The 61899-nt window shown below is 39.0% G+C and overlaps 1 long non-coding RNA gene across 1 annotated transcript; it reads left to right on the top strand.

The window, feature by feature from the left end:
- Positions 1–31023: 31023 nt before the first annotated feature.
- Positions 31024–55017, top strand: LOC307144638. The gene is made up of 3 exons (XR_013818795.1): positions 31024–31132; positions 48477–49049; positions 54206–55017. It is a non-coding gene; the product is annotated as an uncharacterized lncRNA (long non-coding RNA).
- The last annotated feature ends 6882 nt before the right edge of the window (positions 55018–61899 follow it).

A 61899-nucleotide genomic window follows, 5' to 3' on the forward strand; every position in this document is an offset into this window, starting at 1 on the left:
ATTACTACTCACAGGTCAGTTTATTAGACAAATTAAACTTGTGAGGTAACGCAGCGCTGTTTCACTTGGTCTAACATTACACTATCACACTAAACTGCATTTCAATGTGTTGAAATGTATGTGTTAGTTTGTCTGTATGAGACTAGCAGTAAGCTAGATCAACATTAGAATAACATACTGATCATATTCTATCATTGTTGAACTATATAACATTGATTAGTTTTATGTAAATGTGCTCACCTGTTTAATAAAGTTCATGTAGGAGCGGTCGAAGTCTCGGACGTGGAGCTCTCGTTTATATACTGTCTATGGGAGCTCTCGGCATCTCGAAAACACCACGCTGATATTGATTCTCGTTTTAGTTCTCCTTTTTTATCCAAAGTCTGCTTGCCATGGTCCATAATGTTTGAACGAAATAACAACAGCGTGCAGATAGACATTGCGAACTACACAGTTGTCCATGTCAGTCGCTTTGGTTACTATCAGAGGGCTCTGCTCATAGCTCTGGTTGCCATGGCAGCACGAGCGGAAACCAGGGACAACGCGGATACGACGCCATTGGCGGCGACAAAACGGAAATAAAGAAACGGGACGTGTCTTCGAATTAAATTACAAATTTCTCCTGGTTTGAAAGTTGTTGGAAACAGTCGGGATAATGTAAGTACACAACTAAAAAAAATATATAACATAGATATAGTGATTTTTGCTATTTTTAAAGCAAAAAAGTTACATATTGTGCCTTTAATACATCATTTGCAGATTTGAATCACTTGTATTCTGAATTAAAGGCAAGGAATATTTGTGTGTGTGCATGTGTGTGATTAATTAAACTTAATCAGACAGAATCATTCTCCAGTGCCCGTCAACAAAGCTTAACAAAAATGCTAACATCAACCACAAAATCAGACATTAACATTGACAGTGAAAAAAGTAATAGGCTGCAAAAGGAAGTAACGCATGCACACCCACCAGTGTGAGCCAGGGCTTTAAACGGGCCGGGTGGGGCTAATAGCCTCGTACCTGGAGCACCTAGCCCAAAACCTGCTGCGTTTCCACTGTCGGGCCATTGTGAGCCAGGGATAAAGTGGTATTTACCGTTATATCACAAAAGAAAGAGGACACACGTACTTATTCAGTTGCATCTGTTTCTGTTTATATGCAGTCACAGGACAGTATGTTTATATCACATTTAGGAAGAATGATCATTTCTACAAATTTTCCACCAGAAATATGACCTGAGGAGTTTCAGCACTCTCTCTTCAGTTTCAGTACAGTTATTTTCAGTCAGAGAAACAGAGGAAGTTACCGAAAAACCGGAGTTGCTTTATTTTATGACATATGCAGAGCTAAATATGGTTATCAGACAGTCAAATATGGTATTAACCAAATATGGTTAAAGAGACGTGACGTACTGACAGATAAAATAAATACACGATTGTGATTGCCTATATGATTCGTCTGATTTCTTCAAGCAGTTGTATTTATCATGTTTACTATGGTAATGGTTGGTACACATATAGTCTTTTGCATCGTGTATAAATATTTCTACCTTATATGGTGATCAGAATCCCCATCGGATCACAAACAGAAGGCATTCAAACATGAAAGTGAGTTTTGAGCTAAAATGATGTTAAAAGTCTTTAATGCTGGTGTTAGCTGGAATATCAGAATCATCCGGCGCTGACGTCTCCAGACTCAGGTAAACTCCTCCTCTGTTCGTAACCACTCCTCAAGCCCGAATTGGCTCGCTTTGGAAATTATACTCATCAACAAACAAATCCAAAGGTGTGGGTATTATCGAAGAATATTGTAAAATACCTTTAATTAGATTTCTCAAAGCTACAGGAATAGCTTTGACAACTAAAGAATATTGTCTATATGAACAATCCAAATTAATTTTTACCTTGAAATTATCATAACTTAACATATTACTATCTTCATCCATTAAATTCATTACAGCCCAAACTCCTTTTTCCATATATCCTGTATAAAATAAAGATTTCCTCTTATGTAAAATACATCTGTTATTCCAAATTATAGCCTTATGTGGAGTAAAATTATGCTTGTACAGCATCTTCCAATATAGGAATATCTGCATGTGAAAATCAGATAACTTAAAAAGCAGTTATAAAAAGTCAATTTCTTCATTTGTCTTAACTGAATATAATATTTTTCTCACCGTATTACAAAACTGCTCATCCTTTAGAAAATTTGCTTTAAATTTCCAATATTTTTGTTAAATATTATTCCTGTGTCAGGCATTAGTGTGACAGTAACAATACAGTGATCAGTAGTAGGAGCTGCAGAAATTTCAGCTTGTGAAACATATTTTAAGAGTTCCTGTGTTATTAACCAAAAATCTATTCTTGATTTACAGCTCCCATTAGGTCTAATACATGAATATTGTCTTATACTTCATGGTTAACATGTCTCCAAATGTCTATAAGTGAATTATTAATACAAAAATGACTAATATTTTGATTGTATTCGTAGTCAACATCTATCCATACATTCATCTGGAACACAATTAAAGCCTCCGCCCACTAAGATATTATCGGTTGGGAAAAGTGCTTTCAATTCACTGATAGTGTCTGAAATTTGTACCAGAAATATTTTGTTCCTAGATTGTCCATTATAACCATAAACATTTAAAAGAATCAGTGGAGATCCTCCAACAATCAAAACCGCAGCAACTCAGTGTCCATCTTTATCTCTTTTAACTTCGCCAGCAGATCTATTAGTTCCATGGCTGAACAAAATAGTGTCCCCCCATTGGTTTCACCAAACAGTTGAACCTTCTGCACTGGAATGAGTCTCTTGCAAAAAAATGCACTGTGCCTGTTGCCTCTTGCAAAATAAAAATATAGCCTTTCTCTTAATGCTGTTAAGAGATTACCCCTGGTATTTAACGAAATAAAAGAAAACTTAGAACAAAATGTAAACATAGTATTCTCCAATTAGCTAGAAACAAGCTAACAATAACACACCGCAATAAATGTGTGGAAAAAAGTTACGTTACATAGGTCCCTCGAAACATAACTTCATGCGTCTCATTTGTTCACATTAATAAATCCCAGAAACTATTTCCTACGCATTTTATGGGAAAATCTGGAGATTTTTCTATGAACCCAAAAGGCCCTCGAAAATAAGCTCTCTTCTTATAATCTCTTGCCTGTTTAATCTTTGGCCACAACAGCTCCCGTGCCATCTTGTCTTCCTTGGTTAGATCCTCTGCAAACCGAATGCCAGCCTATTTGCATACATTGCATTCTTTGGAAAGTTTCCAGATTACATTTCTGCACTGTCGTTTAACGAACTGGACGATGACTTGTCTCGTATGACTCTGCTTCTTCCTACCGATGCGATGAACAGTGTCCACCATGTCGTCTACATTCCACGCACAGGGATCGATTGAAGAGCTCTGAAAAATGTTGCTGCTCAGAGCGGCATCTTGCCAGAAGCCCCAGCGTTGCAATGATGTCCGATTCGTGAATTAATTAATTTGAGTCAGTTCATTTCAATGCATATTCGCCCTGTCCCAAATGGCACCATAAGCACTCACTGTCTTCCTCTGAGTCCGCACTTCGTGACGTAACGCCACTTTGACTGTCGGGAAGAAGTCTGCTGCGTAGCTCGGCAGAAGTGCGCATCGAGGGCACAAATCGACCGTATAGATTTGCAGTCACCGTTCTGAGGCCTAAAATGACAAATGGGACACCCTACGGTCTCACAGACTTAACGGACATGCGTTAAGTCCGTGATAACAGTTTATTTTATAAGACAGTTTATAAGACATCCAGATGGAGGTTAAATGGTGTCTGTGTATGAGACGGTACAAATGTGTTGTTAAAGTAATTATTTTAATATAGTTGAATGCATAATTTCAATTAATTTAATATATATATTATAAATAATGATTGTAACATGAAGTTTTTTCAGTAAATTAATCTAGAAAAAATGTCTAAAAAACTGTAGTCTTGTAACTATAGTTCATCATTGTAATATTATTTATTGATTATATCTGCGACCCTACAGAAGATAGCAGTTCTGAGAATGGATGGATGGATGGATTGTATTTCTTTCTTGGCTAAAATACAGTATTTAGTAATACGTATTATTAATAATTGTATGTGGCTATCTGCCATTTAAGGTGTATGTAAATGTTATGTCTGTTCTTTACTTGTTGGATATGAAATAATTAAGATATTTTCATTTAAGGGGACCTGTCCATCTTTAAACATCTCGAGAGAAGCAATCAAACATCATCAATCAAGAGCAGCTGTGTAAGCCTCAGAAGATGTCTAACACACAACGATTTGTACAAATATTTAAAAGTGGACTGTCCAAATCAGCTGTTTTCACCTCTATTCCACTGAGTCTTTTGTTAGTTCCATTGGAGGGGCTTTATGATGATGAATTTTCATGCCCATGCAATGTTAAGCTGAATGCAAAGGCATCAAACTTGATCTTCGCTGCACCTTCCCTTTTCTTTTTTTCTTTAATGTGTCTAGCTTTACAGCCATTCAAACCTATACACCAACATGGCAATACCTGTTTCTTTTATAAATGTTTAAAGTGGAAAGAGTTAATACTTTGCCTGATTCCACCATTTGTGTGGATCATCCTTCTGCTCCTTGATGGTAATTATCTTGCCTGTGGGGACACAAACTGGAATGGAGTGTATGTTTCTGAGGATAAGCATCATCTGAAATGGTGTAAACCCACTGAATCGATCCCAGGAAGAAATGAGACCGAACTACGAGATCTGACTGCGAGCTTTGTTGCCAGTTCACAGGTATTCTGTATACTGCAATTTTTTAAAATTTTATTCATATTCAGAAATGTTATAGGTTATGTAAGAAAATTACATAACCATTCAATGTGCTCTCATTAGTATTCATACATCAAGTAGATCATGAAGACTGACTAACACCTAATTAATGTATAACAAATACATGCATGCAGTTTTGACAGCTTTAATCGCCTTTTTAATTCTTACATGAGTTAATTAACGACAACTACGGCTAGAGCACGCCGCATTTGCGCGTAAAGTGCAAGCACAGTACAGCACAGCTGTCAGCCGTATGACAGAAAAGTTAGTTTTACTGACATTTGGCCTGATAACATCTCATTTTATCGAAGATAGCCAACTGAATAAGGACAACGGCCTTTTCTCAGCAATTGACAGAAGTGTCACACGCTTTCACACACACACCTTCTAAAATAAAAGTAGAATGAGAAAAAAAAAAAGAGAACTACGTTTGTTGTTGACTGCACACTATTCGACTTACTCAAAACGTTCTTGCAACCCACCAGTTGAGAAAGATTGACTCTATATTTACTATGTGCATATCACTGTCTGATGTTGAAGCTCATTCTGAGGTGAAGTTGGAGTGTGCGTCTGAAAAGTCTCACGTTTTTTGTGGTCTTAAAGAGACGGTTCAGCGTTTTAAAAAACAATATTTGTCAGTAAAAAAAAGAGACAGAAACAGCAGTTGTGAGAGGGGTTGTAGATCATTCTGGTGAATGATCGTGTTTGCATACTGTATGAACACTGAGTCACCGTACTGGAGGAAGCACGCATGCGCATTAGTTCTGCCCGCACTCGTGGTCATCCCCCCCCCCGCCGAGTTGAAGTTGCTAGTTTAGCATGCTGCCTGTGGCCGTGTAAGTTGATTATACCCAACAGAGGTTTAAACACGTCTGGCTTGGATTCATGGACTCCTCACTCATTTCTACAGGGGTGGCCAAAGGGGTGGCCCTAGCTCCGCCAGTGGTGCCAGAGCTTTTTATCAATCCCAGCATACAGTGAATTACAATAATCCATTCTAGAGAAAACGACCGCAGAAATAGCTCTCTCAAAATCTGTCGGAGATAAAAATGGTTTGGTTATTGCTTAGAGCTTTAAAGGTGCTCTAAGTGATGCCACGTGTTTTTTAGGCCAAAACATTTTTTGTCACATACAGCAAACATCTCCTCACTATCCGCTAGCTGCCTGTCTCCTGAACACACTGTAAAAAAAACGCGGTCTCTGTAGACACCACAGGCTCCACAAACGGCAACAAAAACAAACTGTGCTCACCCGCACCACGAAACATAACAAACAGCTCCAGCCAATAACCGACAAGAAGTATCTGAGGGTGGGGTTTGGGGGTTATTGCGCGTACACATGAAGGGGGTGTAGAGGAGAGAGAAGCATGAAGAGGGAAGTTTGAATTATGGCCGACACACGACCAAAGAGACGACGTTCCAATGAACAAATTGGATAAGGGGACAAGGATAAGGGACGCTCGATGTCCCGAATTTACATCGGAAAAACCTTTAAAAGGTGGCGAGAACTCTGCTGGCAGAAGGGCTTCCAATCCGACATTCAGTTGCTCTGTTTTTGCAGAACAGGTAAATCCATTTTTCTTTCTAAACTGAGTTCATGTTCGCCAAACCAACACAAGGATGTAATTAGCTAGAACTATGCAGTCAGCGTTAACTTTGGTGAATACAACATATATGTTTCTGGCAGCTAGTTATCAATCTCTATTAAATGATCAAGCAAATTCACATTAGGGCGACAATTTGTGTGAATGATATTTTCACCCACTGTTTGTTATGAATTTGAATGTTCATTTATAGCAGTGATGCGCGGGTCAATGTATAAACAACCCGCACCCGACCGACGTTTTCAACTAACCCGCCCGCAACTCGGACCGCAAAAAAAAAGAAGAAAATATTGTACCCGACCCGCTTCCTGACCCGCATTTTTTAAAAGTAGCTTCCACTCCCCAGTCTTCACCTTTTCTCTTGCCGCCTCCATCTCTACCTGCAGACTGAGCTCGTGTGTCATGGTTATTCAGCCAGTAAAGTGTAGGCCTAGAGCATGTGAGCGGAGTGGAGCGGGAGCGAGCGGATCTTGGACAGAGCGCAGAGCGGCATTTTTAAAAGGACGGAGCGTCGCCCTGTTTCCCGCTCCAATTTCGCTCCGCGCACACCACGATTCTGAAGCATGCTCAGTCAAGCCTGACTCGTCTACTGTTGATGACTGCAAGATGGATTCTATTTTCAGTCAAAATTCGGCTCAATAATGGAGTTAAAAAAGTAGGCTACTTCAAAAAGGAAAATAAGAAGTCATACAGGTGTAGCCTACTATAATATAAAACTAACTATAATGTGGTAGAAGAAAACGAATGTGATTGTGGAGACATCGTTTCAGTCAGTAAAGGTTCATTTTGGAATCTAAAAAGACACATCTCTCGAAAAAACATGCAGTGTGCTATGTGAACACGCTGGGAAGAAAGCAAAAGGTTAGCAAATTGAATACGGTAACTTGTAACAAAGTGTAAATTAAATATAGCGTAATATTCAAACAATTGATACAAGCCCATTTAAATTTTAATCCTGCGCGCTGCGCAAAAGTTCAGTTATATAAGAATGTTGGCCTAATAGTTAATTTAGCCTACTTTTAAAACGTTTATGTATTTTTTTTAATATTTTTGTTTATATAAATTTTATTTATATTATTAGGCCCATTTATTCGTTTTATTTTACAGCAGTTTGTGTGTACAATGGATATAAGCCCATTTAAATTTTAATCGTGCGCATTGCGCAAAAGTTCACTTATCAAAATTCTGGCCTAATAAATTTACTTTAAAAAAAATGTATGTAGGCTATATTTTTGTTTATATAATTGTTATTTATATTATTAGGCCCATTTATTCGTTTAATTTTACAGGACTTTGTGTAGGCTATATTCCTTCTTTCTTACATAGCCTAGGCCTAATTTGTAATTGGCCAATTTTTTGAAATTGTAATTGTATTTTTTTTTTTCTCTTTGAAAAATGTTGTTGTTGCTCATTAGTTCTTTAGGAGGTAAGGCTGTGGTCTAAGCTAAAAGTGATATACATGTAGATTTTTTTTCTTTTTTTGGAGCGAGCGGGGTCGATTTGAGTGGAGCGCGGAGCAAACTGCGTTGAGCGCTGACTGAGCGATAATGAGCGGAGCGGCCTGAATGATGTATAGCTTTGAGCGGGGGAGCGGAGAGGTGAACATTTCCGTGAGCGATGAGCAGAGATTCTCACCGCCCCACTCCGCTCATATGCTCTCTAGTACTATATAAATTACAAAGGTTTAATTGGCATCTTTATTTCAAACGACCCGACCGACCGCGACCCGAATATCATTAAAAATATTTTTGGATGACTCGTAACCACGGGTAACCGCGGGTGACCGCAGGCACCCGCTCATTTCGGATCAACCCGCGCATCACTGATTTATAGGCTATTGACAACTTTTGTTTAAATTTGTTCACGACGCCGCCATTGTTTATGCTCACTGGGAAATGTGAAGCTAACTTGCTATTATTGCGTCCTTGTATGGGAGCTATAGTTATAACCTCAGGTGGCAAAACGATTTTAAGATAATGTTTCTCTTTTTCTGCATTCTGTTCTGCAATATATAAAAGCATTTATCTAAATTGGTGACATTACACGCTGAATGAAGTATCAGTAAAACTTAACTTTGTTTGTAGTGACTACTTTGACTTTCCTGTATGCTGGAAGGGAGGGAAGGGGGGAGGAGATGGGATGAGGAGGAGGGAGGGTCTAGCTAGCCTCCGCTTTGTTTGACAACAAATCGAATGTCAACAAGAAGTTATGTCTCCCGGCATCGCTTATAGCACCTTTAAGTGAAAAAAAATAGATTTAACCACGGAATTTATTTGTTCATGAGTCCAAGATAAAACCAAGGCTTTTAACCTTTTCAGAGATTGAAACTGCCAGGGGGTATCTTTTAGTCGCTCGGACACTAAGTTGGAATTGGGACTGAAAACTATAACCTCAGTTTTCTCTTCATTTAGTTTTAAAAAATTAGCTGCCAACCAGTCTTTCACCTCCTGAATACAAGCTAATAGGTTACCCAAAATATTACTATTTGACTGTTTTACCGAAAAATTAATCTGTACGTCATCCGCGTAGCAGTGAAAAGACATGTTGTGTTTCCGAAAGATAGAACCAAGAGATAGCATATATAGAGAGAATAAAATAGGAGCTAAAATCGAACCCTGGGGAACCCCACACAATAACAGGGACCTCCGGGACATGCAATCTTTTACACACACAGAAACAGATCTATCAGCAAAATACGAATTAAACCACTTAAGGACATTCCCCTTTAGGCCAACCCAAGATTCCAGATGCTGCAGCAAAATATTGTGGTCCACCATATCAAACGCAGCACTGAGATCAAGAATCATCAATACAGAGTTTTCCCCTTTGTCCAAAGTCAAGAAAATATCATTAAGCACCTTCACCAGTGCTGTCTCAGTACGGAAGAGGATTAGGGCCAGGCAATAATAAAAAAAAATAAAACCATCTCGAGATTAAAGTCATTATAATGCGAGATTAAACTCGTTAAATTTCGAGAAAAAAAGTCGAAATACAATCTTGAGAATAAACTCATTAAATATTGAGAATAAAGTCGTTGTGTTGCGAGAAAAAACTCGTTAAATTTCGAGAAAAAAGTCGAAATACAATCTTGAGAATAAACTCATTAAATTTCGAGAATAAAGTCGTTGTGTTTCGAGAAAAAACTCGTTAAATTTCGAGAAAAATGTCGTGTTTCGAGAAAAAAAGTCGAAATGAAATGTAACGTTAGAGAATAACGCATTTGATCAGTGTTCATTGCATAACCTGATAGAGGACATGGCAGAGTTAGATCACTTAGACAATCTATATTTTTGACTTTCTTTCAGTAACAAAGAATAGAACATTAGGTCTAGGTCGGCTAGGTGTTTTTAGAAAAAAAACTCAGTCCAATTTGCGCGATGTACTCGCTTTTGTCCAACATGAAATTAATGGAGGTTTCGTGGTTTCCCAGGATACCATAAGACGCATTATTAAACTTGTTGATCCTTAAGGTGTGGAATTTCGACGAAGGAGACGCTTGAGAAGACGCCACTTGCGCTGGCCCAAATACACTCTGGCATATGGACAGCTATGATAAACTAAAACCGTACAACATTGCCATTAATGGCTGTATAGATGGTTACAGTCGTTACATTCTGTGGATGGAGGCGTACACAACCAACAACGATTAATAATGTGTCTTATGGTATCCTGGGAAACCACGAAACCTCGATGAGGTTGATATCAGTAGGCTATGCAATGAACACTGATCGAATGCGTTATTCTCTACATTTCATTTCGACTTTTTTTCTCGAAACACAACGACTTTATTCTCGAAATTTAATGAGTTTATTCTCAAGATTGTATTTCGACTTTTTTTCTCGAAATTTAACGAGTTTTTTCTCGCAACACAACGACTTTATTCTCGATATTTAATGAGTTTATTCTCAAGATTATATTTCGACTTTTTTTCTCGAAATTTAACGAGTTTAATCTCGCATTATAATGACTTTAATCTCGAGATGGTTTTTATTTTTTTATTATTGCCTGGCCCTAATCCTCTTCCGTAGTCTCAGTGCTATGCCTTGACTTAAAACCAGATTGAAAAACCTCAGTTATGGAGTTCGACCACAGGTGGTCTTGAAGTTGCTTAAAAACAAGTCTTTCGAGCACCTTTGCTAAAAATGGCAGATTTGAAATCGGCCTAAAATTATTTGGGTCGTCCATAGGGAGGTTTGGCCGTTTTAACAAAGGAGTCACAACAGCATGTTTAAAATCAGTTGGACAGATGCCCTGGCTAAGGCATTTGTTGATTAAGTTCAAGATATTTAGATTTACAGTATCCACGATCTGCTTAAAAAGATGATGATGTCATGATGTCGTCTTTTGAAGAGGAAGGTTTTAAGTGTGCAATAATATCTGCTAGAGCAGATCGAGTCATAGGATAAAAATCGCTCCACTCCCTAGGGGAAGTCCATGGTGACGGAGAGGGAGCATCAGTCCCTACCTGTGGTATACGAGCCCGGAGGTTCTCAACCTTCCCTTTGAAAATTTTTTGAAACTCTTCACAGGTAATAGTTAAGGAGTCCGGATGCAAATTTTGGATAGGATTTATAGCCGCATTAATTGTGTCAAATAACACTTTGGGATTATTAGCATTCTTTAAAATAGTCTCAGAATAAAATTTGTGCTTAGCGTCCATTGACACCTGCTGAAATGTAACCAAAGATTCTCTGAACAAGTCATAATGCACTTGAATTTTAGATTTTCTCCATCTCCTCTCCGCCTGCCTAGCCAGTCGTCTCAGCGTGCGAATGTCATCATTTACCCATGGCGGGGAAGTATGACTAGTATGTTTAACTGTGAGTGGGGCAATAACATCAAGAATTTCAGAGCAGACAGATTTGTATTGCAAGAGATGTTCATCAACACTTAGAGAGAAGAGTGCAGTTTGAGAGCATGTGGTTGCATACTTTCTGTCATAGAGTTCTGCAAACTCACCACTCATCGTTGGAGTTATTTTTCTAACCCACTTTTTTGTCCGAGGCCTCATTAAAGTCTTTGCAATACACAGATTAAAAAACATCTGAAAAGGGCACTTCATCAACATTTAAGTCCTGAATGAGCAGGTTATGAGATAAAACCAGATCCAACATATGACCCAATCTATGAGTAGGCCCATTTACCCATTGTATTAAGTCATACGAGTCCATCCCATTCACAAACTCCTTTGAGACTGCGTCCTTAGCACAACAGAGATGTACATTCAAGTCCCCAAGGATTATCAGTCTGCCTAAAAGATCTGAAATTTCCAAAATAAAATCTTTGTTTGCCTTGGGGGGGCGATACACCAGTGCAATGGTAATAGGATTTATTGACATAATCTGAAACACTTGGAGCTCAAAGCTATTGTAACGGGCCAACACTATTTGTCGACATTTAAAATCATCCTTAAAGATAGTCATAATGCCACCTCCACGCCTGGTTTCTCGCAGTGTGTTAAAGTACAAACAGTCTTGCAGCAAAAGTTCTGACATCGGTGAAACATCTCCTACCTTCAACCACGTCTCAGCCAAAAACAAGAAGTCCAGCTTGTTTTCCGCCATAAAGTCGTTAAGGATAAAGGTTTTGTTTTACAACCGCCTGTACATTAAGTAACGCCATGTTCAATCACGCTTCGCCGCTGGTTGTCTGCTGCTCATGGCATGGGGCCTAAGATTTTGCTGGTTAACCCTTCTCTCGTATACCCGAACCACCGCGGTGCGGCCAGGAGCAGCCACTGTTTCGGGCATAGCCGGCACAAGCCAACTACCCAATGCTTCCCACGATCGCCAAGTGATTTTCTGCCCCTTTGTTTCGACCATAGTTTGCCTGGAAGACCTAATGCAGCTCCGGGCTCCAAAGGTCCGCTTTAGTCTGGTAATAATTCCACCACGCTTCCCACGCTTTCTGCCGCATCTGCATCGTTTAGCAACGAAGGGAAGTCGCCGCAGGCAGCACGGAATATCCTCCAGTAGTGGTGGTGGAGGAAGATGCGAATCTTTATAGTCATTTTTAAAGAAGGTCTCAACCGAAACTTGGATGGATAACAGCTGAGAACGGTCGTAGACCAGCAAAGAGGGGGTATGTTGAACAAAACCCGTTATTAGCAATAACATAAATACTAAAACATAGATAGACAACGCCACAGGTAGACGGCATGCCACATACACCGGCGCCATCTTGAGCATGTTTAAAACATGTTTCAACATGTTAAAAAAATTCGGGGAGTTGGCCTGATTTTCACCAGCTTCACCAGCATAAATAAATAAATTTTAGGGGACTATTGCCAAATCATACACAACCACGTCGATAGAACCTCGGTGGCAGCAACCATACAGCGTCCGCATACACTGTCTCATACACGCCCGCCTTTAGTTTACTTTATTATTATTATTCCCAAATGGGAGTCAATGGCAGCCCCATGAACCGTAAGTAGGAAAATTATTAAATTTGGCACAATTCTAGAGATGGTCATGAAAAGTAATTAGACCATTTTTGGAGGCTCTAGGACCAACTCTATAAGCACCAGCACCAGTTCAAAAATGCCATCTTCTAAAGGTTAGAACTTTTGAAGGCTTTGATCTAGAAAAATGAAACTTAGTACACCTGATTACATTCAATATCTTACATTATGACATTATGCCCATTACAGTAGTGGCCATTTTGAAAAGTACAGTATTCAGTTTTTTTGCTACTCCTCCTTCAAAATTTGTCAAATTTTGTCCAGGTTTTTAATCATTTTTGTTCAAAAGTTATGATGTCGCAAACTTAACGAGGTCGACCCAAAATTGGTTCAGAAACTATAGCTCGGCCAAACTTTGATCAGTCGAAACGAAAATTGGTGCGCTTCATCGGAGCCATGACCTGAGGGTCCATGCCAAAGTTGGGAACAGCACCACCAACAGGTCATGAGATCTGGAGAATGGATATTTTGGCCGATAATTTTTGAACAATTTGTCAGAAAATCATAATATTGGTGTCTATAGATTCCTTGCATCATACCAGATTGGATGAACCATGTGTCCACCATTTTGAATTTTGTCATAAATTGCAATATCTTTTAAGCTATGTGACGTATAAGCACATGATCCACATCATGTCCTGAAGGGATATGAGAAGTTTGAACACAGAGCCACCTAGTGTTCCATAGATATACTTTTTTTTTTTTTGCAAAAACGTTTATAACTTTTGAAATCATAGTTCAAAAAGCCGATTCTGACGAGATCTGGAAGATCAAATGTTGCTCAATTTTGTCCAAAATTTGATCAGATGATCTTTGGGTCGAGCCGCACAGAAATGACTGAACGGATATTTGATATTCGCTACCATTCGCGAGATATTCATCTCCAAAGTTGACCTTGCCTGTATTTGTAGCCTTATGTTAGTTAGCTTAGCATACTAATTGGTTAGCATGCTAACCAGATGCCATTATTTCTAATCTGGCTCTTCAGCTATCAGGCTAACCATAAGATACATTAGCATTAAGATATCTTAGCATGCTAATCTGATTAACATGTTTTTGTATGTTCATTCTTTCACTAAATGAGTTTGAATCCTGTGTGGCACATGCCCAGACCGCAAGAGGTACTGTGGCCTTAAGAGGTGGAAAAGTTGTTTCAGTTCCAGACATGGTGTCTATCTGAGAAAGGAACTCAATAAATAAAACGTGCAGCAAATATATACAAAAATTCTTAATTTTGAGTTCATTTTCACAAACAGCTGTTTTTTGTTTTGTTTTGTTTTTTAAATTTGGCACACTTGTAGTGATGGTAATGACAAGTAATTGGACCAATTTTGGAGTCTCTACGACCAACTCTATAGCGCCACCACCAGATCAAAAATTTACTTTTCTAATGGTTATAACTTTTAAACCATTTGATCTAGAAAAATGAAACTTAGTACACCTGATTCCGCTCTTCATCCTGATCATCATTCAACATATTACATTAAGACTCTGCCCATTACAGTAGTGGCCATTTTGAAAATTGCAGTATTCAGTTTTTTCACTACTTCTCATTAAAATGTTGCTCAATTCTTACGTAAATTGGCTCATATGATCTTTGGACCGAGCGACACAGAAATGACTGAACAGATTTTTGGCATTTGCTACCGTTCCCAAGAAATAACTTTCTGAAGTCGACTGTTACTATGTTTGTTCTCATATGTGCTTAAGTACTTGCTGTACTTTTTGCTTGATGTATTTGCTTACAGTACTTGCTGTGCTTGGTGTGCTGTTGTGTTTGCTGTGCTTGAGATGCCTTTGGAGCTTGGCCCCGGATTGCCCGGATCTATTTTAATATATTTTAGGTCTGACATTTACAGTAAAACCTTGTGACCTGTAATTATATTCTAGCAGACATTTGGACAATAAATGCCATCCAGCTTCATAAAGGATGCCGTGTGCAAGGCTGGACTTTGGGCTAATTATTACATTTCTAAAATTAAATTCTAAAACATTATTCTGAAGTTCTAACATCTCAATTATTTACAATAATGCATGGACCTAATTGACATTATAATGATTTTATAGCTCTAAACACACACACACACACACACACACACACACACACAATTAGCAGTGCACCATACCATTTTTAACTAAACTAATTGTATATTTTATACTTAAGCAGATTTGATTGTCTCCAAAGCAGTTCATGCAAAAATATTTGCTGTTATCTAAGTTTCAGTGTTTTAAAATGCATAAAAATGTGTACCAATGAAGCTATGAATATGAAATCACCCTGTATTTGGCCCTTAAGCAAGACCATACGGCTTCACAGTCATTATCCCTGTAATAACACTTTGGATAAAAGTATCCTCTGAATGACAGTTGACTATAAAAATAGTTATTGTATTAATTAACTGACTGACTGTTTTTATTTCCACAGGCAGCCGGTTGTGTTGTGCTCCTTGTATTGAGCTCAATTATAATACTCACTGCAGTTATCAGTGGCTGCGGCTGGTTCACCTCTTGCTGTGATGAAGAATATGAGGAACAAGTATAAAGAGTACACTTCTAGAACAAGACGCCACTCCAAAGTTTTCAAAATGATAACCTTTATTGAACATGTTGGTTCATATGATTGGTTGATATGTTTTTGAGTATGAATCTTTTTTCTAATCTTTGTAAGTGGTCTTTTGAATATTTAAGACTATAAAGCAGGGAAGAATATATACATATAGGCTGATTTGGGTGTACACAAATACAGTGCCTTCACAATATTTCTGAATATTTCCTGGCTGTGTTTAGTGTTCTTGTTCATGTCTTCACTGGTAATCTCTGTTTTGTACTTGATAAATTGTTTGCTAATTCATCTATCTGGTTTACTGTATTGTCTTGATATAACTATACATGTTCAATTAAAATTACCCTCCCTGCTGCGGTAAATTAGAGGTATAATTAAATGTATGTGTTTTTAGATAAACAAATACACACACACACATAAAATCATCATAATCTTTTTAAGGAATTTTAGTTTTGAATCACTGCAACCTTAAAGTTTTTGCTTTTATTACTTTTGCTTACATTTTTGCTAATCAGTTTGTGTGTGTGTGTGTGTGTGTGTGTGTGTGTGTGTGTGTGTGTGTGTGTGTGTGCTGTTTAAATGATTTTAGTTTTAGTCTATAATTTTAATCTTGTTCTTAATTTGTTTCTTTTGATTGCATTATGTAAACAATAAGGTATGAAAGGCCATGTTGTATTGTGAATAAGTCACGGCTGAAGTGTGTTGTTATATTACAGCTTATTTGTTGATTGAGTTTTAATTGTCCAACATATCATCACCTAATAAATGAACAATAATGCATCACTATCTCTGATATTTTCTTTTTAAAATAATATCTTCTAATAATGAGACAAAACCATTACTGCTGAAAACTACTGGAACATTTAAAGAAACCACTTCACACATGATGATGAACAGAAAGTCCAGTGGACGTTCTTTATCTCTCCTTTATGTTGTCTAAATAACATATTTCTTCTTTTTTATGCACATATCATAGTAGAATTAAGAGGAAAAAAGAGAGAAAAAAATATATACAGGGGAATTACGTAAAAGGAATTAACAAGAAAAAAGGTTTCAGGAATTCTACAGTACATCTTGTATATTCTATTTCAGATTATATCAGGTTTATATCAACTCCTATTCTTATACAATAAAAATATCTTTACTAGAAAGCTGAATCTTTAATTTGTAATTGGGTAAATACACATTGATAGAATAAATGTTTTATGGATTCTGCAAAAGACACATATAGTCTCCATGTTTCTTAAAATCTAATGACGTCTTGTCTCACTGGGTAAATTAAACTTTATATATGACTTCTTTAACTTTATTGTTGAGACAGTACTGGGTAAACTCCAGACCTCTTTCCGATGATTATACAGAGAATTCCAATATGATTTGCATTTAGGTAAGGATATTTCTGCATATTGTTTTTTTATAAAAATATATATATAGATCTAAAATGTTCACACTGCCTAATTTGAATAACTCTGTGTGAATGTTGTGTGTTTTCCTCATGAAGCTCCAGCACGGTTATATTCACAGCACTGCCATCTTCTGGACACCACTGATCATAACAGCATGTGACGCTGTACGTGCTCGTGCACGATATGCAGAGATCAAAGTGCACTCAAAAACATTTAAGGTTTTCTTTTTTTTTTTTTCTTTTTTTTTAAGAATTACGCCTTTCAATTAATAGTAAAATTCCATCCAATTAAATTGAATAATCCTTACACATTTTAATTGAATAAGTGAACAATCCTTAATCAATTATTCAGTTAATATGTGTAAGGATTATTCTGTAAAATTTGATGGAATTTTTCTATTGATTGAAATGCGTAAATCTAAAATCTCGTAAATCTAAAATATTTACTTTACGTAATCTGTAATGATGGTATCTCTGTTATGAATGTTATGTTATGAGCTGTGTATCTGACATTTACCCCAAGGAAAAAATACATGACATTTTTGTTTCATGAACTTTGTTTTTCATACTGTTTACATTATGCTGAAAATCTTATAATAACAGTTAATCAGTAATTATACAAAACTTTTATCCAGAGATCCTATGTTATTTATGAAATTGTGCATTTTTTTTTTTTTTTTTTGTCAGATGAATGCAGTTAATCAGGGATTGTTTTTGAGAAAGCAAACAATATATTTTTATTTAATAATATTTGTTGATCATTATTTAGAATTTTGAGGGAATTGTATGATACAGTATGAATGTTTGATTTTTTATTAGCTATTTTTTCCATTAAAATTGATATATTTCTTTTAATCATTTTAATTAATTCTCAAGATATAAGTAATGCCTGGGTGGTTGTTGAAAGCGCACACACATGATGAAGATGAGGGTGAAAAACAAACTTGATACTTGATAAGTTCAGGCAGAACAGAAACAACCACATCTAACATCAACGAGAACCGACAAGAGACTGAACAGGGGTGCGTTTCCCGAAAGCATCGTTGGCCAACTATGGTCGCAAGTTCATCGCAATGTCCATTGAACTCTATTGGTAACGACGGAACTTGCGACCATAGTTGGCCAACGATGCTTTCGGGAAACGCACCCCAGAACAGGGGGGTATTCCAGAAAGCTTGGTTAACTTACCATTTGGTAAATCATAACCTCTGGGTTGATTTACCCCAAACCCCCGCATTCCATGAGTATGTCGGTTCCAAAACACCTGAGAAGAGTTAGTTTAATCAACCTCCTACTGGTTACCCAGAGTTAATGCTCGTGCATAAAGGCGTTTTCAATGGATCGCCGATTTCACGAGTCAAAATGGAAAATCATCACCAGTGAAATGTTTGGAATTACTTTTGTGCCAATAATAATGAACGTAACTTTTCAAGAAACTTATGAAAATATAAATTGAAACTGAATAAAATATCTCTGAAACCTAAAAAGAATAAATCACAGGCAAATTTTTTGACTTCGTTTTTAATAGACTGCATGTTTTGCTAAATATTTCTCATATTTCTTTCACTGATCTGAACTTACAAATGCGCTTCCAGAGTTTTCATGTACGCTTCTGAAGTTTTCGTTCGCAGTTCTGACACATTTCTCTCGTGGGGGCAGGGCTAGCAGCAGCAATGTGTTCTCATTGGTTACTGAGTTTTTGATTGACAGCTTCTTCACCTGGAAGTGAAGAAGTCAGTGGTGTGTTTATGTGTGGATGTGAGCGTCTGTAAGTGCAGCTTTCTATTTCATTTTAGTGATATTAAGTTTATATCTGTATTTTTTTTTTGCTGCTACACTATATTGTTGAGATGATTTCTTATAGAAGGAATAGTACAGAGGAATGAAATCATTATCATTAGTCATCGTCGCTATCAGGATACTGGATAGCCTACTTGTGGTAAGTCTGATTTTTATTTTATGTTTTTAATTAATACTATACTAATACTATTTATAATACAGTACTGGCTTTTTTCAGGTGGAGAGGCATTTTAGAGCTCAGTGAGAGCCCATAACATTATACAGCTGTGTTGTCTTGATTTAAATGTTAGCCCAATCATTACTTGTTTATCTACATTCAGTTACAGTCTTCGATTAGATCATATTTCCCTCCAGCCACCCCAAACAACCAGTGCGGTGAAATCTTGTCATGGGTAGGCTGTGACCTATCAATGTGGCACGCACACATACATATACCCTCCTGACTACCAGGGAAAATAACTTTTGTGAATTTAGTATTTTGGCATGCCATTACATTGTTTAGAGCAAAAGAATAATTTTGAAACATATTAATTTTTCAAAATTAGTCAAATTTAAATGATAAGTACAAAATATTATATTATTATATTTCCATTAGGGTGTTAAACTTGATCACTAAATAATGTCAGCCGTTTGTAAAGACCAAGGAGAGGGAGTTGTCATGGTGAAACATCCAATCATTTGGTAACTTATCTCTGAAAAGCCCTGAATGTGCTCTGTACAGGACATGTAATGTCTCAGAGAAATCGTTAAAACATAATGTCCTCTACAGAGGACAAAACACTATAGCAGGTAGTCAGGAGTGTTACTAATCACAGCTAGGTAAGCAAGATGATACGCACCTTTGTACGAACAACAGTGGTTTCACAACTCAGCGGTTTGTAGGCTTTCCAAGTCATGAACCCAGCCATTTGTGAACTGAACGTGGGCTTCCATAGATTTATAATTACAAAACTAAGCCTCGGAATAAGCACTCACACCACAGACTAAATAAACAAAAATATCTGGAAATGTCAGAGGAGGTAAATCATCGGGGTCCATATTTCCGATCAATGACATCTTTTCCATGTACCGTTTTCTTGCGTCAGGTAGAAGTTTGTCTCTGTATAGTACATTTCTTTCTTTTAATCGACTTTTCAACATTGTTTCGTGTAGTAAGTGGTTGTTTTAAATCTCGCCCGATGTGGCCTCACAAAATGGCGGCACACTCTTGTTTACGTCCCAGAATGCACTGCGCAGTGACGTCAGTTGCCATGCCTGAGAGCGAGTGGATCACGTGACATGAAGCAAGCTCGGTCTCTGCCTCAATGTTGATCATTCAAGACAGCATGAGAACTGACTGCGCATGCGCAAATCTACGTAAACTACTTTCTATGGACCGAAGAGGCACTGCTAACCTCTGCCTCAATGGCCATGGCTTTGAATTTCCTGCATGAAACAATGGTTTTAGGAGCAAACAATGGCAAAATTAGTATATTATATGTGTATTCCTGAAAATTTTTGTTACAAAAATTAATATTTGGAATAAAACAAATGCAATTAATAATGTGGTGAATTAATAAAGCTCTTGGAATTAATAAATGTAATGTCAACACATTTCCTTTGCCTTTGGTGAGGCACTGCCTACCCTGCCTAGCCTGACCGCACATCCCTGCAAACAACATTGAGCTGGAGTACTGTACAGTATCTGTACTGTAGCCTACAGGACAAAAAGTACTGTATCAGTCAATGACCGATGTCATAGCACAGAGCGCTGTCAATCATTGCCTGATTCAACTTTGGCAATGTAAAGCCTTTTTACCATGCCAATAAAGCTATTTAAACCTGTATTTCTCAATTGCTGATTAATTTGCGATGCAGAGTTTTTGAAAGAGGAGAGACACGACTCGACCACAGAACACGTCTCTGTTCGTAATATGTAAACACTCAATTATTTTGAAGTATCGCCCTGGTCGCAATATTTATTCTGATTACTTTTGTGTGATAAAGATGACTGATAAAGCTATTATATGTAGCTAGTATGAGTAACAAAATGCTTTTTCTGTGTCCATATTTGACTAATAATAATGCAAAAAAATTGCACTTAAAATGAACATTTCTGAGAAAAATGTTTAATCTTTAATAGTCTTTAATAATAAATATATGTCCAAATTAAAAACTTAATACATGCAAGCAATTATGATTGAAAACATCCAGCAACCAGGGAATACACAGCCATGGATGTTTATATATAGTGCTATACAGCCATCTACTGGTCACACTCCCCATGACTCCGAGGTAAATATTTAGTACTGTAAAATCCCTTAAAACATTTATATAATTTGTTTGAAATAAATATTTTAAGTCTGCAACTTGTTACTGTGTGTGGGAGTTCAAATCAGTTTGTATTGTTAGATTATAATACATTTCCTCTCTCATTTTCCGGGAGTGGAGCAACTTTTCCATAAACAAAATTCTGATGCTGACACAGAGGATGGAGTGATAGTACCAGAGATCCACTGTCCCTTTCAGACAATAATCTTACTTTGTGCAGACACATCACCTTTGAATGACTGGGATCTTGATCTTCAGACACCTGATTTATTTTATTTTAATATAAAATAGGAAATATTTTAATTTCCTCTAGATTAAAACAAACACAGTTCACAAGTACACAAGAGGTTGCACTTTATTCTTATTAGTCTATGCTGATCTAGCATACCAACAGCCTATGAATGTTAAGGCGATAGTTTACCCAAAAATAAAATTCTCACTTTTTTTACTCACCCTCATGCTGTCCCAGATGCATTTTACTTTCTTTCTACAGATAAACACAAATAAAGATTGTAAGGAAAGTAATCCATCTCTGCGAGTCCTAAAGACGCTTTAAAAACCACACACAGTGAGCGTGACGATAATCCATGCGACCTCAGTGGATGAATCATTTCCTTCTGAAGTGAAACAATAGGCTAGATAAAAGAAATACTAATAATGTAAACTCTTAACTATTAAAAATCACTTCTGACCAACTGTCTTATGTACATGGGTTACAATCCACTTGTACTGTATGGACTATAGAGATGGATTATTTCCTTAAATATCTTTGTCTATGTTTATGTGAAGAAGAAAGTCATATTCATCTGGGATGGCATGAAGGTGAGTAAATGATGAGAGAATCCTCATGTTTTGGGTGGACTATCCTTGTACTGCTTGTGTCCAGTCACTGCTTTGTTACTTGTACTGCAACAGGAACTGTTCAAAGAATCATTGCATCATTTAAAATGTGTATGAATTTTTTAAAATGTATTCTGTATTTGTAATTGTGCATTTTGAATAGTAATGTATATCTTGAGAATACTGTGCATTACATGTATAGTATGCAGTTAATGTTTTGTGGATTCTGGTCTTTCCTGTCACAACATAATTGCATCCAAGACTTTCACTCTGATACTTGTGTATATGCTTTAGTGACAATAAAGAATGTAAATTTATTTGAATTCATATTTTCAATTACATTCATTTAACTGGTTGCATAAGTTACAATTGAAACAGTTGATGATTGTTAAAATATATTTAGAATTTTAAATGTTAGAAGATAGTATTAATTAAATGAAATAACTAAATACAATTATCAATAAAAAGAAATGGCAACAAGAACATTCTTTGTGTGACATACAGTACTGTGCAAAAGTCTTAGGCATGTTCATTTTTGTCCAGGTACACTTGCACATAGTTTTCCAGGTAGCTTTGCAGGAACTTGGAATGAGGGACTCGTGCTGCTAGAGTTCACTTTTGAGAGAGGTAACTCTACATTGCGTAGCTAACACTGTGGGAACTCCTCCCTTCTCCACTTTTGTTGAAACCTTATGGGCTAGTGCCAGCTTGGAACAGCTGGCCAATTGTCGTGAAGTATGCAAGTACTGACGATCTCGCGAGCAGTATAAAATGCATGGGCGCGACAATTGCATCAGAATTCACGCTGCCATCGTGGAAGCTGCACCAGGAGGACAAGCAACCCTTTTTCTCAGAGCATTTTTGGTTTATTATACAGTTTAAGAAAAATAAACTGGTGTGATTAATTATTTTATTAAGGCCATGGTGTCTCTTTCAGGTGAGGGAACACCGGGGTTATCTATCAAGAATAGGTGTAAAGTGTTCTAGGATCAAGCATTTACCGTAGAAGACGTACTTTTAGCATTGGGCGAGATTGTAGGACACGAAAATATAGCATCAGCCTCACGAATGAACAAGGGGGTGGTGGTGTTTCTAAAAGATGAAAAATTCGTAAACAGCTTTGTTAAAAAAAGCAATAGTTGTTTCCGATACCCTGGTGCAAGTAATGCCTTTGTGTGCACCTGCTATAGGGTTACCATTTCAAATGTGCCATCGTTTATTTCCAAATTATAAAAGAACTGAGTCGCTTTGGAAAGTTTACTGGATCCATTAATATGGTTCCGCTCGGGTTTAAAAACGCAGCATTAAAACATGTGATGTCTTTTTGAAGACAAGTATTCACGTTTTTAAATGCGCAATCTAAGGAATTGGATATCTCATTTTGCATTCAATGAGGGGACAGTTCCTATATGATTTTTGCAATGACAGATAGTTTGCGTTGTTTTGAATGCGGTGATTTAGGACATAAGAAGTTCAGATGCCTGCATAGGAAACAATCAGAAAACTATGGCGTCATTTTTTAGTCAAATGTTATGAGCGTGTAAGACATGCTCACGAGCACATTATGTTATTTCACACGCGCAAAAATGAACCTTCAGCTGGCATGATAAAAGTACTCGCGCACAAATTCAACAACCGAGAGGTGTACAGGTAGCTGCGAGCGAGCGCCTGGCATACTCTCATGGGTTAACTCTGCTTGTACAGTGGAATCCTGCTCGCGCGCAGCGGCTTCTGCTCGCGGAGTGCTGTTTTGCTCGCGCAGTGGATTTCTGATCGCTCAGCTGATTTCTGCTCGCTCGAGTCTACATGACTTTTGACAATTTGGGGGCGGAAACCAAGGAGGGCACTGACCCTCTTATGATTGGTCACTTTCATCATGGAAAATCTTGGGAAATTCTAACCCCGCCCACCTTCTGACGCAGCGCGCGTCACTCAGCTCGCTCTGCTACTCCGGTTCTCTCTGTGTATATTTTAGGCAACGAAATATGTGATAAAACACCATACTAACTATACTTTTATAATGGCTAATATTGCTAAAACTGAAATTTAACAAAAAGAGACTGGGTTGAGTTTTGTCATTTTAAATTGTAATAATTGTATTTAAATTTTTTAAAAACTGTAATGTTGTTTACTGCAAAATCTGTTGTTTAGTACAAATGCACATATTGCCTGGACCATATTAAAATGTTTAATGTTTTTATATTATATTTAAAACGAAAAGAGGCAGGTTTGTGTTTTAAATATTTTTTTTTTTTATACATAGGCAAACGTTATGTGCAGTGAATATAATCAATACGCGTTGCCTGAACCACATTTGTGTGGCTATCATGTTTAAGATTTCTTTAAATGAAAACGAAAATAGTTAGTATGGTGTTTTATCACATATTTCGTTGCCTAAAATATACACAGAGAGAACCGGAGTAGCAGAGCGAGCTGAGTGACGCGCGCTGCGTCAGAAGGTGGGCGGGGTTAGGATTTCCCAAGATTTTCCATGATGAAAGTGACCAATCATAAGAGGGTCAGTGCCCTCCTTGGTTTCCGCCCCCAAATTGTCAAAAGTCATGTAGACTCGAGCGAGCAGAAATCAGCTGAGAGAGCAGAAATCCACTGCGCGAGCAAAACAGCACTCCGCGAGCAGAAGCCGCTGCGCGCGAGCAGGATTCCACTGTACAAGCAGAGTTAACCCATGAGAGTATGCCAGGCGCTCGCTCGCAGCTACCTGTACACCTCTCGGTTGTTGAATTTGTGCGCGAGTACTTTTATCATGCCAGCTTGAAGGTTCATTTTTGCGCGTGTGAAATAACATAATGTGCTCGTGAGCATGTCTTACACGCTCATAACATTTGACTAAAAAATGACGCCATAGGAAAACGAAAAGAAAGAAGGAAATAATGATGATCAAACAATTCAAAGCGGATAAAAAAAACGAAAGCCAAGACAAATAAAAAACGGCAAATAGTTGTAAAGGAGTTAATGATTCCAGAAAAAAACAAAACAAAAGATAAACCAAGTTAATGATAATCGGAGGCTAAAGTTTCGGCAGGTGAACCCAGCTTTATTTTGTCACATTTTGGATGTGTTCATGTCATGTTTCCATGTCTGTCATGTGATTCCCTGTTTGTCATGTGATCCTGCCATGTGTCTTGTCATTGGTTAATTGTCTGATCATTGTTCACAGGTGTCCCTTGTCTTGTCATTAGTCTGTGTATTTAAGCCCTCATGTTTGCCATGTGTCTTAAGTATTGTTTCTTGTAGACCACTGTTTGTTCATGTTCATGTTCATGTTCATGTTCATGTTCATGTTCATGTTCATGTTCATGTTCATGTTCATGTCTTGAGTTTTCATGCCACGCCATGTTTTTGTTTCATGTTTGGTTTTGTTTATAATAAACTGCACTTGGGTTCTCATTTACACTTGCCTCCAGTGGATCCTTTACAGATATTCCTCAGACTGGTTCTCCACCTGAGAAGAGTGCTTTAAATCCAAGTTCAAAGTCAGCGGTGAGTGATTTTATTTCATCAATGCAAGCTGGTGATAATGCTGTAGGCACGATTGTTTTGAAGGATGAAGTTGTTAAGGATAAGGAATGTGTTTATGGTGATGAGGTTTTGAGTGTTTTGGGTTACAGAATAATGTGTTTGTGGAGAGTGAAAACAGTGATGAAGAACTGATGGAGGATTGTGACAATTGTTCTGAGTTTTCGGAGATTGATTGCAGTCAGTCGTTTGAGGACGTTTATTCTGTCAAAGAATTAAATGACTTTCTGGATTTAAAGGGTCATGAAACCCTAAACCAAATTTTCTGAGATTTTAACAGAGGTATGTGTGTTGAACAACATTGAAGACAATGTTAGCATCGGTTAGACTTAATAGTAGGGGGAAAATGGTTAAATTTGAGTTTTTTTATATTTTCATCTTCCGGGTTTAAAATCTTCATCGTGTCCGAGCACTATAGTACTTTGATGACTCATCTGTGTCTCATAATTATTCATGACTGAGTTTTCTTATCCAATGAGAAGACACTGCCTCTTAATTATTCATGACACCACGTGGAACTTTCCAATGACAGACATGTCAAACTCATGACTGGTCAAACTGTGATATCGCGTAGTAGATGAGAGAGGCAATGATTGGACGCGCGTTTCTTTTCGTGGTGCAAAAGTTCCAGTGCATCTTTCCCCGCGATGCTGCCCGCCATCAACCACGGACACATCTAAACTATGTGTGTGTAGCAACCATTCAACTGGAGAATGGTGGACTTCGGCCTTGTACACCAATGCAGGTTTCGTCTTGCAAGTGATGCGGTCCTGAGGACTTTTCTATCGCTTCAGAGGTGTGTGTGTGTGTGTGTGTGTGTGTAAAATGTAACCCTGACCGTTTTACTTGCCTTTTGTTAAATAATCACTCGCTATTCAAATTTAGATATTTCGATAATACCTCAATTGTATGGAACGTAGGCCTATGCTTAATTTGTGCAAATTTCTATGTCACTGTCCATCTTTATTATGTGGGTTTAGGGGGCGCGTAGATCTAGGCTATGTGCGGAACGTTTTTTTTTTTAAGCGGAAATTTTTTTTTTTTTAAATATATGCATTTATAGTGTGTATAAGCATTTCCTCACGTTTTACCACTGATTTTTAGTGACAGTCGACATGCATGGGCCACTGGCGATGACAGTTTCCCCCTCTCCCCTCTCCCCTGCCGTGCCATAACGTTACCACACCCACTCCCCTCCCTTCTTCTCACAGCCATCCACGCCCATTTAAGTTGCATTTTTCAAAAAGATTGTGAGCTAGACTTGAGCTGATATAGGGGGGTTTCATGACCCTTTAACTAAAGGGAGAAAGCTTGATGTTGCAAAAATTTTCCCGATGTCAATAAGTTTATAAAATCAGTGGCGATAGCTCAGAAGATGGTGGGCTATGAGGTCATTTCAAAACAAAAACGAATGCACATAAAACTCAAAAACATAATGTAAAACTGTCAAAATGGAAAAAATAAAGCACATGGGTGTGGGATCTATCTGAATTTGTTTTGTTTTTCTGTCATTTGTTGTTGTTGAGTTTCTTAGGCTTAAAGATTCAGAAGTAATATGTTTAACCCATAGAAGACCATATGGAGGAAGCCTTTGAGAGGAAGAGGGAGAAATATGATGGCCTTGTCAGCGGCTGCCACAACCAAGGCTGGAAGGCAAGGTGCTTACCTGTGGAGGTGGGGTGCAGAGGCTTTGCAGGGAAGTCCCTCTACACTGCACTCGGCATCACAGGTGAGAGAAGGAGAAGGGCTGTTAGCAATAGCTAAGAGGCTGCAGAGAAGGCTTCGAGGTGGCTCTGGATCAAAAGAGCGGATCCGTGGTTAAATGCTGCTAGGGCACAAGCTGGGGCCTGATCAACCTCAGCTGGGTCGCCTGAAAGAGGGTGTCTGTTGTTTCGAAAGACCCGAAACACCTAATGAGATCAGGAACATCACTGATGATGTGCCCTAGCTTAGCATCAGAAGATGTATCATTACAAAAGGAACCACATCCTGTATCAGTTTCTGTTTTAAAAAGTATTATAGTTCAGAATGATTTGGTAGATGAATGGAGAGACAGGAATAAAGAGATGAAGCAATATACATGGACAAAAGTTTAGCAGGGAATGATAAGTGTAGCAAGACTGGACAGGTTTTATGTCAAGTGTGCTGAAAATAATAGAATTATGGGGTGTAATATTTTTCCATGCTGTCTATCAGATCACAATTTTATTATAGTCAATATTGTTTTGACACAATCTAAATGTAAAATTCTGTATTGGAAATGTAATGAGAACACAAATAAACATATTTTGTCAGCAGTATACATGTTTTTCAACAAGAAAAATAAAACAAAAATTTTCTGAAAAAGAACAAGAGATTTTCCTACGGAAGAGGATTAGGGCCAGGCAATAATAAAAAAATAAAACCATCTCGAGATTAAAGTCATTATAATGCGAGATTAAACTCGTTAAATTTCGAGAAAAAGTCGAAATACAATCTTGAGAATAAACTCATTAAATATCGAGAATAAAGTCGTTGTGTTGCGAGAAAAAACTCGTTAAATTTCGAGAAAAAAAGTCGAAATACAATCTCGAGAATAAACTCATTAAATATCGAGAATAAAGTCGTTGTGTTGCGAGAAACTCGTTAAATTTCGAGAAAAAAGTCGAAATACAATCTTGAGAATAAACTCATTAAATTTCGAGAATAAAGTCGTTGTGTTTCGAGAAAAAAAGTCGAAATGAAATGTAGAGAATAACGCATTCGATCAGTGTTCATTGCATAGCCTACTGATATCAACCTCATCGAGGTTTCGTGGTTTCCCAGGATACCATAAGACACATTATTAATCGTTGTTGGTTGTGTACGCCTCCATCCACAGAATGTAACGACTGTAACCATCTATACAGCCATTAATGGCAATGCTGTACGGTTTTAGTTTATCATAGCTGTCCATATGCCAAAAGTGTATTTGGGCCAGCGCAAGTGGCGTCTTCTCAAGCGTCTCCTTCGTCGAAATTCCACACCTTAAGGATCAACAAGTTTAATAATGCGTCTTATGGTATCCTGGGAAACCACGAAACCTCCATTAATTTCATGTTGGACAAAAGCGAGTACATCGCGCAAATTGGACTGATTTTTTCTTCTAAAAACACCTAGCCGACCTAGACCTAATGTTCTATTCTTTGTTATTGAAAGAAAGTCAAAAATATATATTGTCTAAGTGATCTAACTCTGCCATGTCCTCTATCAGGTTATGCAATGAACACTGATCAAATGCGTTATTCTCTAACGTTACATTTCATTTCGACTTTTTTTCTCGAAACACAACGACTTTATTCTCGACATTTAACGAGTTTATTCTCACAATTACTTCGACTTTTTTCTCGAAATTTAACGAGTTTTTTCTCGAAACACAACGACTTTATTCTCGAAATTTAATGAGTTTATTCTCGAGATTGTATTTCGACTTTTTTCTCGAAATTTAACGAGTTTTTTCTCGCAACACAACGACTTTATTCTCGAAATTTAACGACTTTAATCTCGCATTATAATGACTTTAATCTCGAGATGGTTTTATTTTTTTATTATTGCCTGGCCCTAATCCTCTTCCGTATTTTCCACATCACATATGGTATGATTAAGAAATGTAATTCATCTTCAGCTGGCATGTTGGGGGAAAAGAAATGAGATCTTAAAGATTTGTTGCAAGTGCGGGCTAAAGCTGCCCTGATAAGATCTCGTTCTGTCTGTACATGAGATAGATGCTCCCACTTTTAATTCACAAAAAGTGTCAAAACAACAAAATGAAATGTATTGTTTGACAAAAACTGATGGATGAAAGACTTTTGATGCAAGAGAAATGAGAAAGATTGCGCTGGACTTTTATTCAAACTTCAAACTATTCAAAGAAACGGATACTGAATGCTTCACAGATACTGCAGCGGTTTCCTTCTCTCACTAAAACACAGACTGAGAATCTGGACAGTTCTGTATCATTTGAGGAGTTGACTGATGCAGTTAAACAGATGAAGCCTGGGAGAGTACCAGGAGTTGATGGACTATCAGTGGACTTTTTTAAAGCTGTGTGGAAAAGACTTTAATGAGGTGATCCAGGAGTGTTTTAAAGAAAAAACGCCTTCCCACAAGTTGCCAACGGGCAGTATTAACACTATAACCAAAAAACTTGAGTGATCTCAAAAACTGGAGGCCTTTGTCAATTCTAACAACTGATTATAAGCTAATAGCTAAAGTGTTGGCAAATAGGCTGAAAACTGTATTAGAGATGTAATAGTTCAAGATCAATCCTACTGCATTCCAGAAAGAACCATAATATGATGACATTTTTATGAGCAGAGACATTTTAGATTACTCTAAACTATATGAAGTGAATGTTGGCTTTCTGTACCTGGGTCAGGAAAAGCATTCGATAGAATGGATCATGGTTTTCTGTATGAAACAATTGAGTGTTTTTGGGTTTGGAGATGGTTTTATGTCTTGGATTAAACTCTTATATATGAATGCCTCTTGTATTCTAAAAATAGGTGCTGGGTTAAGTAAACCAATAAGGTTGCTTAAAAGTACAAGACAAGGATGCCCACTGTCCAGTCAGTTATACGCTTTAGCAGGGGAACCACTCATATGAATGTTAACATAAGAAAAGAACTGTCTGGTCTAAAGGTTGAAGGCAATTGCAATGCGTTTAAGTTAATAACAGCATATGCAGACGATATAACTGTAATTGTGAAAGATCAAAGAGATATTGATGTTGTCATTCACAGTATCTCTTTATATGAGAGCGTCATCTGCAAAACTGAACTGGAGTAAAACAGAAGCATTTTGGAGCAATGATAAAGAGAAATGCTGTCATGTCAATGCAAAACCTGTTATCCCTGGAAATGTAAAGTGGGAAAAGATGAATTTAAGTTTTTAGGTTCAGAAGTACATCAAAGAAAAAAACTTGGAAGGTGTTAAAGATAACATTTGTAATAGATTATCAAAAGGGAATTGGATTTTACCTCAAGTATCATAAAGAGGGAGAGTGTTAGTCTATTAGGAATTCTTTAAAAGACTTGAGCCATAATTTTGGTTTTACTTTTACAAATGTTTTTGTTTATTGTTGGACCAAAATATAGCACCTCAAATAAAAGCAAAATTGTTTTGATTATAATGTTTTATTTGGTAAGGCAAAAATATGTATTTGGCTGACAATAAAGTGAAAAATGCAGTTTAATAGTGATACTGATGTTCAGAGCTCTGGTAAAAAGTAGTCTGGTTATAAAGTATAAGTATTATGAATTGTTGAATTATACTGAATCTTTCTTCTATTTATGGGGTGTTGGGAATATTTTATGTCAACCCAATGAAGAGGGAGGACGTAATGTATGTTAAAAGAAGCTGATTTTGTTATTTTTTATTTTTAATATATTTTATTAGGATTATGTATTTATGAAGTAATGTGTTAAAGGCGTAGGCTATGTATTTTTTGTGTTAATAGTTATAATTAAAGAGATGTTAAAAATAAAAAAAGTCTATCTCTCTCTCTCTATCTCTCTCACACACACACGTAAAGACCCTTAGAGGAGAACTTGAAGTTTGCTTATCTCTAGTCGTTTCCTTTCATTTCTGGCAGTTTTACAGCTCATGTTTTTCTCCAGAAAGAGTCTGTTTTTCTCCAGTAACTGGAGAATTTGTTTTCGAAGGGAATATTCCCTATGATCAACGTCAATGCTTCTAAGAAGCTGCTGCTGAAAAAAGGATCGGTAACTATTCGTGTTCCTGCTGCACCTCCAGAAGAAGAAGTGAGTGTAACGTTTTATTGACCTTTATATTAATCTTTGCAAATCGCTTGCACACTTCACAATGAATGTGGCTAAGGTTTACACTCAGGGTACATTACGGCATCAATATAATTCATAAACCCACGTTTATAATGAACAAAGCGTTATGGTTATTGTGTTATTACAAACTGTGTACACAGGTGTTAAAGTTAACGTGGTAACTCTACACTAAGCTTACTTTTGTAGATGCTTTATAATGGTGTCTGTTACTGATTAAGTAATGCAAAAAAAACAAAACAATTATAACTGCATGAAGATGAATGGTAACACAATAGAGTATGGATATTTAGAAATTATGGTCGGGTTCGGTCACATCAGCGCGATAAGACATTGAACATTTTAAATTTAAAACAGCTTATGTAGGTAGCCAATGTGCCTGATGCTTTCACTTGATGCAAACGTTCGTTTTTGTGATTAAAATACATGTAAAATATTACCATAACATCTGTCTTCCTCTTCCTGTGTGCGGAAATGTGTTTATGTAGCCGTGACAACGAAACACGTGCATGCGCTTGTTGCTCCGTGCGCGCTGATGCACTCATCCTGTTGACATTTCCGAATGCCTTCCTACAGTTGCTTAATAAAAGCGGGCTTTCCACACAAACAAATGTACATGTGTCATTAGTATGAGAAAAAAAACTTTTTTAACTGTTGGTCTCGGGTCGGGCTCGGACATAAATATCTTTATGCCTGTCGGGCTCGGGTCGGGTTCGGTTAATGGTCTGTCGGACGCGGGCCGGGCTCGGACAGAAAAATTCGGCCCGATCCGCACTCTACTCTACACTAAGCTTACTTTTGTAGATGGTTTATAATGGTGTCTGTTACTGATTAATGTAAAAAAAAAAAAAAAAACTTATAACTGCATGAAGATGAATGGTAACACAATACCTGCAAAATACTGTTTACATCCTGCAAATGCACAGATGTGTCCTCAGAGACTCCCGCTGCCTTTCTTTCTCCAAAATATACCCTCAACTGTTGTCAGGGCAACATTCAATTGTGAGTTGTGTCAAAACGCCCCACAGTACAGAGGGGTGGGGTGAGCAAAGCTCATTATCATTTAAAGACACATGCACTTAAATGGCATGCTGAAAACAGAGCTGTTTTTGACCAGGTAAAATTAGTGTTTTCTTACAATACTAATGCGATTTTTTTTTAAAGTATATTACAAACTTTTCATTTAAACCCTAAAGAATCAAATTAACTTGTACAAAAATAGCATTATATGACCCCTTTAATACAGGTTTGGAAAAACACTAGATAGTACTATGTAAGGGTTCTTCCATAAAGTTTTCAGGAGACACGCATGGAGTCAACAAAGTGTACTTTTACTGACTGCAACACTTACTTAACAACACTTTGTGAAGGGAGAAAAAAAAAAAAATAAAAAAATAAACACTGATTCATAAGTTGTGCATCAGCACACAACTGAGTTCTGGGTCTCAGATGTTTACTCAGGGATCCCTCACCCGAACTAACTCAGCCACAGAAAATGAAGCCCTTTTAACAAGCTGGACCAAACCATTCTTATGATTACAGGGGTCTCACAAGTTCTCAATTACATCAAACTTAAAAGGGTGAAAGAAAGAAATACTTCACAAACTCAAATAAACAAAATAAAAATCACATTTATCATAAAGTCATAATGAAAATACACTTAAACATACACACACAAAACATCTTTTAAACATTCAAATTAACACACAACCCCCTAGAACATTATCCCAAAAACTACATTTCCCATAATTCCCAACTGAATATATAAGGGACACCAGGAAAGGCCGCGCCCTTTTAATTCCAAGCCTTTGTTCCATGCTGCAGTCATGGAGCCCGGCGCAACCACGGGTAAGATGTACACATTTAAACAGACTTAAATAAAATGTTAAACCCATAACTTGGTTGTGGTCTCATTTACTCACTAGCGTGCACTCTAGAAATAAATGATTATTGACTTTGTTGCTCATTGGGATTTACAGCACCAAAGAGACATGTGTTTGGGTAGATAACATTTAAAGAAACAAAATAATTAGTAAATAAACAGACAAAAACATTAATCCTCTAAAACAAACAAAATATCACTTCATATTCAAAGTAAACTAAGTGCTCATTCAGTGTGGCCTTAGCCATCACATTTCCCCCCCACCTATACATTCTCGCACAGTGAGCGAGAAAGAAAATCGGCTGCTATATTTTCGACCCCCGGGCGATGCTTCACTGTAAAACGAAAGGGTTGTATAGACAAAAACCATCGTGTCAAGCGAGAATTTGTATCTTTCATCCTATTCAACCATTTCAAAGCTTTATGGTCCGTTTCGATAACGAAATCTCGGCCGAGCAAATAATATTTCAATGAGTCGAGAGCCCATTTCAAAGCTAAACATTCTTTTTCCACCACAGAATAAATAGTTTCTCTGGGAAATAATTTCCGACTCAAATACACCACGGGATGCATTCCCCCGGTCTCTTCCTGCATCAGGACAGCTCCCAACCCTAATTCGGACGCATCTGTCTGAAGAACGAACGATTTTTCAAAATCAGGACTACACAAAATGGGTTCATTGCTCAGCACCCCCTTTAGCTCACAGAATGCTTCTTCAGCGGGTGTAGTCCACTGCACTTTGTTAGGATTCGTCTTTTTAATTAAATCAGTTAACGGTGCCGCGATGGTAGAGAAATGGGGAATGAATTTCCGATACCAACCGACTAAACCAAGAAATGATCTAATTTGTTTTTTTGTAGCTGGAAGTGGACAGGATTGAATAGCACGGAGTTTCTGCACTTGAGGCTTAATAACTCCATTTCCCAATACGTACCCCAAGTACTCGGTCTCGGTTTTTACTAATGAACATTTTGCAGGATTAATGGTTAAACCAGCATCTTTAATTCGTTGGAAAACCGCTCGAAGATGTTGAAGGTGATCCTCCCAAGATGTACTAAATATCACAACATCGTCTAAGTAAGCTGCCGCAAATTCTCCCAAACCATCCAATACGGTATCCATCGATCTTTGAAAAGTCGGGGGTGCCCCGTGCAAGCCGAACGGTAACACCCGAAAATGCATTAGCCCCCTTGGTGTACGGAAAGCAGTCAGCTCTCGCGACTCCAAGTCCAGAGGCACCTGCCAGTACCCTTTACTTAAATCGATAGTACTAATGAACTTAGCCTTTCCGAGTTTTTCAATTAACTCCTCAATACGAGGCATAGGATACGAATCGAATTTGGAGACGGAATTTAAATAGCGAAAATCAATACAAAACCTGAGGGTATTATCCTTTTTTGGCACCAATACCACCGGATTACACCATTCACTCTTTGACGATTCAACTACACCCATTTGCTGCATCAATGTTACTTCATCTTCGAAAGCTGTCAGCAATCGTTCAGGGATGCGATAGCTCATTCGTTTTGGATGCGCATTTTCTTTAAGCACTATTTTATGCTTTGTAACGGTGGTATAGCCTGGCTGATTTTTAAACAACTCCGGATCACACAGTTGCTGAATTTGAGCTTGACGGTCTACAGGAAGATGACTAAGGTCAATAGGCAGCAAAGGTTGACTACCAGGTAAATATTGCTCTTCTGGCTCTTGTCTTTTGTCTTTTCTGGGTTTCTTTCAAATGGGCAGAAGCAAATTCAGTCATTTGTTGCAATTTTTGTCTCATGGCTAACACATAATCAATAACATTTGTTTTGGTTGAAGTCCCCGAATTCCCCTCCCACAGCTCTCTCACAAGGGACAATGGTCCCTGCACTTCATGGCCATACATGAGCTGGAATGGCGAAAACCCAGTTGACGCCTGTGGAACTTCCCTATAAGCAAACATAAGATATGGTAGCCACTGATCCCAGTCGGTCCCCACCTCATTCACGAATTTCCGAAGCATTTGCACTAAAGTTTGATTAAATCTCTCTACCAGCCCGTCTGTCTCCGGATGATAGGGAGTTGTTTTTAATCCTTTTATTCCCAACATCTGATACACCTGTTGCAGAAATTGAGACGTGAAATTCGTTCCTCTATCGGTCAGTATTTCTTTTGGAATACCTACTCTAGAAAAAAACTGAACCAGACATGAAGCGATAGCCTTAGCTTTGATGTTTTTTAACGGAAACACTTCTGGAAACAGTGTCGCATAATCACAAATGACTAACATATACTTATAGCCGGTCTTACTCCGTTCCAGTGGACCTACAATGTCCCTTCCCTGCCGCTGAAAGGGAACATCAATGACTGGTAAAGGTATTAATGGTGCCTTACGAAGTTTGCGACTTTCACAGCATTGGCATCCAGGGCAAGCTCTACAAAATTCAGCAATGTCCTTAGACATTCCCAACCAGTAAAAATGTTTACTAATTCTAGAATGAGTCTTTCGCCTCCCCAAATGTCCAGCCCACGGAATGGAATGCCCCAGTGTCATTACTGTATTACATACACTAACAGGTAACACCACTTGTAATTTATCCCCTGTTTTACGATACAGCAAATCATTCATTACACTGAAAGATTTCTCTTGAAACATGAATACATTTGACCCTGTTTGAGCTGCCTCTACCACCTGGGAATACAATTTAGAAATTTCAGCATCCTCTTTCTGCAACTGCCTCAAATTTTCAGGTATTGGGATCTGATCAGCATTCAACAGTTTGTCAGGCTCTTTTAGTTCCCTAGCCTGCACTACAGTTCTCTTAAATTTGTCCTGTTTCCTTTCCCTCCTAGACTTCTTTTCTTTGCACGGATTCACAGACAGTTCAGAATCAAAAAAAGGTAATGACAACAATGAGTTTTCCTCTTCCTCACATTCATTCTGTCTGCTTTGAGCCCGTGTCAGAACTACATTACAAGTATCCCAAAGAGGTAACAGATTCATCAACGCAGGAAAATCATGACCTAAAATAACTGGGTACGGCAAGTTCTGTGCCAGTCCAACCCTCATCAAATAGGTTTGCCCCGCTATACCCAGGTATACATCAGTGACAGAATACTGACGCTCCTCCCCATGAACACATCTCACTATTACTGGGGTATCACCACTAACACCCAATTCAGGAACAAGTTCTGATTCAACTAAGGTCTGCGTGCAACCTGTATCTATCAAGGCAGAGACTTTTTTCCCATTCAACTCAACAGTTCTTATCACTTGCTTTGGGATGGGAATGTTCGCAGGTTCAGGTATAGTTTCTCGAGGCACATAACACATATTAGTAAGTGTTTTTGTCAATTGCGGACACATTGGCTTTTTATGACCTAGTTGACCACATTTATAACACTTAATAGTCTCTAAACCAGAGACACCAGAGTTCTCAGTTCGTTTTCCACTTGCCTCAGTTGTGAACCTACTTCCTTGAGATGTTAAAATCGGTCGTCGAGAAGCTCCATCTCGTGCAGTCTTCCAGCGAGCGAGACTCCAGGGCTCAGCTCTTCGTCGTGCCGCCACAAATACCTCAGCCAGACGCGCCGCCTCCTCAGCTGTAGACGGGCCGTGTTCTTTGATCCACGTCTGTAGCTCTGGGCTAAGCATCCGCAAAAATTGTTCAAGGACAATTATCTCTCCGATCTCCTGGTTCGTTCTCTCTGCTGGTCTCACCCACTTTTGATACAAGTCTTTCAGTCGAACATACAACTCTTTAGGGGTCTCTTCTTCCAGCACCTCCATAGCACGAAATCTCTGTCGATACGTTTCATGATTAATGGAATACTTTTTCAGAATAGCCTCCTTTACCTGCGGGTAGTCACTTGCGTCTGCAACATCCATGGCCACATATGCGCTGCGCGCCTTGCCAGTCAGCAATGGAATGAGTCTAATGGCCCAATCTTCCCTTGGCCATCTGCACACCTCAGCAATCCGTTCAAACGTGGTTAAATAATGCTCGATGTCATCCGCTTCACACAATTGTTGAATCTTTGGTTCTTTCAGCGCATAACCATGGCTCATAATGCGGGAGCCAACAGAAGCTCTAGGCGATTCCTGCACCTCAGCGTCTCCCCTGTCTCGCAAATCCTCCAACGGAGTTCGCTGGCTGACCTCATCCTGTAGTAGACGGAACTGATGCTGAAGCGATTTCCATCTCGTCTCTTGACGAGCTGCATCTTGCATCTGACGGGTATCTCTCTCTTGCTGATCCTGCATGAACCGTTGAAACATCCGCTTAAGCTCCTGTACATCACCCTTCGACTCCTCTTCAGACACCTGCTCAGCCACACCTGTCGCATCCTCCATCAGCATCTCACCCTCATCTGGTGCGCTCTGGACATCAGCAGGAACAACAGCGTGTACTGCTCTCTTAGGCGGCATTCTTTTAGTACTTGACTCTCTACAGACAGTCTCCTCCTGGACAGAATCCCACCGCTGCCACCATCTTGTAAGGGTTCTTCCATAAAGTTTTCAGGAGACACGCATGGAGTCAACAAAGTGTACTTTTACTGACTGCAACACTTACTTAACAACACTTTGTGCAGGGAGAAAAAATAAAAAATAAAAAAATAAACACCGATTCATAAGTTGTGCATCAGCACACAACTGAGTTCTGGGTCTCAGATGTTTACTCAGGGATCCCTCACCCGAACTAACTCAGCCACAGAAAATTAAGCCCTTTTAACAAGCTGGACCAAACCATTCTTATGATTACAGGGGTCTCACAAGTTCTCAATTACATCAAACTTAAAAGGGTGAAAGAAAGAAATACTTCTATACACAAACTCAAATAAACAAAATAAAAATCACATTTATCATAAAGTCATAATTAGGGGTGTCGCAATATACCGGTATTGACGATAATCGTGATATTCAAAGCATGAAATATCGACATCGTGTTAATTTAGAGCAATACAATATACCGGTATTGGCGATATTGGCGTTTTCTAGACGCAGCGCTCGTCCGCGCCCGCGCAGCTAGAGTGAAACACTCTGTCCACACCCGAAAAAAGTAAGCTGAGCTCGCCGGTATTAACAACAGAGTTCTTCGGCTTCAAAGAAAACAGCACTTTAGAGGTGGTCGCACACCGGACGAGAAGCGCAGCGCCACGTCTTTAAAAATTCGAACACATTCTGTATTCGAGTGTACACACACCGGACGAGAAGCACAGCGCGGTTCTATTCGGCGTCTGTCCGCGGCGCCCAGCAACGGCTCAGGACCTTGTTCAAAATCCTGCCGCGACACAGAGCGCAGAAAAAAGTGTTCAGAATCAGATCACAGACTTAACAACTATTGTATTTAACTGTACAGTATAATCATAACATAGTACAGACATTATCTCAATTCCATAATGTCCTTAAACATAATGAAATTGCTGGCCATAAACTGAGAAAGTGCGTGTCGGTGTGCAATACCTCGAGTTGTCATAGACGCAACGCGGCTATTATTTTACTAGTCATCATGGAATGGGAAACGTGACATTAACTGTTAACAGGGGGTTTCTGTGTTCATATATTTAATAAAATGTGATTATTAAAATTAAGAACCCCGTTTTCTTTACTCATCTTATTTTTGTATTTGTATTTGCACTTGATTTTTTTATTCAAATCTGCTATCTGCATGACTTTATTGGCGCTGGTGCAACAATAGGTTTAAGAGCTTTTCAGTTCTTCAGGAAACCTTCAGACAGTGTTTGGCTTCAGTTTGAAACCAGATAAACTTCACATGCTTGTCTTCCTTCACAAAAATTTGCCATAGATTGAGTACGCAAGAAGTAAAAATGCATGTGCCTTGTGTTTATCAGTATCCTTATGTTTGTTGGGTAAAAAAGAAAAACTATATACCCCCCCCCCCCATAGATTCTATAGATATCGCGATATATCGATATCGTGAATTATTTTGGCCACAATAACCGTGGTGTGAAAAATCTAACATCGTGACAGCCCTAGTCATAATGAAAATACACTTAAACATACACACACAAAACATCTTTTAAACATTCAAATTAACACACAACCCCCTAGAACATTATCCCAAAAACTACATTTCCCATAATTCCCAACTGAATATATAAGGGACACCAGGAAAGGCCGCGCCCTTTTAATTCCAAGCCTTTGTTCCATGCTGCAGTCATGGAGCCCGGCGCAACCACTGGTAAGATGTACACATTTAAACAGACTTAAATAAAATGTTAAACCCATAACTTGGTTGTGGTCTCATTTACTCACTAGCGTGCACTCTAGAAATAAATGATTATTGACTTTGTTGCTCATTGGGATTTACAGCACCAAAGAGACATGTGTTTGGGTAGATAACATTTAAAGAAACAAAATAATTAGTAAATAAACAGACAAAAACATTAATCCTCTAAAACAAACAAAATATCACTTCATATTCAAAGTAAACTAAGTGCTCATTCAGTGTGGCCTTAGCCATCACATACTAAATAACAGAATTTTCATTTTTGGTTGAACTATCAATAGTACATGTGTACTATTAAGGCCAATTTATAGTTCTGCGTCGGGTGCGTGCAGTAGGTACGTGTAGCATACGCATAGACGTGTATCATACGTAAATGTAACTACATGTCGCAACGACGTGGGCCGCAAAATCTGTGATTGGTCGGCTTGGTAGCATTGCATTTCCTGCTACACATTTCCGGCGTGTTCTTCTGCACCGCCCGTCATTTTTAAATCCAGTTCAGCCGTCAGCAGGTTCACGGGTCGCACGTACCATCTCCTCCGATGCCTTCTCTCGTTTCTGCCTTTTAGTTTTAGTAATTTCACTAAAATTAACTGGTTTTCCACCTCGATAAGCTCCAACTCCAACATGATCCGCGCTTTTTCAGTCGCTTAGTAGCCTAAACTCAAAACAGCCGCGATGAATCTAAACACAGTGGAACATTAAAACCTGCCCCCGCCAACGTGTTTCGGTGGTGTAACTGCAGAGCAACACAGAAATGCTCACGACGGCATCGCCTACGTGCGTAGCCTACGACGTACACTATGGCGTACACTCGACGCAGAAGTATAAATTGGCCTTTAGGATACTGTCACTTTAAGACGGCACACGACACATCTAATATACACGCATATGACCCACACCCAATTTCCTCTCAAACGTTTGCTTTCACTTTAGCCATAACCAACTGTTTTTATGTAAACCTTGTGAGTACATATTTGACAGTATTAGCGCAATAAGACTCAAATGTAACAGAATCCAGATGCTGTTTGACAGGCTTTTAGTGCCTGTGAGCTTTGAGCTCAGTATGTGCTCAGAAAAGCGCATGTTAAAACAGCGCATTAGCCTGCAAATTAAATGTTTAACCGGCAAGGCTTTAAAGCACATACATATAATGAATTTTTGTTAATTGCAGTGTCCCGTGAGTGAAACTCTATCTCTGCGTTAACATGTGATGTACGTCGCGTTGTTGAGATGGAGGCGTCGGAACTGCAACTGATAGAATTGAATTTAACACGATACTACGATATTTCTAGATAGTGGAGACATTTTAATCGTCCATGATCAAAAAATCTTGATATCGCACACCCAAAGTGCGATAAACCAAAAGTGCCAACCAAAGTGCACCCACTTCCATGGATACAGTTAGTGTTAATACGTTAAATCCATGGTGAACGTTGCTGATCTTTGGACTTAAAGCCTATAACTAGTTCATTCATGGCACAATGTTTCTCCTGGTTTCCACATCAGCGCTGTTTGATCTGTTAATAATGGAGAAATTTGAATATTTCTTACTAGATCTCGAAGCGATGTTATTACTTAAGTGGCGAATTCAAATGCTTTCTTTACTGGATCTCTTAGCGCTGTGTAGTATCAGTGTCGCTCGATCAAGATCGGCTTGCGCTGAACTGACATTGATGGTCCACACTGTAAAAAAATTCTAACCCCCCCAAATCAAAAATTTCAAGTGACCGATAACATCTAAATTTTTCAATTGGCCCAAGTGAAATTCTTGTTGCAATAGTCTGTTAACATTGGCTCAATGAGAAAACGTCAGACTAATTGAAAAATTTAGATGTTATCGGTCACTTGACATTTTTGACTTGGGGATGTAATTTTTTTTACAGTGCAAACTGAGCGTGAAGCACAAAATAATGATTAGGCCTAGTGCAGTTTTTGTTCCACTTTCATTACGTTTGCCGTTTGATGTTGGGCAACGTTGTGGTGGCCGTGCCATCTTTAACTTCGCAGTCCACTTACAGTCGAATGGATTGTACCTTCAGTCAACAGGATGTGGAGCGCACAGTTCATGGTTGCATAGCAACAACAGACGCTACAGGAGCACAAGCACTTTGGAAAGGGAGACAGTTTACATACAGTGTAAATTTGACAATTTACATCCGGTTTTAGACGCAGTATGTGAAGATATCCCCTAAGTTTGGGCATCTTAATGAAAATATTGAGCACTATATCAAACTTTTTTTTCCAGCTTTTTTTAAGTAGTATTTTTTGAATTTTTACAACAACAGGTGACATCATACAGTGAACAAAATAAATACCGTACAGTGGGATTGGAATGTCACCTGCCACTGGTCCCCTACCCACCCACGAACCAACCCAACACAGGCCCAAAAGCGAGGACAAACACACAAACCCATGCATACCAACAGACAATCACCAAAACAAACACATAACTTACAAACTAAAACAGTAAAAAGGGTAGACAAAGTAAGTAGAGATGGGCAGGGAAGAAGGCAAAAGGGGAAAGAGACTAAATAAACGGGGTGGTGGTTATATACTGACATGGAGGGGTTCAATCCTCCAAATTAGGGGACAGGGTGAGAGAGTCAACCAGCCCCAGGAAAGGGTTCCACATCCCAAGAAATGTTGAGGAAGAACCTTTCAAAGAAGATCTGAGCTTCTCCAGCCTCAGATTGTCAAGTACCTCTTTAAACCAACGGTCGTGCGTAGGGGGACGGGAGAGCTTCCAATTGCAGAGAATCAGTCTTCAAGCTAGCAAATATGTAAATGCCAGGGCCTCAGTGCAACAGGGAGGTCAGTGTCTGGGGAAATGCCAAAAATGTCTGACAAAGGGTTGGGTGGGATAGTGTGCCCATTGGCTCTTCTCATGGTGTCAAAAAAGTTCATCCAAAAAGTTGTCAATTTAGGGCAAGACCAAAACATGAGTATGGTTGGCAGGGGATTGACTGCACCTATTACAGGTGTCCCGGACAGTTGGATATATTTTAGACAGTTTTGCATTTGTGTAATGAACTTTATGAAGGATCTTGCATTGGATTAGTCAATGACAAGAACATATGGAGGAAGAGTGGACCATAGCCTGAGCATGGTCCCACTGTTCATCCATAATAGTCATGTTCAGGTCGCCCTCCCACGCAGCTTTTGAAAGGGCACCAGGGTACGCAGAGGTCGACCCTAAATTGCCCAATAGTGACTCATACAGTACAGAAACACATTTTCTATGGTTGGGGTTGTAGGATTGAAAATAATACAAGATATTTTAAATGAACAAAGATATTTGCTTGACTGTTTTACTACCCCCCTACCACAATGACCATTTGGAGTTCCTAAAGGCACAGAGGGGCTGACAGTGATCTAGGCTTGCAGGCCAAATGTTTGTACTTTGGGGGTCGATGACCTGTCACACCTTTAGTACAGTGGTGGAAGTGTAATTATCTGATTGGTCAGTTTGAATGTCTCACATTTGGGTTTTAGTCACATGGTCAAGCAAAGGATAAAAGAGGATTGTAACTGTGGCTCTGGCTCTTTGATGCTCTGACTATCTTCTTTTCTGGGTCCCTTTCTTGGGGCCTCCTCTTCTCTCTCTCTCTCTCTCTCTCTCTCTCTCTCTCTCAGGTAACATTTTTCATATATGCTGGGTACACTTAATAATATAAGTTATCACCATCTCATATATCTATTTTGTAACTATTTTAAATGTAACCATAACCATAATTTGTCATTAAACCTTTTCAATTGCAACTAATGTACTAACTAGTTTTGATTTGGTATTGACTTTGAAGTGCTACATATTGCAATAAAATATCGTCACTATCTATAGCAATGCTCTCCCACAAATATTAAGCTATTGTAACTGCACTTATTTCCGTCGTTGGTATAAGTGGCAGTGGGTGGTAATAGACAAGAAATGTGCAGTTTTCTACCATCTTGCCAATAACGTTTCTTTAGTCATTCGGCAGTTCTTGCAGCATGAACCACTGCAGGAATTCCACCCTTACAGGGTCTGTCACCAGGAGGAAGTCAGTCAGGGTTTCGGGAGGGCGGTTTGGAAAGTGGAGGAACATCTTCTTAACAAAGTCTCTAATCTGAAAAAAGCGGAAGAGGTGTGATTTTGGCAAATTGTAAAGAGAAGAGAGCTCTGTGAAGGAAGCAAATATACCATCCTTGTATAGGTCCTTAACGCAGATGATGCCGTTACTGTGCCAGGCCCTGAATGCCGAATCTGACCTTGAGGGCGTAAAGACATGGTTTTGGAGCAATGGTGTCAAGACAGAGGGACCCTGTAAACCTTTCCTGATCTGACTCCAGAACTTAAGTGAGAGGGATACAATCAGTCATGTGCCCGCAGATGTTGAAGGCAAAGGGAGTTGGGAGCAGAGGGCTGACCGCAGTGGAAGGCTTGAGCTCGCCCACTCCAAATGTACCCAGACAGGAAGTGAGGCACAGTCGTCGATCATCCAGTATAAAAGTTTTTGCAGGTTAGCTGCCCAATAATATCGTCTAAAGTTAGGGAGTGCCAGACCCCCCTCAGACTTAGGGGATTGTAGTATGGCCTTGCGGATCCTAGTGGGTTTGCCGCCCCACAGAAATTTAGATATCGCACTGTCCAGCTTGTCGAAAAAAGATTTAGAAATGAGTACTGGGATGTGCTGGAACAGATAAAGGAATTTGGGGAGGACAACCATCTTAACCAAATTTGCCCGGCCTATGAGGAAGAGTGGTAGGACCAACCTGCGGTCAAAGTCACTTACAGTTTTGCAACCGGGGTAAGAAATTTTTGCGGGACAAGTCTGAAACGGCTGTTGTAATATGAACCCCCAAGTAGCTAAATCCGTCGTCAGCCCACTTAAACGACGATAACGAGTGTGGGAGCTGCTTAGCCAGAGAGTTTACATGAACCCTGTCGGATCTAACGAGATAATCGGGGGCTTTAATCGTTGAAGACGGAGTGCGAGGATCTTTGAGAGAATTTTGAGGTCCACATTGAGAAGCGAGATTGGTCTGTAGCTGCCGCAGAGCAGGGGATCTTTCCCCTTCTTAGGAATTAAGGAAATGGTGGCTTTCGATAGGGTATCCGGAAGATGACGCTGACGAAAAGCCTCATTGTACATATCTCTTAGAACTGGTGCGAGGAGAGCGGAAAAAGGTTTTATAATACTCCACAGTGAAGCCATCCTGCCCTGGGGATTTACCGCTCTGAGTTAATGGAGTTAATGGCTTCCTGAACCTCAGCAGTGGTTATCAGGCCACCCAATTCATTAGCTGATGCGCCGTCTACTTGGGGGAAAGTCATATCATTAAGAATACCGTCTGCAATGGGAAGGCAGTCAGAGGAATACAGATTAGCATAAAATTCGGCAAACATTTTATTAATGGTGGTAGGATCAGTGTGGATCTCGCCTGAGTTGGCTCTAATGGCAGGAATAAGCCGTGAGGTTGCCTCGGCTCTGGCCTGATGAGCCAGAAGTTTCCCAGCTTTATCTCCCGACTCAAAAAGCTTGGCTTTATTCGTGGATAAGAGATCGAAGTCTGTCTGGAGTCTAAGACATTCTCTGTAAAGGGTAGGGTCCGGGTCGGCCGCATATTTGTCATCAATGTCCTTAATTTTAAAACAACCAATCACCGACAGGGGGAGGGGGTTGTGAGGTTTTGAGCCAGCTTTTTCTTCAGCTTTGACTTCACGTGCAGCCGTGCACGAGCCCAAAACCTCACAACACCCTCCCCCTGTCGGTGATTGGTTGGAACACTATTTGTTTTGGTTTTGTGTGTTTGGCTAAACCATTTGTTTTTGTGTGCAGATCTCAGAGCCTAGGCTGCCTACAGAGATGCGTTTTTTTGACGGCATGCTTATGGGGCGGGCAGCTAGCGGATCGTTAGGAAAGATTAGATGAATGTGATAAAAATATTTTTGGGCCTGAAATCACTGATACCACCTTTAAGACATTAAATTCGTAAGCACATAACACAAGTAACACTTCTCTTTAAAATACAAACAAGACTTTATTGATTATTCTAACACATAAAACTAATATCTAACACACACACACACATTCATACGAGTTGCAGAAAGAAGGAGAGTGAGGAAAGAATGAGTTTTAACCCTCGTGTTTATGTTGGAATTCTGTGCACTCCCCGTCTGGTCCGGGTCAAATTGACCCGCATTGGATTCAATACAATTCCTCAAAAATCACACTATGAAAAATAACAAAGATTCAGGTACAAACTGTAAACTTTTAATATCAACATTTGTCAAATATTCCAAAAAATATATATCTGAAGATATGATTTAATGAAAATGTTTTTTAACCATTTTTTAAAACTGTTTTGTTTTGACAAAATTTGAATATACATTATATTTATATATATTTGCATATAAAAATTTTTTTTTTATTTTTTTTTTGCTTAGAACATCATAACTGAACAATTAATCAGTTAATCTGAGCTCATTTTTCCTGCTGTCTATGTCGAAGTCGCAAGGTATTTCAGATATCTTGAATATATAAATGAGAGCTTATTTTACTATCTGCGTCTGTCAAAGATTTTCATTTGTAATACACCATGATTTCGCTTTTTCAAGTGTGTTTGGTTTGGGTTAGAGCACTTTTAGATACACTTACACTTTAGAACTGTTGATGCCCTGACATACATAAAATAAATGTTTTTATTTTGTGTCTGTACAGTTGCTTTTGAACAGCTGCCTATGATGGACATCACAAACGTAATAGTAATTTTGTTTGTATATGTCAAAAGAAAAACACAGCAGCATGTTGAAACTCTGCATGCATGTTCATGATGATAAATGTGAAAAAGTCACAAAATATAAAAAAAACAAAAAAAAGGTTTAATATTATTTCAGGTAGCTTGAAAAAATAAATGATAGGTAATTTTTACCATCTGTGGCTGACAAACTATTTTTCTGTATTGAAATAAGTGTGGAAAACTAATTTTTTTAGCTTCATAAGGTAGTAAAAAAATAAAATAACAAAATATAATCAAGAAACGTTATTATTTTGGCTCCGTACAGTTGCCTTAGAGCGTTAAAATATGCTGGTCAAATTGACCCGCGAACATCACGAAAGTAACAGTAATTTTGTTTGTATATGTCAAAAAACACCAGCATGTTGAAACTTTGCATGCATGTTCTTGATTATAAATGAGAAAAAGTCACAAAATATAAAGAAAAAAAACATAAGTTAACCAGTATTTCCAGCAACTAGAAAATCTAAACGGGTCAAATTGACCCGCAACATAACACAAGGGTTAAGAGTGAGATGATGAAATCCCAATATGACCTGAACGAACCATCAATCATTAATTTAACCCTTCTATCGTTTCTTAGGCGGGTTATTAAATCTATATCAATACAGTTCAGCTTAAGAGTCTGGAGGCTACTTTCTTGTCTTTGCTTTTGGGGATTCCCTTCGTCAGGCGTGAAAGGGGTTTCCCAGGTTGGTTGGCTGGCGTCTCCTCGTGCCTGGATAGATGTCTGGGGCGGCCAATCACGTGGTGTGCTGACGGATGGATGGAAAGTCTTTGAAGCTGGAAAGCTGGCTTTGCAGTCGAATCGTGGACTGAAACTTTGCCACAAAACTTAACTTAGAACCGAGACTCACAACGGAAAAGAAAAGAGAACTAAGAAAAGAAAGAAAATTGGGACGAGAGTAGTTAGATGGCTTGAATGAAGCTGTTTAACCCATGTTCTTCTGATCTTGATTTGGGTTCTTTCATCTGCTTGTCTACATGGTTACTGGTCTATCTGGTTACTCCGTCATGGCTTCTCCATGATCGTTTTTGAATCTACATTCTCTTCTATCTTCTTCTGCCCAAAGCTTTGTTCGGGTCCTAAGATTTTAAACTCAAATGTTTGTCCAGCCTCCTGGATGAAAATCATGCGTTATCTGTGATCTCTTTACTCTCAATCTCTAGCAGAGAGAACAGAGGCCACAGTTTAGACATCATTACTATTATAAGAATACGAAACATTTTACACAGATTTCAATCAAGCCATCTTTTTAATTAAGAACATACGATCGTACTGATAGGAAACAAGACACACTTTCATTCAAACATCATATAGTTATAACAATTACATGACTTATATGGGCTCTAAGCATCTTAGACACACATATAGGTTGTAGTCACAATATAGAATTATGTAGTTGCACGATGTTTGATTATAAGTCCATCGAGAATAGTTTTTGGATGATTTTATGTATTTTTATAGGTAAAATCTCAGTCTCTGTGGTTTGAAGAGATTTTACACCCTGGGTCATTCAGAGGTCCTTAAGAAGAAGAATGTCTGTTTTGTATATCTGTCGTGGGGTCGAGCAACCCTTGGTCAGGCACTGAGCTGTGCCATCTCTGAACCAATCAGACTTTTCCAAACCATCTAACAAGTTCTTCCGTTTGCATGGCCGAGCAAATAGCGTAGACTGGCTGGAGCCTGTATTTTATGGTTCTGGATTGGATATTTGGGGTCTGGAATGCTGAGTTCTGGGTGGAATTATGTTTGAACAAATCACCTGGAAGATTCATTTGTGTTTGGTTCGCACTCAATCCTTACAGCATCGAGGGCGCAAATCGACTGCATAGATTTGCGGTCACCGCTCTGAGGCCTAAAATGACAAATGGGACACCCTACGGTCTCACGGACTTAACGGACACGCGTTAAGTCTGTGATAACAGTTTATTTTATAAGACAGTTTATAAGACATCCAGATGGAGGTTAAATGGTGTCTGTGTATGAGACGGTACAAAGGTGTTGTTATAGTAATTTTTTTAAGTTGAATGCATAATTTCAGTTAATTTAATCAACTTTCAAATTGAGTTCTTCATTGACTCTTATTGAATATGCAATCATTTCTGTTTATAAATAATGATTGTAACATGAAGTTTTTTAAGTAAATTAATCTATGAAAAATATCTAAAAAACTGTAGTCTTGTAACTATAGTTCATCATTGTAATATTATGTATTGATTATATCTGAGAACCTACAGAAGATATCAGTTCTGAAAATGGGTGGATTGTATTTTTTTCTTAGCTAAAATACAGTATTTAATAATAAGTTTTATTAATAATTGTATGTGGCTATCTGCCATTTAAGGTGTATGTAAATGTAATGTCTGTTCTTTACTTGTTGGATATGAAATAATTAAGATATTTTCATTTAAGGGGACCTGTCCATCTTTAAACATCTCGAGAGAAGTCAATATCATCAATCAAGAGCAGCTGTGTGAGCCTCAGAAGATGTCTCCAACACAAGGATTTGTACAAATATTTAAAAGTGAACTGTCCAAATCTGCTGTTTTCACCTCTTTTCCACTGAGTCTTTTGTTAGTCCCATTGGAGTGGCTTTTAGATGATGAATTTTCTTGCCCATGCGATGATAAGCTGAATGCAAACGCATCATACTTGATCTTCGCTGCACCTTTCTTTTTCTTTTTTTCTTTAATGTGTCTAGCTGTACAGCCATTTAAACGTATACCCACATATTGCAATAAATCTTCCATTTGTAAATGTTTCAAGTGTAAAGAGTTCATACTTTGCCTGATTCCACCATTTGTTTGGATCGTCCTTCTGCTCCTTGATGGTAATTATCTTGCCTGTCGGGACACAGACTGGAATGGAGTGTATGTTTTTGAGGATGAGCATCATCTGAAATGGTGTAAACCCACTAAATCGATCCCAGGAAGAAATGAGACCGAACTACGAGAAAAGACTGCGAGATTTGTTGCCAGTTCACAGGTATTCTGTACTGCAATTTTTTTAATTAATTTTATTCATATTCATTTTTATTCATATTCAGAAATGTTATAGGTTATGTAAGAAAATATGTTAGAAAATATTGATTGCTATACAGTGTCAACCATTCAATGTGCTCTCATTAGTATTCATACATAAGTAGATCATGAAGACTGACGAACACCTAATTCCCTCTGAGGAAGTCTATTCACTCGGTGGCCATATTTGCGATGCCTATGGGTGTGTTTCAGGAATCCAAGACCAAGTCCTATCTAGTTGAATGGGGGAATCCTGAAATCTCAAAAACTGCTGGCCGAACACACAATTCAATAACATATTTCAGCAACAAAATCTGACATAACTGTCCCATAAATGTTGTTTCTTATGCTCAACCAGCCAATGCGCATGTGAAGTCCTAAGCGCGAGCTTCTAATGGGAGTTGCAGTGATGCAATGACTTTACCAATCAGCGATTGGCTCATTTACTTAGAAGGCGGGACTATTCCGCCATATTGCACATCGCAGTTAGTTTACTTTATTATTATTTTTCCCAAATGGGAGTCAATGGCAGCCCCATGAACCGTAAGAAGGAAAATGATGAAATTTGGCACAATTATAGAGATGGTCATGAAAAGTAATTGGACCAATTTTGGAGGCTCTAGGACCAACTCAATAGCACCAGCACCAAAGACAGTGGTTCGTAATTGCTTCTTTTATTTAAGAGCAATAGCCAAATTGAAACCAATATTCTCAGCCCGCGACCTGGAAAAAGTTGTCCATGCTTATATTTTTTCCCGCCTAGACTACTGTAGTGCACTTTATGTTGGGACCGGTCAAACACACATTGCCCGCTTGCAGCTTGTACAAAATGCTGCCGCAAGGTTGTTGATGAATGGTGGGAAAACGGACCATGTTACTCCCTTCTTATCTTCTTTAGGTTGGCTACCAGTACATTTTAGGATACAGTATAAGATTCTGATATATGTTTTTAAAGCACTTCACAAAATGGCGCCAGGATATTAAGCTGAGCTTATTAAGCCCTACAGTGCAGGCGTAAGACTAAGATCAGCAAACAAGTTTCTTTTAACTGTTCCCCGTGCACATCTCAAAATGAAAGGTGATTGTGCTTTTTCTCTGTTGCTGGTCCTAGATTGTGGAATAATCTGCCGTTGGATGTTAGATCTTCCATAAATCTAAATGTTTTTAAGGACTGCTTAAAATCGTATCTGTACTCTTTGACATTTTAGTACATTAGTACATGGGTGTATTTGTGTTTTGTCTTGTTGTTCTGTTGGTTTCTTTTTTACTGCAATGTACAGCACTTTGGAACTACGGTGGTAGTCTGTAAGGTGCTATATAAATAATTAAACGAACGAACGAACACCTGATTACACTCTTCATGCTGATTACATTCAATATCTTACATTATGACTCTGCCCATTACAGTAGTGGCCATTAAGTACAGTATTCAGTTTTTTTGCTACTCCTCCTTCAAAATTTGTCAAATTTTGTCCACATTTTTAATAATTTTTGTTCAAAAGTTATGATGTTGCAAACGTAACGAGGTCAACCCAAAATTGGTTCAGAAACTATAGCTTGGCCAAACTTTGATCAATTGAAACGAAAATTGGTGCGCTTCATCGGAGCCATGACCTGAGGGTTTTTGTAAACTCAGAATCGAAGACCAGGAGACTTGGTTCTTTCTTCAGCAGGATTCTTTATTGAGAACACGAGCTGTTGGTAGCTGCAGTCACCAAAGTCTAAATCTAATACAGTATGCAATGTAGTTATACACATTCAAGGAGGGGAGGGATTACAGAGGCGGAGACTCTGAATAAAGCATGTTTAGAAAACACACCCTAGACTGTGGGTCTGGCCAATCCTAATTCAATCAGCATAACAGTCTATTGCATTGCTAATCCAATCAGCCTAACGATTCGACTTCTGGGGCTGGGGCTCCAAGAGCCCTTTGGGCTCTGAAAGCCATTACAGAACAAAAGGTGAGATTTTCAGTGATCTGACTCATTTAAAACACAATAGAGAAAACAGGACTGGCCGGAGTTTCTAGCTAGAAATTGACCCTACTACAGTAAAATCAAAGTCTTAACTTTTAATGTTGAAACATAAATTAAACATTTATTAAATTTGTAGTACAACAGGGTCCATGCCAAAGTTGGGAACAGCACCACCTACATGTCATGAGATTTGGAGAATGGCTATTTTGGCCGATAACTTTTGAACAATTTGTCAGAAAATCATAATATTGGTGTCTATAGATTCCTTGCGTCATGCCGAATCATGTCAGATTGGATGAACCATGTGTCCGCCATTTTGAATTTTGTCATAAATTGCAATATCTTTTAAGCTATTTGACGTATCAGCACATGATCCAAACCATGTCCAGAAGGGACATGAGAAGTTTGAACACAGCACCACCTAGTGTTCCATAGATATACAATTTTTTGCAGAAACGCTTATAACTTTGAAATCATAGTTCAAAATGTTATTTCTTTATGTCATTATATTCCTTGGCTTATGCCGATTCCGACGAGATCTGGAAGATCAAATGTTGCTCAATTTTGTCCGAAACTTAATCAGATGATCTTTGGGTCGAGCCGCACAGAAATGACTGAACGGATATTTGATATTCGCTACCGTTCCCGAAATATTCATCTCCAAAGTTGACCTTGCCTGTTTTTGTAGCCTTATGTCAGTTAGCTTAGAATACTAATTGGTTAGCATGCTAACCAGATGCCATTATTTCTAATGTGGCTCTTCAGCTATCAGGCTAACCATAAGCTACATTAGCATTAAGATAGCTTAGCATGCTAATCTGATTAACATGCTTTTGTGTGTTCATTCTTTCACTGAAGCCTCTCCTCGGCAGCTTTGTAACTCAGCGTCCTCTGAGTGGCGCAAGCTGGTAAACCACATGCCACGAACCCCGAACCATTCCGCTCGTGAGCTCAAATCCTGTGGCACATGCCCAGACCACAAGAGGTACTGTGGCCTTAAGTGGTGGAAAAGTTGTTTCAGTTACAGACATGGTGTCTATCTGAGAAAGGAACTCAATAAATATAACGTGCAGCAAATATATATACAAATTCTTAATTTTGAGTTCATTTTCATTTGTACTTCTGAAACAGCTGTTTTTTTTTTTTATTTTTTTTTTTATTTGGCACACTTGTAGTGATGGTAATGACCAGAAATTGGACCAATTTTGGAGTCTCTACGACCAACTCTATAGCGCCACCACCAGTTCAAAAATGTACTTTTCTAATGGTTATAACTTTTAAACCATTTGATCTAGAAAAATAAAACTTAGTACACCTGATTCCGCTCTTCATGCTGATCACATTCAACATCTTACATTAAGACTCCGACCATTACAGTAGTGGGCATTTTGAAAATTACAGTATTCAGTTTTTTCACTACTTCTCATTAAAATGTTGCTCAATTCTTACGGAAATTGGCTCATATGATCTTTTGACCGAGCCACACAGAAATGACTGAACAGATTTTTCGCATTTGCTACCGTTCCTAAGAAATAATTTTTTGACTATGTTTGTCACTATGTTTGTTCTCATATGTGCTTAAATGCTTGCTGTGCTGCTGTGCTTGATGTGCTTGAAAATTCCCGGTGGGTCGCTTCACTTTTGGGCCGGTCAAGGATTTATTTATTTTTTTCCACATTTGTCACGTTAGTTACATTAGGCTACACACGTTCCGCATTCTGACACCGCAGCACGCAGCCTCTGCATGGGTTGTACCATGTGAGGGAGTTCTTCCCTCCCCTCCTATAGAGTTGGTTGGGTCCATAGTCCATCTTTTCCAAAACGTTTTCTCAGGAGTAACGTTAGACTACCGCGGCACCGCCGGCGCCTACCGATAGCTGGGCCGGCCCTACCGTAACGGTACGTGTCAGGGAGGATGGATGGGAGGAAGAGGCCAGGAGGTATGGAAGCTTGTTTCCGCCACAGAATAAAACATTTTAAAAGATAATTGCAACTTTTTATCTCACAATTGCGAGTTTACATCTCACAATTCTGACTTTATTTCTCAGATATGCGAGATATAAAGTCAGAATTGCGTGTTATAAAGTCAGAATTGCGAGAAATAAAGTCAGAAATGTGTGAAATAAAGTCGCAATTGTGTGAAATAAAGTCGTAATTGCGTGAAATAAAGTCGCACTTGCCTGTTATAAAGTCAGAATTGAAAGATATAAAGTCAGAATTGCGTGAAATAAAGTCGCAATTGCTTCTTATAAAGTCTAAGTGAATTATTATTTAACTTTTACATTATTTGTTGAACCATGGTATTAATACAAACTACACAATATAGTAAGAGCTGAACTGTTGCTTCATTTATCCAATTTAGAAAAAGTGCTAATTTGGAATTCCACCGTGGAAAAAGTGGGCCGGTCTTGGGCCTGAAACTCCCGGGCTGAAAAGTGGCCCCACTCCGGCCCTGGTGCTTGTTGTGCTTGCTGTACTTGCGATGCCTTCGGGCTTGGCCCCGGATTGCTGCTTGCAGCTCTATTTCAATATATTTTAGGTCTGACATTTAAAGTAAAACCTTGTGACATGTAATTATATTCTAGCAGACATTTGGACAATATATGCCATCCAGCTTCATAAACGATGCCGTGTGCAAGGATGGACTTTGGGCTAATTATTACATTTCTAAAATTAAATTCTAAAACATTATTTTTGAAGTTTGAAGTTTTAACATCTCAATTATTTACAACAATACATGGACCTAATTTGACATTATAATGATTTTATAGCTCTAAACACACACACACACACACACACACACACACACACACAGAGAGAGAGAGAGAATTAGCAGTGCACCATAACATTTTTAACTAAACTAATTGTATATTTTATACTTAAGCAGATTTGTTTGTCTCTAAAGTAGTTCATGCACAAATATTTGCTGTTATCTAAGTTTCAGTGTTTTCAAATCCATAAAAATGTGTACCAATGAAGCTATGAATATGAAATCTCCCTGTATTTGGCCCTTAAGCAAGACTATATGACTTCACAGTCATTATCCCTGTAATAACACTTTGGATAAAAGTGTCCTCTGAATGACTGTTGACTATAAAAATAGTTATTGTATTAATTAACTGACTGACTGTTTTTATTTCCACAGGAATACGGTTGTATTGTGCTCCTTGCATTGAGCTTTATTATAATACTTACTGTAGTTATCAGTGGCTGCGGCTGTGCCTGCTGTGCCCCCTGCTGTGCCTGCAACTGTCCCGACTGTGCCCCCTGCTGTGCCGAATGCTATGCCGACTGCTGTGATGAAGAAAATGTGGCTGAAGGAAATGTGGCTGAAAGAAATGTGGAACAACCACTCCAAATTCTTCAAAATGATATCCCTTCTTGAACATGCATGTTGGTTCATATGATTGGTATGGATTGGTTGAATCACTGATTTGTACTTGATAAATTGTTTGCTAATTCATCTATCTATATGGTTTACTGTATTGTCTTGATATAACTATACATGTTCAATTAAAATTGGCCTCCATGCTACGTTAAATTAAAGGTATAATTAAATGTATGCATTTTAAATAAACAAACAAACACACACACACACACACACACACACACATAAAATCAGCATAATCTTTTTGAAGAATTTTAGGTTTGAATCACTGCAACCTTAAAGATTTTGCTAATCAGTTTGTGTTTCTGTCTTTGTGTGTGTGTGTGTGTGTGTGTGTGTGTGTGAGTTCTGTTTAAATTAATTTAGTTTTAGTTTATAATTTTAATCTTGTTCTTAATTTGTTTCTTTTGATTGCATTATATTATGTAAGCAGTAAGGTACGAAAGGCCATGCTGTATTGTGTATTGTGAAGTCACGGCTGAAGGGCGTTGTTATATTACAGTTTATTTGTTGATAGTTTTAATTGTCCAACATATCATCACCTAATAAATAAACAATAATGCATCACTATCACTGATGTTTTCTTTTTAAAATAATACCTTCTAATCATGAGACAAAACCATTACTGCTGAAAACTGCTGGAACATTTAAAGAAACCACTTCACACATGATGATGAAGAGAAAGTCCAGCGGACGTTCTTTATCTCTCCTTTATGTCGCCTAAATAACATATTTCTTCTTTTTTTACACATATCGTAGTAGAATTAAGAGGAAAAAAGAGAGAGAGAAAAAAGTAAACTATGCAGGGGAATTACGTAAAAGGAATTAACAAGAAAAACGGTTTCAAGAATTCTACAGTACATCTTGTATATTCTATTTCAGATTATATCAGGTTTATATCAACCCCTATTCTTATACAATAAAAATATCTTAACTAGAAAGCTGAATCTTTAATTTGTAATTGGGTAAATACACATTGATAGAATAAATGTTTAATGGATTCTGCAAAAAACACATATAGTCTCCATGTTTCTTAAAATCTAAAGACGTCTTGTCTCACTGGGTAAATTAAACTATATATATGACTTCTTTAACTTTATTGTTGAGACAGCACTGGGTAAACTCCAGACCTCTTTCCGATGATTACACTCTAAAAAATAAAACATTGGGTCAACAAAAAAAAATATGTTAACGTTTTCCACTAGAATTTTTATGTTAAGACTGCTGGCAGAATTACATTAATTCAAAGCAATGTTTTGAGTACGGTTAATTACTTTTTTTTGGCCACAATAAAACGCATTTCTAAGTAACACGAACTTAATAATTTTCAACATGAATGCAAGTAATTAAGTTGATCCAACATAATGTTTAAAGTTAGGTGAAGTAGTTTTTTTGGCCACAATAAAACACATTTCTAAGTAACATGAACTTAATAATTAAGTTGATCTCTGCAAGAGTTAAGTTGAGCCCTTTTGTTTTTATTTGAAGTTGATTACTCTTTTAAACATACATGTAACATTCATCTTTTAATATATTTCCCTTTCAAAAGATTTAAATGAACTGTATTACCATTTCCTTTCTAATACAACGTAAAGCATACATTTTCTTAGAAATCAACCTATAGCCGACTTATCACTTCAAATCAAACATTCAATTGAAATGTATGGTCACTACACTGTCATTGGACAGGAACACAGAAAACATTCCATCACTGGATAGGTTTCGTTCGTTTATTTAAAGTGTGGTTTATGTCAGCTGAATGTGCGGAACGCTTTTCAGAGTAGATAAGGCAACGTTATTTTAGTACAATTAACACCCAGCGGTAGCTAAGGGGAAAAAATCTCTGAATGCTTCACGTGAAACTTCGGTCTTCCGACCTATTACCATCGTGTCAATTCTCTATTGATTTTGATGGTAATATCAGTTTTGATTAACGTTAATATGCGCGAGGAAGGGATGGAGAACAAGACAGTTTGAAGACTGTGAGAGTGCGCGCGCGTGGCCGGAGGAGGGTCTCTCTCGCTCTCTCTCTGCTCGTTCTCTCAGTAAAATGCGCGGGCGCTTGTCACAATTGTAAACAATAAAAACGAAATTTGGAAAACTAAAACGGAATTCATAGGGCCCTACATAACTCCGACTTGTTTTGAGCAAAGTATCTGAACAAATAGCGTAGCTACTAGCCAACTTTACCTCGGCACACAGACTAACGTATAGCCTACTATCAACACTGCTCAAATTTCAGAGTAAGGACTTCCAGATTTCGGTATTCGGTTACAGTAGGCTATCACCAACAGAATCCTGAGCGAATGCGAATATGTGTAAGCATAAAATTACTTACCATTCACCACATTACGCTTCAGCGAGTTTCAGCTGTGGCCACACTCATCTGGCCTTAAACATGCACACGGTAACTGTGGACCGTTTACACGTCATCAAATTGTTTTTTACATTAACAGAACTTAAAATTAAATTAATTTTTGATCAACTGAAAATGTTAAACTCTGACAAGTCATGATAGTATGTTTAATCAATAGGCATAATTTGTGTGTCATCCCAGCTCAATAAAATAACAATTACAAGTAAAAAGTCTAACAGTATCTCAGAACTTGATTTTTTATTTCACAACAATATATATATTTAAGTAATGACTAAAGGTCCTCTGAATTAGTTTTTAGAGTGTATACATAGAATTCCAATATGATTTGCATTTAGGTAAGGATATTTCTGCAAATTGTTTTTTATTTAAATTTTTTTTTTTATATATATATATATATATGTATATATGTATATGTATATATGTATATGTATATATATGTATATATGAATATGTATATAACTGTGCGAATGTTGTGTGTTTTCCTCATGAAGCTCCAGCACAGTTATATTCACAGCACTGCCACCTTCTGGACACCACTGATCATAACAGCATGTGACGCTGTACGTGCTCGTGCATATGCAGAGATCAAAGTACACTCAAAAACAATTACGTTTTTTTTTTTTTTTTAAGAATTACGTCTTTCAATTAATAGTAAAATTCCATCCAATTAAATTGAATAATCCTTACACATTTTAATTTAATAAGTGAACAATCCTTAATTAATTATTCAGTTAAAATGTGTAAGGATTATTCTATTAAATTTGGAATTTATCTATTGATTGAAATGCGTAATATAATATCTCATAAATCTAAAATATTTACTTTACATAATCTGTAATGATGTTATGTATCTCTGTTATGAATGTTATGTTATGATCTGTGTATCTGACATTTACCGCAAGGCATGACATTTTTGTTTCATGAACTTTGTTTTTCATTAATGTTTACATTATGCTGAAAATCTTATAATAACAGGTAATCAGTCATTATACAAAACGTCTCGGGTTACTGGATGTAACCCTGGTTCCCCGAGAGAGGGGAATGAGACGCTGCGTCTGATAAACGCTACGGGGAATGCCTTCGGCATGCGCTATCTGAAGCCACTATACAACTATTCCAATCTGGATTGTTGTGCGTCATCGTGCGTCATGACGTTGCATGTGACGGTGACCCGGACGCTATATAAGGGTCACAGGAACAAGGAAATGACAGCTTCGACAAGGTTCAAAGCAGCTGTTCTCAGGGCGCCCCGAAGGTGGGGAGAAGGGACGCAGCGTCTCGTTCCCCTCTCTCGGGGAACCAGGGTTACATCCAGTAACCCGAGACGTTCCCCTTCGTTACGGGGAACTCCCGCTGCGTCTGATAAACGCTACGGGGAACGAGTACCAGCTAGCCCCCACCGAGAACAGGCGCCCCTGGTGTGAAACATCTGGCACACTCAGAGTCGCTACGCTAGGAGTTGACAGATCCCACTAGACTAAGAATCATAATCCTTATTTGGTGTGGTAAGGGAAAGATGCCTCAGCAGCTTCAAAATTGAAATATAACCTGTATAATATAAACAGGCCCTTTTCAACTCCTAACCTGTCTAGAGGAAAACTCCTTTCTTCGGAAGCCCAAAACCAGGCTCTCTTGCACTGTCCATGCAACAGAGGATAAATACCTGAAGAATTAAAAGCCTCCGGTCCCATATAGACCAGGGATGAGTTAGAAGCTTATAATCCTAAAAACACCCTGCAGCGCCGACAGGAGTCAGGGGTAACCTGTCAGCCTGCAACGACAGGATTTATCCAAAAAGCTACAGGATCAAATGGAGGTTATGGGACGGTCCCACGTGCCCACCCTCAGAGCATACGGAGGCAGAATGCGCCATAGAGGCTCTGAACATGGATGAGAGGTCCCGGAAGGGAGTAGAAATTCCCGTACTGAAGCCAATGGGCAGTAAAGACTGGGTTCCCCTCCCTTAAACTATCCTGCATAGCCAAGAGTTCCGGAATAAATTAGAACTTAAATGGATCTGGACCCCCTCAAGGGCCAGACCCAAAGATTCCAATCTTCAGGGCGAGGGTGAAATAAAGAGCCCGCCGCCTGAGTCAACAGATCTCCCCTAAATGGTAACTGCCATGGGGGGTCTGCCAGGAGACTGACCAGGTCAGAAAACCAAATCCGTGTCGGCCAGAACGGAGCCACAAGAATAATATCTACTCCATACCTCCTTACTCTTTCCAGAACTCCAGGGAGCAAAGACACCGGGGGAAAGGCATACAGACGTCGCCTCGGCCACGTCTGTACCATAGCATCCAAACCCAAAGGCGCAGGGTGTGAAAGAGAGAACCAGAGCGGGCAATGAGAATTCTCATGAGAAGCGAATAAGTCCACCTCCGCCTGGCCAAATCTCTCCCAAATGAGCTTCACCACCTCAGGGTGAAGCCTCCATTCCCCGGGCCTCGGCCCCTGCCTCGACAGGGTGTCTGCTCCCACGTTTTCAACCCCAGGTATATACATGGATCTCACAGAGAGAAATTTGTCCTTGGACCACAGTAATATATGATGGGCTAGTTTACACAGAGGTCGAGACCTCAAGCCCCCCTGATGGTTGATATAAGAGACCACTGATACATTATCAGACCTAACCAGGACATGATGGCCTCTGAGGTCTGGGAGAAAATGCCTAAAGGCGAAAAACACTGCCATCATCTCGAGGAAATTAATATGTCGAGAAAGATGGCGGTCTTCCCAGACCCCCCGGGTGAAACGGCCCTCCATAACCGCACCCCAGCCTGTGCGGGAAGCATCTGTGGTCAGAATCTTTCTGTGACCCGAAGTCCCCAGCACCTGGCCTTGAGACAGGAACCGGACATCTTTCCAGCTGACTAGAGCACGAAGGCATCTGGACGTAACTCTAATCGTACGGAAGGGGTTACCCCTCGGGGAAAACCCCCTGGTCCTGAGCCACCACTGTAGGGCCCTCATATGGAGCAAGCCGAAGGGAATTACCACTGAAGCGGCTGCCATAAGGCCCAAAACTCTTTGAAAGCGTTTTACAGTGATAGCCTGGCCTAGCCTAATTGTCTTGACCTCAGTTAAGATACTCTCGATACGAGTTTGAGTCAATTGGACCCGCATGGCTTGCGAATCCCACTCTGTCCCCAGAAATGTTGTTCTTTGCTGGGGAGACAAGGAACTCTTCTTAACATTGAGCCTTAATCCCAAGCACTGAAGATGACACAAAACAACACCTCGATGTTGTATTGCTAAGCTTTCTGATTCTGCCAGAATTAGCCAATCATCTATATAATTAAGAATGCGAATCCCCTGAAGTCTCAATGGAGCAAGGGCTGCATCCATGCATTTCGTGAATGTGCGAGGAGATAAGGCTAGGCCGAAAGGAAGAACCCTATATTGATCAGCTTTTCCCCCAAAAGCAAATCTAAGGAACTTCCTATGATAAGGAATGATGGAAATATGAAAATAGGCATCCTTAAGATCTATCGTCACAAACCAGTCCTCGGATCTAATTTGTTGAACGATATTGGGTATAGTAAGCATCTTGAACTTAAATCTCCTCAGAGATCTGTTCAAAACCCTAAGATCTATTATAGGACGAAGTCCACCATCCTTTTTAGGAACGATGAAATAACGGCTATAGAAACCGAGTTCCCTCTCCCTAGCGGGGATGACCTCAATCGCTTCCTTTGCTAAAAGGGAACTAACTTCATCTTCCATCACCTGGCTTTGATCAGCAGGAACCAACGTGTGCAACACCCCTTGAAAATGAGGTGGTTGAATTTTAAATTGGATCCTATAACCTTTCTTAACTATACCCAGAACCCATTTTGATATATTCGGAAGGCCTTTCCAGGTGTCTAAATAATCTGAAAGTGGGATTAATCTTTCTGGGCTAGTCTCAGGTGATAAAGTAAATTTCCTAGTGACCTGAAGCAGTTTACTGGCAGGGAGCAACCGAATCTTTTTCTTTTCAGCAGACCTCAAGAGGGTCGAATGAGACAGGGTTTTTGGTAATGCCGTACATTCATTAGAAATGGGTGTAACCCGAGTCTGGTTACATCGATTTCCTGAGGGCTCCGTGGAGCGAAGTTTTAAAAATGTCACACGGAGGGGGACACCCTCTGAGGCCTGCGGATAACGTCATGGCCTCTTGGTCGAAGCCTTCCTGCCCTGAATGACGGTCCTCAGATCCGCCTTCTGAGCCGGGGCTTTCGACCGAGCGAGTTGCCTCCGGAGCCAGGCCTTTTGCGGGGGTATCCGGGAGGCAACTCTCTTTCTGCTGCTGGATGTGAGAGGAGCTGGAGGCGGCACCCTCACGAGACTGCCCCCTGGCGGCAGGCTCGCGAGGTTTGGGATGACGGCGGGGAATCAGCTGTTTAAATGCGGCTGACTGCCTCCTCGTCTCCTGAAACCTCTCGACGACGTTATTGACGCCGTCGCCGAAGAGGCCACGAGGAGAGAGGGGGGCATTGAGCAGACAAGCCCTGTCCTTGTCGCCGATACCCGCTAGCGTCAGCCACAGGTGCCTCTCCGTAGCCACCATTGCTGCCATAGAGCGACCGATAGCGCGGGCCGTCTCCTTGGTGGCACGGAGAGACACGTCTACCGCACGACGAAGTTCTCGAACATCGTCGTAGGAGACTTCCCCACTCTCATCCACTTCTTTCAGCAGGTCGGCCTGGTACGCCTGAAGCAGCCCCATAGTGTGCAGGCAGCTACCAGCCCGACCCGCCGCCATATATGCCTTCCCCACCAAAGCTGATGTAGTACGGCAGGGCTTGGTGGGGAGCGCCGGAGCCTGCAGAGATGATGCCGCGTCAGGAGAGAGATGAGAAGCGAAAGTCTCCTCTACCCGCGGCATCATCCCATAACCCATCTCCCTCGCTCCCATTATATCTGAATAAATATGAGTGTTGGGACCAGAAACACGGGAGGAGAAGGGTTTATTCCACGTTCTCGACACCTCGGTGTGGAGATCGTGGAAAAATGGCAGGCTACGGCGTGGAGGTTGTGACCGGGTTTGCAGGAAACGTTCATCCAGCTTGCTTTTAACGGCCGTTTCCTG

This window comes from Squalius cephalus (genome assembly GCF_949319135.1).
Source record: "Squalius cephalus genome assembly, chromosome: 17".
NCBI classification, from domain to species: domain Eukaryota; kingdom Metazoa; phylum Chordata; class Actinopteri; order Cypriniformes; family Leuciscidae; genus Squalius; species Squalius cephalus.